A 62440-nucleotide genomic window follows, 5' to 3' on the forward strand; every position below is an offset into this window, starting at 1 on the left:
GTCTAGTGGGCAGCAGATGAAGTGTCCAGCAATTTTCCTACTGCTGGATGCACAGCAATAACATCATCCCCAAGGACCTCTGTCTGTTGCCATGCATCCTGCTATAGGAAATTTTCTGCTGCTCCTGTTGCTCTTCACCAGCCTGCAAATGGCTCTGTTGGAGGCTGCAGCAGAGAAAAAATAGGTTTGAGGGGTTGGATAGAAGATATATTAGATTTGTGCAAGATACATCTCCAATTCAGGATCCTAGCCACAGAGTAGGGCAACTAATGGCTGGCTGTCATCCAGTGGCATCAAGTGATGTTTACAGTGTCAAAACTGGCAAAAATGTAAGTCTGTATGGTATATTTGCCAGCAGAATGCAGTTGGTTAGTGCAACATGAACTTGTAGTACAAACAGGAGTAATTACTTTGGATGTTCTTATTAAGGTATAAACAAGCAAAAACTTATCTTCATTGTAGCAAGAAATCTATCCAGAGATAAGAAAGGAGCAGGAGCTGTTAGAGACAGCAACTTTACTATAGCTATGTTCAGTATCTGTTAGATTGTATGCCTCTCTAAGTGTTTAGGCATAGTATGCATTCACATCATGTCCTGGTTGTTGGTCTTAATCACAACCTCTTTCTACTTACATTGTTTAATCTGAGTTTATTCATCCTCCATTTTGTAGTCTATAGTTCTCTTCTCCTCCTCCATGTTTGCAGAGCACATGTTGCTAAGTCACTTACACAAGATGTTATGAAACTTTTTATACTTAGTAAGTACAGGTACTATGTTTTTACCAAAAAAGACTAAGCCTTTTTCCCCCTCTACTATGTGACTGGTTCTTGCTCACTTATGAATACTAATTACTTTGCTTGTGAGATACACTGTTGTTGTTGTTGTTGTTGTTGTTGTTGTTGTTGTTGTTGTTGTGTGCCTTCAAATAATTTCCAAATTATGGTGCCCTTAAAGTGAACTGATAATGGGGTTTTCTTGGCAGGTTTGTTCAGAGGGGGTTTGCTATTGCCATCCTTTAAGACCGAGAAAGTGTGAATTGTCCAGGGTCTCCCAGTGGGTTTACATGGCCAAGTCAGGATTCAAACCCTGGTCTCAATAGTCCAACACTCAAACCACTGCAACACACTTCTTAAATTCCACAGCAAGATGCCGTGGCTGAAAGATCCATTGCTGCAGACATGGAGAATCTACTTCTGGTTTTACAGCCCTCTTCCCACAGCTGTTTTGGGTTGTATAGGAGCCATCCTGGTGCTGAACTAGCTAGTTTGAAGGATGTCTGTAACCTACAAAAATTCAGCACCAGGAGATCTTTGTACAACCATTTGTGGAAGGAACAACCATAAAGCTGAGGTTGGATTAACCACTTCTAGAGTAACAGACCTACAAGCCTCTCCTGGAAAGGAGATGAGCAAAAGGATTACACTAAACCCGATTACATGTATCCTTAAAACTAGCTGCTATGAATGGGGGCAAAGAAACAGCCATCACTGGAGATGAGGCCCAAAAGAATGTCCCCTCACAGATGAAGGTAACAAAGAAATTGATTATCTAACTAGAAGAAGGAGTAAGTGACTTCAGCATGTAGGAAAGAAGGGGAAGACCTAAATAAAGAGTTCTAAAAAACGGCACAGGGCCCATCTATTGCCCATTGCTCCCCCAACTGATTACCTGATACATGCACTGCTGATGATGACATTGTTTCTGCTAATTAAAAAAACTCAGCTTTTCAACCCTTAGAACCTGGTTCCAGTACATGACTGCTAAAGTTAGTTCTCATCCCAGCTATACACCATTGAGTATTACACATGCATCTTCTGCCACTTGGCCATATCAAGTTGATCTGTCCTGAAAATGAAATGCTTCTTTGCCTCCTTTGACAGCCTTTCTTTCCAAACTACCTCTCCTTGCTGAGTGGGATGGACTGCTTTCCTGTCAAAGTCTGTTCAACTGAAGAGTGAATGGTGGACTCAGGTGTTCCCTGTTGGGAGGTGAACACCCTTTTTACTGCACTTAGGAGAAAAGTATAGAGCCTTTTGCTCAAGAGCTGGAGACTGAGCAGCTGTGAACCAGTAGGAAATTCTTTGCTGACCAGTAGGTGCAAAAACACAGTATTGTTGTCCACATTGCCTTGACAGCTTTTCATGTGCATTCATGCGATTGAGAGTGTTGCTGAGACTCTGTGACATCACATAGCCTTTACAATGATGTTGCTGTGCTGATTTCAGGCAAGGAGATTAATGTCCTGTTATATGGATGTTCCATTGATTTTAGTGATATCATATTTTCTATATCACATGCTTGGGACTGTGATGCTAGGAAAGGTGAGTAGAGGTGATGTAAAATATACATGTAAGTGTAGCAAAGTGATGACTTATAGATAGGATACAGTCACAAGAGGTCAAATGCCAAAGGAAAGGCTTCCCTGATGCTACCAGAATGTGATACTGCATAGGCACAATTCATATGTATAGCTGTCTTTCCAAAATTTTGAAGATATGAACAGGGTCACGGGTTTTGGGGACAGGCTACACCTCAGGGTCAACAACACACCACCAGTCATGCAACTATTGCTTGCTGGATTGCTCTTTTAAAATAGGTTGCAGTTGAGACCCACTGCCTTTACAGGTGAGACCCTGACATGGAGGAAGGGGGCTTTAGCCATTCATAGCAGAACAAAACCCAGTCATGGCTCCATATCAGTGAAGCAGTGAATCTCCTCTGGGTTTTATTCCAAGTGTCAAAGGAGCTATCCAAGGTGTTGACTACTGGGGAGAGCTATATTTAGAGCTTAGCCAGTGTGGTTTGACTGTTGCACTGCAGCTCTGGAGACCAGGGTTCAAATCCCTGCTCAACCATAAAATGCACTGCAGGTGACCTTGGGCAATGGTAAACTTCCTTTGAATAAATTCTGCCAAAAAAACTCCATTATAGGTTTGCCTTAGAATCGCCATAAGTTGGAAATGACTAGAAAGCACACAATAACAACATATTTAAAGCTCTTGCTATAAAATATAGACTAAAGCCTGGAGTGGATTCACTGTCAAATTGACATGGAAGCGACCAGTTGCCATTGGGTTTACCCTTTTGCCTCCTGCTGAAATCCCAAACCAGATTCCCCCTGCCAAGCCTTCTATTCATATTGAGAATAACAGCATCCTTTAAGAGGAATGGCAGCTTTCCCCCAAACACAAATAGCAGCCCTTCTCCTGGACCAGACCAGGGCTCCAGCAGTGGGGTGAAAGGTTAAAACTACCCCTTCAGGACCAAGATTTGTGACCCCTCCTCTCTCAGTGACTACAATTTACTTTTAAACTGCTATTTATGCAATAGGCAAAAATTTTCATGGGTACTGGCATCTCTTCTCATTCATCCTCCATTTTTAGCGTAAGCACAAGGATTGAAAAGAAATAATAGAAGCTCAGTCTCCAAAGGATGGACTCATGCATATATCTCTTCATTTCTCTCTGCATTTGGTTGCTAAGGAGCTGGGTATGTGAGCTGCTTCTACTGAAGGATCAGACATCTTGTGGCCCCCAAATGTTGTTGAACAACACAGAGTACAGAACACACAGCTGAAAGGAGTAGGTCATAGAACAGAAGGAAGCAGGGTCTATAAAATTGGAGTCTACAAAATTGTTCACAGAAGTGTCTTCCCCAATCTTCTTTCCAGGGTGTTTCTGCCCTGTTCTGAGCTGTGACTGGCTGTGATCAAAAGACTTGTTTGGTACCACAGACTGGCACACATAATTCTTACGAGATAAGCTTTATTAGTGTTAAATGAAACAGCAAGTGATATATAGTAAACAAAGCATTCTAATCCTTTAGCTGATGGGTTCCAACATCCCCTTCTAATAAGTGATGAAACTGAGCCCCTAATCAACTAATTTTACCCCGACAATCCCATGCCTGTCATTGTGCCTAAACAGGATTCCTGAGCCAGAGTTCACCTCTTCTCAGGTGAGGCCCAAGGAAGCTGGGTTGTCAAAAGTTATATAGGATAGGAATAAATCAAAGTACACAGGTGTGACCCATCTCCCATCCTAGTGAGTAGGAGAACAGTACTGTACAGGTCAATGGCTAAAAAGAAAGTTTATTCCACACTGTCCATTCTCAGTCTTGAATTCCCAAGCTAAACATAAACTAGCATAGCCTACCAAGTGCAAATTAATCCTTTATATGCCATTGGATAGCTATTAGCACTTGGTCATGATGCTAAAAAGGACTCTAAACTCCATGTACTTTGTAGCAGAAGCCCAACTCACTACATCTCCCATGCCACAACCTGCCCTACTTCAAAGGGTCCTCTCATTTTCCGTGCAGCAAGAGAGTGGGGGAATTATTGTTGGGATAGAGAAGACAATTTCTAACATTTGGTTGCATATGCCCAAATCTGGATCCAGCCCATACAAATAGCTGGTGATGTTTTTCTTCTTTTCCTTCTTTCCTTTTTTCTTTCTAGATATTTCTGTAGCTGTTAAAATTGTTAAACTATGGACAAAATGGGTTGGGTAATGCCTCCTGAAATCTCAAAGCCAGTGGTATTTTTGAACATAATTTCCAAGCAACAGGTAACTCCTGCCCCATCTCAAGATAGGATAAGTGATGCACAATAGGAGCAAGTGCATTAGAAATTGTACAAGGTAAGAGATTTTTCAAGTATGATTAATTTGCCTATAACAGGCTATATAATTCAGGTCAAGTTGTACAGGTCATATAATTTCGTTTTTCTTGGTGCAGGATTTAAAATGTAGACCCATGCTCTTATGTTCATTTGACAAACAGGGAACTGAGGGTAAAAATCAATTATTTGTCCTCGGTCATATATTATAGTAGAAGTCTTTTAACCCAGGTCCATCTTTTTTGTCCATGTAAATTAGCAAGAGCTAATCTTGTTGACCTGTTGATTGTTAAAATTTCACTAATATTTGCCAAAGGTGGAGCTATCCATTCCATGGTAAAAATATTAAGTTCCCAACATGAACAGACCACACAAATAGAGATAAATGAATTGGGCATTAAAGGTGGGGGAGTTAATGGGCATGGAATGGTGGGCTTAGAAACCCCAGCTGCTGAATCAGTTGCCACCACCCTGCCTCATGTTCATGGCAAATAGAGTTTTTGGAACACACAGCTGACATGATAGAAAGCAGTTTAGCTCAGAAGAATGAGCTTGATTTAGGACAGTGTTGTTGTCTCTAGTTCATGATAATGCCACATCAGTGTCTGAAAATCAAGTTACATAAGCTTTTAAATTATAACCACAAATATGAAGCCTTTAAAAAAAGTAAAAATCAAATCAAATCTAAAAGCTTTTTGCCCACTTAAAGGCAAAATATGTTTGCAAAGCTTTGTGATTCATCAACAGATGAACTTGTCACTTTTTGGTGGCTTATCTTTAATTGGAAGCGGCAGTCTGTAAACCACTTTCAAATTCACTGTCCTTGCTGTAGAATAATATCATCTTTCATTAGCTGGGAACATTTTTTTTTTTTACTACATTTATACAGCTGCAAGTCCCAGTGGAACCATGGTAGTTAAAGTGGAATCACAGCACTGCAGTTTTGTCATGTAAAAGACATGAGGATACAGTGAGGATAGTGTGAGCCCTTAGTATCCACTGGTTCCCCTGTGGATACCAAAATCCATGGATGCTCAAGTCCCATTAACCACAATAGTGTAGTAAAATGGCACCTCTTATATAAAATGGCAAAATCAAGGTTTGCTTTTTGGAGATAAACACGCGCACACACACACACACACACACACACAATATTTTCAAGCTGTTGATGGTTGAATCCATGGGTAAAGAATCTGTGGATGTGGAGGGCCAACTGCATTTTACAAAGACACTTTCAGATCACCAACATTCTGTCCAGATGAGAAAACCAAATCCAGAGTTGTGGGGCTGATGAGCATTAGGACCAGCCCATGATGTGCATGAGGCATTCTCAATGTGCATTGGTTATACCTCAGTAACCAGGTTTCATAGAGCCTCTTCTACTTAATTAAGTGCTTGCAGATTTACATTGTGTGAAAGTGCATACAGGATTCTGACCTCAATTTTTTTCAATGCTTAATGTAGTTAAAAAAACATTAGTAGGAATATGAACATTAAGCTTAACTTTTCAAACAAAGCACTGGCAGTCTGTGCATCAGAACTCCCTCTTCATGAGAAATATTTTTTGTGGCTTTTTCATGCTATGTGGCCATGTTGTAGAAGAGTTTCTTCCTGACATTCCACCAGCATATGTGGCTGGCATCTTCAGAGAATGCTAGCAAAATGTCAGGAAGAAACTGTTCTATAACATGGCCACATAGCCCGAAAAACCCACAAAAAACTATGGATGCCAGCCATGAAAGCCTTCGACTTCATGAGAAATCTATGCCAGTCTGCATATTAGAGCTTCTGTAGTGTGTAAAACCTTCCAAAACCACCCATGAGAACTCATTTTAATGCAAAACCTTCTCTTCAGCTCCTTATCCACAATTACTGACTGAAGACATGGACAGAAGAAGAATGAAATAACAGCTGAAATACTATTGTTAAGTCTCCACTAAAGGAGAATCAACTGCTGAATCAATTGCTGAATGGTAAGTCAACACATAGGCAAATCTCATTGATTCCATGGACCTACTTTAGTCAGAATCAACAAAAGGATTTAGGGTAGAGGTGGGCAATTGTAGAGGAGGTGAGGGCCATTTTACAGATACCTGGTGGGCCACCCAACATGACAGGAAGTCATATCACATCACTACCAGTTTTATTTTCTGCCAATTTTGAGCTGATCACTTACACACACACAGTGTTGAAGGATTAAGATGCAGAACTGGTAGCAAAATCACTGTGTTTTGCAGAAGTTTTGAGCCCTAATGGGGCAAAAATACATTTGTCCCTCTATATTTGCTAGGCTTAGGGACACAAGACCCCTATGAATATGGGGAAACCACAAATAACAAAAACACTATGTTTTTACCTGAGAGGACACCTCTCTAGGAATCTCTATGTCCTTCAGTGCAACTCTGTGGTCAACATCCGACAGACACTGACCATAGAACTGCGCTGGAGGAGCTACAAATGCCTCGTAGAGGATTCTCTCTAGGAATCTCTAGGTTTTACTGTGCAACTTTTAGTTAAAGTTGACCACAGAGTTGCAGTAGAGGACCTAGATATTCCTAGTGACAACATATTAATCAAATCTACAAATATCAAATCCGCAAATATGGAGGGATGAGTGTAAAAGGTAAAAAAAACTGGGGGCTCTGGAGGCTTTTGGTGGCATTATGGGCTGTAAATTGAAGCCTAGTTGGCTACACTTTTGCTACACATGATTTAGACCAAGAAGTCAAAATGTATTATTTATTACACATAGAAAAAGAGAAAGAGAGTGAAAGAGTGAAAGAGAGAGAGAGGGAGAGAGAGAGAGTATAGACTTTGCTAAATTAAAAACAACTTCCAGTCCAGAATCCTGTTGGGCAATTGTGAATATATAACCTACAGTTACATGTTTGCAATTGCTATGTACTTACAATCACTACGCACCTCCTTAGAGGCTTTGTAGTGATTGTGAGTACATAGCAATTGCAAATGTGTAACTGTGGATTATATTTTCGCAATTGCTCAACAGGATTCCAGCATAGGGACCATGGAGGTACCCTGAACCCCACTTTTACCAATACTGCAATTAACAGGGGCCTGTTTCCCTATCGATCGGGAAGCAGCAGCCTGACATTCCTACCTATCCCTGATGTAAGTAATCTCTGGTAAGAAGAAGATTTGCAACAGGGGTCTTCTTCCTGCATGTTGTGCGGAGATCACTGATACAGTAGGAGGGAGTGGGGACATTAGACTGTTGCTTCCTCATTGCCAAGGGGATGTAAGTGGGGTTTAAAGGAATCATGCTGGAATTCACTACGTAGTAACGTTGTTAGCAGAAAACATCACAGACTTGGAACAATCACTAAAGAAAGTCAAAGAAAAAATGCAAAAGTACATCTAGTGTTAACTTAAAGAAAACAAAAATAATGACCACAGAGGATTTACATAAATCCAACCAAGATAATGAGTAAGTTAAATAGTTGAAGATTTTCCATACCTTGGATCAAACATTGATCAGAATGGAGACTGCAGTTAAAAAAAAAACAGAAGAAGATTAGGAATAGGAAGGGCAGCTGTGAAAGAACTAGACAAAATCTTCAAGTGTAAAGATATACAGCTGAACATTAAAGTTAGAATTGTTCAAGCCATTGTATTCCCTATTACCATGTAAGGCTGTGAGAGCTAGACAGTGGAGAAAGCAGATAGGAAGAAAATTAATTCATTTGAGATGTGGTGCTGGAGAAGACTACTGAGGATACCATGGACAGCTAAAAAGACAAACAAATGGGTCCTACAACAGATCAAGCCAGAACTCTCCATGGAAGACAAGATGACTAAATTGAAGCTGTCATATTTTGGCCACTTAATGAGAAGGCATTAGAAAAGACAATGATGCTGCAGAAGGTGGTGGGATGTAGAAGGAGAGGAAGACTACATGCCACATGAATAGACTCATTCAGGGAGACGATGGGCCTGAGCCTGCAGGACCTGAGCAGAGAGGTAGAGAATAAGGGGGCATGGAGACATCTTAATCACATGGTCACCATGAGTCAAGATCAACTCAAAAGCAGCTAACAACAACAACTGTTGTTAGTATGCTGTGTAATACACAAGGGTCATGTAACAGTGGTACTCAAACTTTTTACCCTTGGGACCCCCCCCCCCCCGGCTCTTTACATCTACATGTGGATGTTGTGTCCCTCTGATGTAGTATATGAATAAACATATTTTGTTTATTTAATGTGCATATTTTCATTTCCACATTCATGTACTGTATACTCATTAACATTTTATAAGGAAATAACATTGCGCAAATTAGAACAGTTTTATTTAAGTAAATTCCACATTTAACTTAACACACGTCAATTTTCCACATTAAAAAGTTTGGGAAGAGGGGGATGTCAAGACATCAGGGCATCCAAGTCCCATACCATGACCACCCCTTGAGCAGTTCTCACTCCCCTCTCTGGGGGTCCTGCCCCGCAGTTTGAGAACTACTAGTCATACAGGATTCCAATGAACAATTCTTCTTGTTATTAAGAACAAGAAGAAATTGACATAACATCTTATGAACCCCACTTGGGCAAGTCACACACAAGTCACATGCTCTCAGCCTCAGGGGGAAGGCAGTGGCAAATCCCATCTGAACAAATCTTGCCAAGAAAACCCCATGATAGGGTTGCCTTAGGGTCACCATAAATCAGAAACGACTTGAAGGCACACGATACACACCCATTATATTTAGTGCAATATTGCCAGCCTCTGGTCTCTCCATCAGGGTCACCATATAACCGTTTTGGAAGGTTCTAACACCAAACACAAGCCTGTATCTGTCAGCTGAGTGGGCATTGCAGCTCTGAAGTCCTCAATTGGTCTCAAAAGCCCAGTTGAAGAGTGAAATATGCTAGACTCATGCCAAGTCAGGCAAGAGACTCAGAGAGTAAGAGGAAACTCCTGTAAACTACACGGAGTCCCTCTCCCTGACATCATGCCAATGTTGTATAATATAAATGGGGGTGGAGGGACATAGCAAGGAATGACCAATTCCTCCCCACTCCTGCACCCATATCAGATCTCTGTTATAAAATCCAGAGGTCAACTCCTTCATCCATAATTAAATTGTCAATTAAATTTTATTCTGCACCAATTTAGTATCATTTCCTCTACTTGTATGGCTTCCCAAAAATACTCTCAAGCAAGAGCCAGGGTACATTTGTGAAGTAAAAAAATATAAAACTAATGGGATTTGTAATTCTGTAGATACTGCATGTTTTATAGGTTTTGTCTACAGCCTGGTATGATAACCATGAATCACTGATTCCAGCATGGTGGGAATGAAGGAAGAGCCTTACAAAAATGATATTATTGTCTATTTTAATCTGCTATATCATAGCCTTGAGCAGCATCTTCACCCTGCTCCTGGCTCATCTGTCACAGATTATTGCAAGAGTTACAGCAAGCATTCGTGGCCCTTCAGGACAAAAATCTTAAATTTCTACTTGAAGGTAAAGTTATTAATCCCCACCTTGTTTCTTAAGCCTGGATGGATATACAATATAACTGTCTTCATTTTTTTATTTTAAAAAACCCTCTATTTATTTGTTACAGGATTGAATCCTATCATTGAAATGGATCTTGGGATGCAACATCACCTGCTGAACCATTGTAATATCGAGTTATCATAGATAGAGCTTGAAAAGTTACATATTTGGACTACATCTTCCAGAATCCCCAAACTGGCATGACCAGAAACATTGGCTTATTTCCCCCTGGTATTCAGCTTCCAGGGTGGCAAAGATGTGTGTTACCTCTCATAGACTGCACCTGCACTGCAGAAATAATCTGGTTTGACACCACTTTAATTGTCATGGCTCAACTCTATGGAATTTTGAAAATTGTAGTTTGTTGCAGCACCAGAGCAAAGCACACACATTATTCTCAGAATTCAATACATTGAGCTGTGTCATTAAAAGCGGTGTCAAACTGGATTATTTCTACAATGGAGATGAAACCTTGGATTTACAAAATATGATGCCTATAATTTCAGTAACTCTCGGGCAGTAAAACTTCCATCCCAGTTTTGCAACAATTCACTCTGTAATTACTGTCGTTACAAAAAATAGCTGGTTTCAGGCTTTGTTATTCAGTCTGCAATTTAAGATAGCTATTCTGATGCAGAACTACAGTAATAGCAACAAAGTTTCTATCAGAAATCTTAGCCTGGTACAAAGCCAATTAGCACTTCCCAGAAGCTTTACTCAGTCATGGATGCATTATAATTGGAATCCGTAAAGGACACAGAACAGGAGGAAAGGAAACTGGACATATGTGGTAGGGCCATTAGAGCAAGAAATGTTAATAAAAGAATCTCTGGTTAGCATTTAGCTTTGTTTTTCTTTACGCTGTGTGTGTATGTTCAGAATCACAAATCACCCACAGATGCGGTTGCAGGAACACCTGGTGATGGTTTTTACCTTCTCTTGCACTGTGTCAGCCATCTCCAACCTGGCACCATCAGAAAGAATGGAGTGGCCCCATACAGACTGCCAAAATAAAGCTGCTTCAGGTCACTTTGGAGATATGCTGTTTAAATGATGTGTGTGTCCTAAGAGTCCAGAAGCTGCGGCAAAGGTTAGGAATGGATCGTGGCTTTGGTGAGGCTTCCGGACTCTTAGGATGCATGCATCATTTAAACAGCATATCTCCAAAGTGACCCAAAGCAGCTTTATTTTGGTTTGTCTGTATGGGGCCAGTTTCCATTCACTGGCGGGGTACATACCGCCACTTTGCGGCGCTCTGCCACCGCCGCCGATAGGTCCGCGGGGGAGCCGAAGCCTTCAGACGGCCCGACTCCCGCGCGGACCGAAAAAGAAGCTCCAAAATGGAGCTTCTTTTTCCGTCGCGTTTGCGACGTAGCGAGGCGCCAGAGGCGCACTCGCTACGTCACAAGGGACGCGACGCGTACGGACGCTCAACGTTCGATACGCAAAGATGGCGCCGGCCATGTAGAAGGGCCGGCGCCATCTTGTATGGACGGAGTCCGTACTAGGCCCAGGGGCGTCTATAAGAGACGCCCCTTTTTTAAAATGGGACGTCCTCCGGACGTCCCAAATGCCAGTGCAGAAAGCACCTATGTTTCTTTCTGATACTACAAATCTCATCATCTATACAGCTCCTATCCTATATTCCATATCAGTTCTCCCCAACGCTGGTCCTCCCAGAGGTGTCAGACTGACAGACTACACCCACAACTGCAAAATTAAAGCAATTTGACCCCACTTTAATTGTTATGACTATCCTGTAGAATCCTAGGATTTGTAGTATGGTCAGATATTCAGTCTAGTCTGTCAGAGAGCTCTGGTGCCTCACCAAATTACAAATCCTGAAATTTCAAAGGATAGAATCAAGGCAGATAATGTGGTATCAAAGTGCTTTGGTTCTGCAGTGTGACTTCACCCTGTATCACCTGTCTGAAAGACAGCGGCTTCTGCCACACTGCAGAATTAATGCAGTTTGACACTGCATTAACTGTCATGGCTTCCTCCTGTGAAATCCTGGATTTGTAGTTAGTTGTGGCACTAGAGCCCTCAAAGAAGGCTCAATATCTCACAGAACTACAAACCCTAGAATTCCACAACACTGAGCCATGGCAACTTGAAGTGATATCAAACTGCAGTAATTCTGCAGTGTAGTTGCAGCCAGTGTCTCCCTGTACAAACTAGCTTTTAATCTGCTGGAGGGGGATTTCTCACTTCAGTGTAAAAGAGTGGTCCTTTTATGATCGTGTATCCTATACTGAGCATTATTTTCAGCCACACATCCCACCACTTTCTCAGGCACGTTTGGTGAAGATATGACAGTGAGTCTTTTCTGTGGCTGTTCCCAGGCTATAGAATTCGCTCACATGGGAAACTAGCTTGGTCCCTTCTCAGCAGCCCACTGTGAAAATTGCACAGCATTTTGCAGATTGAGGTGGGTTACACACCGCCATTAAAGTACGCGCGGAGCGCGTACTAGGGTTAGGGAGGTGCGGTGCTTCCGCACCTCCCTAACCCTAATACGCGCTCTGTGTGTAGAAAATGACAGCGACCGTTCCAGACAGCCGCCGCCATTTTTACGTAGTGGACGCTGTGCTTCCGCATGTGTCGCGGCGGCTATGATGCCACGAGTGTGCCAGCGGCGCTTCGTGGTGTCATAGCCGCACCACGAGAAGGAGCTCCATTTTGGAGCTCCTTTTTTGCTGTGCGAGAGAGTCGACGGTTTGCACGCAGAGGCTCCCTCGTGCAGCAAAGAGCAGCGCCGGCAGACCACCATATTTCGGCGGTCTGTAAAGAGTCTATGTCACTCAGATCCACTCCATTGTAGATGCTCTAGTTGATACAGTGCCAGTGGATGTAACCTTGGCACCTGTCTGTCCAGTGTTAATGGATACTTTTCAATTTGTTCAACCTGATAATATGGATAGGAACCTTGGAGGGGTGAAGGCCACCATGTGTGTCTTAGACCCTTGTCCTTTTTGTCTTTTTACACAGGCCAGTGGAGGACTGGCTGAGTGGGTGAAGGGAGTGGTCAATGCCTCTCTACAACAAGGCAGCATTCCAACTTGCCTAAAGGAGGCAGTTGTAAGATCTTTGTTGAAAAAGCCATCTCGGAATCTGACTAAAATGAATGATTATCGGCCAGTGTCCAACCTACCATTTTTGGGCAACATATTGGAACATGTGGTGCCTTCCCAGCTCCAGAGGTTTCTGGATGAAACAGATTATCTAGATCTATTTCAACCTGGTTTCAGGCCTGGCTATAGAACAGAGACAGCCTTGGTCGCCTTGGTGGATGACCTATGCAGGGAACTGGATGGGGTAGTGGTGTCCCTGTTGGTTCTGCTGGGCCTGTTAGTTCTGGTTTTTTATCTCTGTAGACAGACTATTAGAAAAGGTCTAAGAGTAGACCCTAGTTTTTGGAACTACCTCAGGGCCCCATTTCATAGGTGGCCATGCTATTTGAGTGGGAATTGTAGTCCATTTATCATTTACAGGTCTCAGGGCACTGGCGGAGGTCTCATGAAACTGCCATTTCTCTGAGTTTCCAGGTAGAGATCTCAGGGTAGGTGGTATTGGAGGAGGAGAAAATGTAATTGTGCATCATGTGGCTTTAAAGCCTGGGCATGCATCTCATCCATTCATCAGCTGGTGATAATTAGGGTTATTTACCAGGTAGCAGTAACTGCTTTAGCTACTGAGTATATTTTGCCACTGCCTAGATGCCCTAAAATGCTTGCTTCCCCTGCCTCCAAGTTGTCATATTAACTGGGTTTTACTCAAATTTTAGCCCTATTTTCTATGAATTGCTCTCATCCCTGTTTCTACAACCACCCAACCTAGAAGCTGCTTTGGTCCAGCTCTTCTTGCCTTGACTCTGATATCACAGCAATCTGGTCCCTGGTCTCAGGTTTGGGTCCTGAAATCTTAGGAAATGGCATCGCTGAGGTTGCTGTTACCCAGTGCAGATGAGTGTGTATGTGTGAACTGCTTTTCCCTCCTTCCTATCTGTTCATCCACCCAGACTGCTGCTGAGCGATACATGCTGTGTAGGCAAAGGGTAGGCAAAGAAGAGATTTTGACTAACGTCATTGACCAGGGGCGCTGTGAGAAAAGGGCAAATCATATGAGCTGCATGAACTCTGGAAACGTCACAGCTGATCTGGCTCATCAAAGAATACAGTTGGACTGCACTTTTACCCATTGCCTGAGGGAAGATGGTTTTATTTTCTAGAGGCTTCAGAAGATAATGGGCAGGAGGGAGATGGCTTTACTATTCATGATAAAACAGCACTACTGATCCTTCTACAATTCCTATAGTAGTCCTATGTAGACCACTGTCTTAATGCTGAGTAGAGCTGTTTATGTGACCCCTACATAAAGGAGGTTTCTTTTTGTGTTGATAATGGAGTTTAAATTTTATTCCCTGGAGGATATGAGTCTTTGATGCTATACAGACCGCCCAAAAGGGCAGTCTGCCAGCGCCTTGCTTTGCTACATAAGGGAGCCGTAGCAGACAAGCTCCCTTGTGCAGCAAAAAGAACCCGCAAAAAGCGTGTTCTCTCTGTGGCACCATAAGGATGTCGCAGTGCGCCAATAGCGCACTCATGACATCCTTATGGGGGCATGACATGTGGACACTAAGCATCCGTTGCATCAAAATGGCAGTGCCTGTGTGTATAGAGCACTGCCATTTTGACGCCATGGTCACATGCTAGGGGTGAGGCCAATATGGGCCATGTGCCCTCAGCCAATCCCTAGCACATGACGGGGGTGCCGCAAAGGCCCGTCTGGATCAGGCCTAAGTTTCCCAGAGCCCAAATGGCATAAAGGGAGGAATGGACATATGCCCCCTCCCCATCCTCCATACCATTTTAACTAAGAACAGCTCTAACAACATCTTGACAAAATGTAGGCCTCTGACTCCAGCATCAGCAATTTTTGCTCTTTCTCCTGTTTGATTTTTAACACCTTTGCCTGACAAAGAAGCCAGTGGAGCTTCAAAAGTTTGCATCATCTATTTTGTGCATTTTGGTTGTTCCAATAAAGGTATTGCTGTTTTGTGGATGTTATTGTGCTTTTTTGGATGTTATTGTACTTTACTATAAGGCCAACGTGGCTACCCCAGACACATTTCCTACATAAACAGTACATTATGTCTCACAAGCCTGGTAGCTATGTACCGGTATGTCCTGTTCTTTTTGGGTCAGCCAGAGGCAATACAACTGCAAGGAAAACATACAAAATTGCAACTCATGCTCAGTATTGGCTAACAGTCCAGCAGACCCCTTTCATGCTACACAGTTATAGTACTATATTCCACTTTAACTGACATCCTATGGAATCCTGCTGTTTGATGAGGCACCGGTCTGGCTGATAATTCTACATGCCTAAATTAAAAAACAAGCTTCAAAAGTGATTGTGTTAATCAGACCTCCATTTTAAAAGTAGTCCTAATCAACCTGAACATTTCTTCAAAGTTATTTCTGACATGTCAACCCTAAGGCAAATTATCACAGGGTTTTCTTGGCAAGATTTGTTCAGAGGGGACTTGCCTTTGCTTTCCTCTGAGATGGAGAGAGTATGACTTGCCAAAGGTCACCCAGTGGGTTTCCATGGCCAAGCAAGGATTTGAGCCCTGCCTCCCCCCCCCCACCCCAGTCCTAGCCCTGAACTCAAACCAACACACTGCACTGTCCCTAACACCAATCATGCTAACTGTTAATTAGAACTATATGAGTTCACTAAAGTTTTAGAGCTCCTCTTACTTTGCAAATAGGAATTTGGGGGTTCTCTCTTAGTCTAGAACCTGACTAAGCTTGGGAAAGTTACATTTCATAGTGACCATATTGCCTGGGGGATTCTGGGAGTCATTGTTCAAAAAATATTTTTTTCAAGCTCTGGCACACAAGATATGAAATATGGCCCTAATTCTATTTGGTATTGAGTCCTAGCCAGTTCTACAATATATGCTATGTTTTGGCATGTAATGTTCCTTGTTCCAGAACATTACAACCTTCTAGAACATAATGAGTGTCCTTTATTTCAGAACACTGACTCAGTCTTTAAAATTTACAACTTTCTGTTCAGTAAATACTATTGCATGGATGTATCCCTTAATGCTCAGAATGAAAAACAAAAGTAGCCATGAAGTCCACAAGCAGAAACAAAAACCAGGCTGAGTAATACTTTTATTGGACGACAAAAAAAAGGTCACATTTTAGTGTTCTTATTACTCTCCGGTTTAGTTAATGTTTTGAACTCTTGCTCTGACTGGCCTAGCATATGAAGCACAAGGGTACCACCTTGTGGTCGGTTGTTTTCAGACATACACTAGATTGGCTCTCCTTAATTCTTGATCTAAAACATGCAAATGCATCTGACGAAGTAGTCACAAGTCTACGAAAGCTCATGTTACCAACTTCTGCCTTTCAGATAGTCTCAAAGGTGCTGGAAGATCCCTTTGCATACTAATCTAAAACAGCAGCAAATAAAAATCCTCCACTTGAAATGTAGAGGTGTAACTGGCAGTGCAAGCTTGCTCTGAACAAAAATGGAGAAAGAGCAGCTACAACTTCTTTTTGCAACCCCATCATCTCCCCTGAACTCCATTTTAAAGGAAGACCACTCCAACCAAAAAAAAAAAAAAAAAAAACAACCAACCAGTAATTAATGTGGCAAAATGCCACACCTAGAGCAGCATCTCCACTCTTAGGTAGACAGAGAGCTAAACAGATAGATGGATTTTACATCCTGCTATTCTCCCAATATGACACCCAAGGTGGCTTGCAGCATTTCTGTTGTGTGTCTTCGAGTTGTTTCTAATGTACAGTGACCCTAAGGTGACCCTATCACAGGGTTTTCTGGGGCTGATAGCATAAGGTCCATCCAAGGCAAAGCGGTGGGTTTCCATGGCCGAGAAGGGAGTCAACCCCCAATCTCCTGAGTTTGAGTCCTATTCTCAAACCATTATACCAAGCTGGCTCTTGGCTTGCAGCATAGGTTAGTATAAAAAAACAACTAACACAGTTTATAGCACCTCCCACCCCAGGAATACCAAAATCGATGGTTGGTCAAGTCCCATTATATACAGTGGCATAGTAAAGTGGTGACACTTATATAAAATGGAAAAATCAAATTTTCTTTTTGGGGGTTGAATTGATGGATGCAGAATTTGTGGAGGGCTGACTTTTGGACTTGATGCAGGAGGTCGGCCTATATTAAGCTCATCCTCCTGTTCCATATCAGTTTACAACTTGTTATTTTGTTCCTCAAGGTGTTAGTCTATGGCAGCCTCTCCTTTCTCTTCCTGCTGAGCTTCAACCCACTTGCACCATCTCATCAGCATTTTAAAGGGACACAGGCAAACAGCCAAAAAGGCAGATGTTTGGAGAGCAGTGTTGTCACCCCTTTTAGGGTGTCACCTGGTGCCACCTGACCCCCCCCCCACAGCCCCTACTGACACCACTGAGTGTGGATACACTCTATGGCGCGTTACAGACCACCCATTTGGGGCGGCCTGTACGTGCTCCTTTCCCCGTCGGATCGGGGCCTCAGCTGCCACAGCGGCAGCCTCTGAGGCCCCAATCTGCTGCTTTCCAGGCTGCGGGGAAGCAGCAAAAGACCGCTTCCCCGCGGCCTGGAAAGGGGTGTCCTTGGGGCTTCAAGCCCCAAGGACACCCGACGGTGGCAGGGAGGAGGAGAAAGGGGCTGCTCAGCCCCTTTCTGCCTTGCATCACTGGCGCAGCCATCTAAAGGCTGTGTCTGCGACGCAAATACTAGAAGGAGCTCCATTTTGGAGCTCCTTCCAGGGCCATGTAAAAAGTGCCCCAGGTGCCTTCGCGTGGCACGAGGATGTCATGTCCGCACTGCCCCATTTGGAGGCAGCGTGTTCGTGACGTCCTAATGGCAGCGCCCATCTAGAATGGGTGCCACCATTTTGTATGTACCATGTATGTACTAGGGTTGGGGGCGTCTGGAAGAGACACCCCTGGGCAACCCTAGTACATACATGGTACGTACTTAAAGGCCCATCTGTAATGGGTCTATGTTTCTTCTAATTGTTGTAAGCCATCTAATGAAAAGGTGAGATATAGAGGAGAAGGAGAAGAAAGTGAAAACAACTGTATGGTTAAGAAACTTAAAGCAGTTATTTAGTCACTTGTGAGAAAGGGGGACCTTGAATTAACTTCAAGTAATTATTCTTTAAAAATAAGGTTCTGTCATTCTTTTTCAATGGTGCATACATACAGGGTGCATAGGTTTGCAGCCAGAAAGGGGCACAGATTTGCCTTGGTTTGAATGCAACTTCATTTAAAGAAAGTCACAGATGGCTTCTCTCAACTGAGGCTTTTGTCTTTAAGAGGGCCAGGCTAAGGTTGTTTTGTTGCCTTAAGTAAATTAAAATCCCACATGCCATTGTGCCTTCTCATAAGAACAACATGTTAAATGAACAAGATCTGAACAGGGCAGCCTTGTATTTGTTTTGCTTCCTTTCTTAATGCTTGTCCCCTCTATACACTATGCCTATGTTCCACAGAGAGCAAGTAATAATGGTCCAAAACACATGGCAGAAATAATCCAGTCTGAGACCACTTTAACTGCCCTGGCTCAGTGCTAGTGAATTTTGGGAATTGTAGTTTGTTGTGGCACCAGAGCTCTTGGGCAGAGAAGGCTAAATGTTTCACAAAACTACAGTTCCCAGAATTCTCTAGCACTGAGCTCAGCCAGTTAAAGAGGTCTCAAGCTGGATTATTTCTGCAGTGTGTTTTGGACCTTCATTTCATCTCTTGAAATACAGGAGAGTTTACAGTGGGCCCTTGGTATCCACTGGGGTTTGGTTCCAGGATCTCCCATGGATATCAAAATCCGTGGATGCTCACATCCTATTAAATACAATAGCATAGTAAAACGGTGTTCCTTATATAAAATGGCAAAATCAAGGTTTCCTTTTTGAAATTTACATTTTTTTTAGTATTTTCAAGCTGTGGATGATTGATTCTGTGGATTACAAATCCGTGGATAAGGTAAGCCAACTGTGCTTGGCTTATGAGCCACTGAATTTCTTACACCTCTCCCAAAAGCCCCGCTGGGATCCTTTCCATGATACTGACACAATGACAGCAATGTTGACTCTCTAGTCTCTTCCTGAGTTGGCCTCTATAGTTAAGCCAACTCCTTCTTATTGGCCCCATTCTCACTGGCCCATTTACCCTGGATGGAATTGGGCAGATCCAGGTCCCCCCCTCCCAAATCTCTCTGGAAGCAAATGCCCACTATAATTTACCTTAATCAGGGTAATTTACACCTGAATGCCACTGCAGGTCTTTGCAGAGAGTTCACATTTGCAGGTACCATTTTAAAAGAAGGCTCCTTTGTCCTCCTTTGCTGTCAATAAAATTCAGTTCCGCTTTTGTCAAGGTGACGTTTCCTACAGTAATTGGGAAACTGAATGTGTGCTTCCCCCCTCCTTTTTTTTTTAAATGGTGGCAGTGTGCACATATTCCATCAAATTTTAAAAAACCCAGATGTGTGTGTGTGTTGTGTGTATTTGGGTCACTACAGATTATGGATCTTCCTCTGCCTCTGTTTTCAACCCCAAAATGCAATCTAATGCCATCTCTGCATCCTCCCTCCTTGCAACCCCAGAATGCCTCATACACATACAATAATAAATAAATAAATAAATAAATAAATAAATAAATAAATAAATAAATAAATCCTCACCATGGAATGCCATCTCTGCAACCTTTGCTTTCCCTCAGCCACTCCAGAATTCCTTACAGACACATACAGTAGCAAAACCATTCTGTAACAATTTGCCAAATTGAAAGAGAAACATTTGTAACATTTGCATTGTAGCATTCACATATAAAAATAATTTAGTAAAAAAGCCTCTTGCAAAGTGAGTGCTGGGAGCAAGCAAATGGAAGGGAAATGTAGCACAAGCAACCACATTCTATCTATATGTATCACTCTGTAGTGAAAGGCATCCGCATAGTCTGTCAAAAACAACAAATAAAAAGAGAGAAAGAAAGCTGCCTGGTGCAAGAGGGAAGCTTGTTCCGTTCTGTGCCCTCCTTCTGACCTACCCTGAACTTGACCCTTTCTCTGGCTCCATCCTCCTGCTGCTGCTGCTCCGTCACCCCAATTGCCCTTGGCACCCTTCCTCCGGCTCCTTCCTCTTGCTCCGTCACCTCGATTGCCCTTGGCACCCTTCTTCTGGCTCCTTCCTCTTGCTCCGTCACCCCGATTGCCTTTGGCACCCTTCCTCCGGCTCCTTCCTCTTGCTCCGTCACCCCGATTGCCCTTGGCACTCTTTCCTCCAGCTCCTTCCTCTTGCTCCATCACCCCGATTGCCCTTGGCAGCCTTCCTTCGGCTCGCTCCCTCTTGCTCCGTCACCCCAATTGCCCTTGGCACCCTTCATCCTCCTCCTCCTCCTCCTTTGCCCTGATGAAGGGGAGGAATGTTCCACCCTCTGCCCTCCCTCTGTCCTAAATGCCTCCCTTGAACTTGCCCTGATCATGACCGGGGCCAAGTTCATATTTGCCGGACCCGTTTTTTAAAAAAAGATACAGTTTTTACTCCGCTTTCAAAAGACCCGTGCCAAGGGGCATTTGCCCCTGAAAGGATGTGAAAGCCTCATTTTCACTTGTGTAAGGATCTGGGCCAATATGAACTTCCCATGGTTAACCCAGTTTCTGATCTGGGGTAAAAGGTAGTGTGAATGGCCCCAGTAATTTTATCCTATCCTTACATCAAAGATTTCACAGCAGAATCATCCTCGATTCCTTTTTATTCTCACAACCACCCTGTAAGATACATTAGAAAAAGTAAATAGCCAAGGTTCTCAGGTGAAATTCGAACCCTCCAATGTTTCACAGATGAAAACCAGGGCACAAGTGGTTGAGCAACATCAAAGTCTGGCCATGATAGCAAAATTATTAGTGAGAAATAACCTATGACAGTGTGCAACAGTTTGCATTTGACTGTGCCTACTGGGAAGGACAAGATTCTGCCCTCTCCTTTTGGGTTTTGAACTCAATTTGAAGCAACTGAAGTAAGTTGAGAACAATGGGGGAAAGTGGGGGCAAGAAAGAGAAACTGTGGCATTTTAAAAGCAGCTGAAAAAGTGGGATGAGAGAGGATTTAGCAAATCTGACCCTGAAAAATTGGGAGAGTTGAAGCTAGGAAGTTTATATATATATAAATGAGTATGGGTTGTTGTTTTGTTTCTGGTTTTTTTGTGTGTGTGCATGTCAATGTGTTGTTGCTTGTTGTTCATTTTATGTTGTAATGGTTTTAATAGTAATAAAACTTAATTAAAAAAAAGAAATCTTCCTGGTCTGTCACTTAAACTACTACACCACAGTGATTATTAACCATGTATGCAAACATGAGCTCCAATTATTTATCCCTAGCATTGCCTTGCCACTTCCTCTCCCCACATTTGCAGAACTCAGGCAGAATTTCAACAGGTGTGGTCCCTTTCAGGACATGTTTCACCAAGCCACCCCTGCCTTTTGAATTTGCTGCCTGTTCTGTTCCTGACAAGTCAAAGGCACCCTGCCATAACCAAGGTGGCCATTCTATTCTTGCTTTCTTTAATATACAGCAGCCAAATAAGATAAAGAGTTTTGGTGGATTAAGTAAATAATGGAAATGTATGCAAGGATGAGTTTTTCTGTTGATTTATGTATGATTGTAATTGTTTGGAACACAGATAATAAGATGTACTAGATATGCAACAGATTTGTTGGAATTACAATGTATGTTGTTTCTTTTAACCAATAAAAAATAAAATACACACACACACAGCAACCATGCAGCTGGTGATCCGCATGGATTTTTCTGTTTTTTATTTGTAGCAGGGGGTCTTGCTGCAGCCATAACAAGAGGGGATCAGCTGGTTTTTGCTTCTGGCTCTAAAGATTTGAAAGCCTGGGAAGCCTAAGTCAGCTCCCCTACTGTGAGTCCCTTCAGCAGAGTCTTTTAAAGCTGGTCACAACTATTCAGAGAACCCTCCCAAGTTCAAAGAGACTATTAAAAAAATCCTGACTGCCACATACCAAATAGCTACTGTCTGCTGTTGTGCCAAATGCACACATCTATATATGTGCATACCCACTGACTCCCACTTCTCTCTCTCTGTTTCAGGTCCGAATTTGGACCTGTGGCTTTCTCAGACATGATGGCTGTTAAATCAGAGCTGAGGCCTGGCAGACATGCCACCTGGATTTAGACATGACATCTCAAGAGAGAGATTGATTTTAGGGATATAACAGCCTCCCCTTCTTTTTAAATGCCTGCTGAGTTTGTGGGAAAGAAATCTGAAGAAAGGAGCACAAGAAGTACAAAGAAGAAAATATAAATCTCAGCACCCTATCTCAGCTCTTTGATTTGACTAGCTGTAGCACATCAAAGCTGGAAAATAAGTTATATCCTCAACTGACACACAGCTCTTGGTCATCATCTTCCTGGTCATAACTGTTAATATTCTGTTCTCTACATCTTTTACTGGAAACAGAAACCTATCCTACTATGTTGGGTGACTGAATATATGTTGAAAGACCAATTTTCTGTTCTCTGGGGCCAAGTGCATGGCCAAAAAAGAAATAAAAAATAGAAACAACAAATTAGGAATAACCAGAATTCCACTTCTAATTTTTAAAAATCAGTGTTTGTTTAATGCTGAACAGTATGCGAGGACAGGAAACAATTTAAAAAGTGAAATGCTGTTGCTGGAGAGTTCAAAAACAGGTGAATCACTTTGATGAGAGGAACAGGAAAAGGGTACTGCAAGGAATTTGGGGGGTGGGGGTGCGATGCTGGAAAAACAGCTTGGAGGGGTCACACGTAGCCCCAAGACCACATTGCCCACTGCTACCATAGGTAATCACAACTGAGACATCTTGAAATTAATTCCTAATTGAGGAATGTATATGTTTTAGTGGATTTAAATGGTACATTACTCTCCTATCTCTTTTTAATCTACAATTCTGGGCACCTCCCTTTTAAACATTATTACAGTCAGCCCTCCATATCCACAGATTCTTTATCCAAGGATTCAAACATCCACAGCATGAAAATATTCCAAAAATATATATAAATTACAATAACCAAATCTTGATTTTGCCTTTTTATTGAAGGGACTTGAACATCCATGGATTATGGTATCCACTGCAGTTCTGGAACCTAATCCCAGCAGATAACAAAAGTCCAATATATTACATATTGATTCGGGCCTCAAGGCAGAGAACATATTTTCTCCCCATTCCATTTCATTCCATTTTCTTCTTGAAACAACTCTGGCAGGTAAAGTTGAGTTGTTTATTATTGTAGCTGCTGTAGCTGCTGTAGCTGCTCCTGTTATCATTATATATTGGTTTCACAGGCCCGGGCCAGACTGCCCAAAAAGGGCGATCTGGCAGCGGTCTATTTTCCTCCGGAGGGATGCTACAGCTGCCAAACCACACAACATCCCTCCAGAGTAAAAAGAATCTGGAAAAAACAGGTTCTTTTTCCTTCACTGGGCAGATGTCACATGTGTACAAATGTCACACTCATGATGTAATGGATGTGCAGCAACGTGTGAATGCTGTGCGTTCCTTACGTCAAGATGGCAGTGCCCATGTGGACAGGATGCTGCCATCAGGCTGCCGCCATTACATACTAGGATTCTGGACCATGCGGTTGCTGCATGGTCCAGAACCCTAATATTGCCACTGCCACTCCCCTTTTGGCCCATCTGTCTCAGGCCACAGTCTACCAGCGTTAATGACTGGGGTTTGGATCATCTATGATTTGGATTCTATCCAAGAATCTAGAGGTATCAGTGAGGTATCATTTGATAATGTGGTGCATTCTAACTACTAGTAGTAGTAGTAGTAATAATAATAATAATAATTTATATTCCGCTTAATCATTTGGAATCCAAGCGGATTACAACAATAAAACAAGATACAGTTAAAACTGTAAAAAAACCTATCCCCCCCCCAGTATAAAAACATAGTAATACTAAAAAGAGATTAAACCAGTAGTGTCACTTTTTGTAATGGTGGTATCATGAGCTTGTGTACCATGATTTTATTCAGCCAGTTTGTTGTTCATTTGGAAATGTTCCCAGAGCACCTGTCACTACTTGAACCACAGTAGAGGGAATAATTATAGGAATTGTTGTTCTTATTGCCCTGCCCTTTTCCCAAAACTGGGAATCAAGGTAGCTTACAAATCAAAATGAATACAAGTTAGCTAAAAACATTCTTAAAATCAACACTAAAATAGGACTGTTGTTAAATTGTTAAATAAATTATTACAAACAATTAAAAATAGTAACAACTATTTTGAAAAATAATACAGTTTAAAAAAATCATACAGTTAGAAAAATCCAATACCCTCTTCTTTCAGTTCCAAATGTCTTTCTAAAAGCCACTTTCTTTCAAAACCTTCAGTTATAAAGGTTGAATCAAAAAGGCATTACTTGTTGAGGGAAAGTCAGCAAGGAAGGGGCCATTCTGGCTTTCCTGGGAAAGGAGTTACAGAGCCTAGGGAAGTTTAAGGAGTGTACATGGTCCAAGATCATTCAATGTTGTGGCTGAATAAACATTTCACCTGGGTTTCCAGGTCCCGTTCTAACAATTGAACCATGCTGACTTTTTTCACGGTTGATTTTAAAAAAAGCTCTTCCTTCTATTGTATTGTTTGTGAAATTCATTAGGGCTTGTGTTCTCTACCTCTACTGCATAGAGAGAATGAGAAACAACAGAGCATCTCCAACCTGTCATCCATTTGCATGATAACTCAAGAGCTCACAAAGAGCTGGAGAGACGGGACTGCTGTCACGTAGTCACTGTGCAAAGGCTGTTTCTTCATGGACTTGGGCCCAGGAATTTTCCACTGCCACGAGAATATGGATCCTTATAGTCCAAATTTAAAGAATAGGAAAACTCTGTTCAGTGGCAGTGAGACAGATTATTAAGTGTGGAGGGTTATAGAAATAAAAAAATATAAATCTATAATTGTAAAAATTATAAGAAATATAAAGGTTACAGTGATAAAATAATTATTAAAAGCTTGTACTGAAATCAGTGTGATAGTTTTAAAGGTGTCACGAGATTTTTTCTTTCCCTTTTCTAAAAAAATTAAGTGAACGATATGGCTAAAGAAAAGGTTATCTCATATACCCTATATTTGTAAGTGAAGGTTATCCAATGGAAATACATGACAGTTTTTAGCACAAGGATGAACCCTCTATCACTAGGGTTGCCATAAGTCAGGAGCTCCAAACCAGGACAAATGTAGGACAAATGTAGGGCAACATTTTCAAATGTAGGACACATTTTATAAAAATGGAGGACGTGCAAAAAAATTGAGGGTTTTTTAAAAATGTTAATATAAATGTATGTTTTTAGGCATGATCAAAATGGAGGACATTTTGGCTTTATTCCTAGACAGATGGCAGAAATGTATTTGCCCTCTGGTTCAACTGTACTTCTCAGAAGTGTGTACTTGGGCAAGGGACTGTGGTTTTTCTTCACTGCGCATGAGTTTGTAAAAATCACAGCAAGTTACATTGGCCGTGCTTCAGAGGCTTGTTGATATCAATATCACCATCATCATCATCATCATCATCACTATAATTGTCCAAGAAAGGCAGACTTGTTAGCATTCAAAGCACCATAAATACACAGAAAATGCACTTGCATATATTTAATAATAGGTGGGCAAGCCCTGACGCGGTGGCAGCGGCGCTTCTGCCACCGAGGAGGAGGAGGAAGGCGGAGCTGGAGGAGGAGGTGGGTTGGCGCTGCCCAGCCCACCACAAAGAGGAGGAGGAGGTGGGTTGGCGCCGCAGCCAGCCGCATTAGCGGCAGCGGCTATGGCTGCAGGAGGAGCGGACCCTGAACCAGGAACAAGGCATGGGGGCCCCCCAAACTGGGCCAGGACCGGGAGGGGCCCCCCAAAAGTGTGATTGCCATGGGGGCTGCCGGGTTATGGCATCCCTATCTATCACCCCAGTTGATTTTTGATATCAGCTTGACATTAAAAAGGATATTTGGTCATGTAGCCATCAGAGGTGCCCCAATGCAAGAACAATAGCCTGCCTCAATACGGAGATCCAGCAGATTTGGCTTCGGAGCACTAGCACGCAGAGGCCCCATACAGAAAGGCCAAAATAAAGCTGCTTTGGGTCACTTTGGAGATATGCTGTTTAAATGATGCATGCGTCCTAAGAGTCCGGAAGCCTCACCAAAGCCACCTTCCAGTCTTTAGGACTGGAGCATGGCTTTGGCATGGCTTTCGGACTCTTAGGACACATGCATCATTTAAACAGCATATCTCCAAAGTGACCCAAAGCAGCTTTATTTTAGCAGTTTTATATTGGCCAGGTCTTTTTAGGCTGGAATCTGAATAATCCCTTCACACAGGTGTGTGATGGCAGGCATTGCATTAGGTACTTGCCAAAAGGATGGGAATCAAAGAGCATTTCCCTCTGGAAATGACACCTTTTTGTGTCATTTACAGTGACATCTAGAGTGATAGCCCTGCCATTTCCCCCAAACCATGGTCATTCTTCTCCTGGAAAAAAAATCCTTTCAGCTCCTGGGAAACTGCCTCAGATCCCATTTCTCCCTATAAAATATGCCTGTTTGGGGTAGTGTCAGTTTGGTCTCAGCTGTACACAGACACACACTCTGTCTGTTTCTCCACTGACTCCTCAACACAAGGTCCCAGCTGTGTGCTCATCCATAATCATTCTTTGCATCCTGATCGGAACTCTGTGCCTGAATCTGGTAACACAAAATTCTCTGAAATCGTTATCAGCTACCACTTTTTACATCATTAGTTCGTGTGTGTGTATGTGTAAGAGAGAGAGCAAGTGCCTTTGAGTGTTAGTTATTATAAATAAACTAATTAGAATCTGCTGTCTGGAGTTCTGGGTTTGGAACTGTTATATGTAGGCCGAAATTCTGGCAAAGTTACCCAAAGTAATTTCTTTTCACTGCTTGCTATTGGACTAAATCTATTCCCCCACTGAATTCTATTGAGGATGCCCTCCTGGGACCCCAGTATTTTGGATAACACAGTGCATATAGGAGAATGGTAAAATTTTCTTTCTACAAAATGCATCCTGTATAGGCTTTATCAAAACAGAATGTAGCAGTGCCTTATGAAAGGGCTTTGACACATTTACAAATGACATATGTACCAATGGTTGGTAGACAAGATAGCCAATTGGAACTTCCCTATTCAGATCCAATATATGGGCAGCTAGGGACAAAAGGAGACTTCTCTTGTCACTATATCTTGTTTATGAGCACTTCAGATATTCTACAAACAAATGCACACATTCCACTGACAACCAATGCAGTCCAGGAATGTCTTTGCCACTGCCTTCCTCTGAGGGTGAGAGAGTGTGGCTTGTCCAAGTTTTCCAAGAAGCAGCCATTTTAGTCTCTTGCAGCATAAAAAAAAGGATGTAGAAAAAGGAAGAAAAAAAGAACTGTGGCAGCACCTTTAAGACTATTTGGTTTTTATTTTAGCATGAGCTTTCATGGATATAAACCCACTTCTTCAGATGCAGTACAGAGTGATATTAAAGCCTCAGGCTATAAAGCATATCTATGGTTGTGTATCCAATTCCCACAACTGTATAACTTGAAGTCAGGTAACAACAAGAATAGAGGTGTTTAGAATTCCAGAAACCACTGTCCTAAAATACAGCACTAGACCAGCTCTGTAGCAGAGAATTCTAAGTGCTTCACCAAATTACAGATCCCAGAATTTAATGGGATGGTGCTATAGCAGAATTCATATTACATATTACATATAGCCTTTAGGGCTGAAGGGTGGGGTATAAATACCGTAAATAAATTGTGTGTGTGTGTGTGTGTGTATACAGAGAGAGAGAGAGAGAGAGAGAGAGAGAGAGAACAGATACACTCATGGGCCTGTTACAGACTGCCAAAATACAGTGGTGCCTCGGGTTACGAAATTAATTCGTTCCGCGGCACCATTCGTAACCCGAAAAGCCTTCGTAAGCCGAATTGCCATAGGCGCTAATGGGGAAAAGCCGCGATTCCGTGCGAAAAAGCCGAAAAAAGCACCAAAAGTTTTTTCGTAACCCGAAAAAACATTCGTAACCCGAAACAATAATTCCCTATGGGATTTTTTCGTATCCCGAAAATTTCGTAACCTGGGTATTTTGTATCCCGAGGTACCACTGTAAAGCTGCTTCGGGCCTCTTTGGAGGTATGCTGTTTAAATGATCCATGCATGCTATGAATCTGGAAGCTGCACCAAAGCTGCCCTCCAGTGCTCAGGAATGGAGTGTGGCTTTGGCGTGACCTCCGGACCCATGCATCATTTAAATAGCATACCTCCAAAGAGACCCGAAGCAGCTTTATTTTGGCAGTCTGTAACAGGCCTTGGTTTCACATACAACCTATCCTCCATCTATTAAACCAGTCTTCTGCCTCAGATGTAATGGAAGACATTGTTTTTTCTTCATGTGTACTAAATTAGGAGGAGGAGGTGGTGGTGGCACAAATAATATTCAAGTTCCAATCCAGCTCGCTTCTGTGTATGGAATGAGTGTATGTGTGCTCTCATGCCTCTGCTTCAGGCAGCTAAAGGTACTGGGCCAGTATTGGCACTCCCTGTCACCTTCTGTTATCTAAAGGTGATGGTCTACCTTTAGATTCTTCCAAGTGGGTTAATCAGTTACAATGAGGGTGTTACAACTGGGTGACCTTCCTTTGTTAAGAAAAATGTTTGCTAATAATCCAGGATGATTAGTTGCAGCTTTTCCTGTGAGAGACAATAGTTGGGAGATGGTCAGATAGTTGGATATCTCTTAGATATGTTTAAATAAGATAGCCATCAGAACTTGGGAGTTATTTTCCTCCTTCAGCTAATGAGAGAAGATGATTTGTGAGGAAATTATTATTTGCTAATTGATAGTAGTGGAGAGAGACAGAAAAAGCTGAAGGAATCTTGAATCTTGGGGTGAAGGCACTTTCTTTGGCATTTTGAGGTATGGTAGCAAACCGTCTGCTTCAGAGGGCTACACACTGTTAGCCTCCACTTGTGCTCCAATTCTGTATTCTGCAATATTACAAGAATGCTGTAGGTCTTTTGGGCACTCTTACCCAAAGTACTGTGTCTGGGATTCCTTACTACTTAAAGTGGACACACACAAAAATTGCATTTGGATTGATATTTATAGGTAATGAGCACCAATGTCCAGGAAGATGGCTCAACAATTTGTGCCATTTTAAAATGTTCTTTCCACGGATCACTTAGGAAGAAAGAAGTTTCAAGGTGGCAGGAGTGAAGCTCAAATGTTGCAACCAATTGCTCTCAGGAACAAAGACAGCATTAAGTAGACCAGCAGAAAGACAATGAAGTCTGCTATCAAGTAAGTGATGGAAGGTGGAGAAATTCAGAGCTTGGAACAAGTACTTTTTTGGACTATAACTCCTAGACTCCTGTGCTTGTACACATGCTAGCAAGGGGTGTATGAAACCTATAGTCCAAAAAAGTAGCTTTTCCAAACATTTATTTTTGGAATCAACATCTTATTTCATCCATATTTCTATTTAGCTCATCTTCATTTACTTCTCATGAAATAAACTTTGCTTCCCCTTGTTTGAACTAGTAAATGACAGGCGGCTGAGTGAGTTTCCTTCAACTCTGGTGGGAGGGAGTAATGTGAGAAGTGGCCTTTCAGTCTTGCTCAAGCATCATGAAGGTGGTTTCTATTTCCGCTTGACATTTTGAGAGTTGAGATTCACTTAAAACTTTGCAAATGTATGTATGTCTCTAATTCCTAAATGTGAAACCAAGTTCTCCTGCTCTTGGCCAGGGTATGCTGGGTTGCTTATCTGACTTAGTGGCCTTTGTACTCCAATTGTTTGTGTGTCTGTCGTATCAAAAAGCCAATTGAGGAAAAGAAGAGAACGTTATCATTTCCACTGCTATCTCTGTGACCTTGCTGTAATCTCAGATCTGGCTCTATGCCCCTCCATGACTCTGTGTTAGAACTATTGCAGTGTGTTGAAGCGATCTCCAAGTGGAATGAAGCCATGATCTGAGATCATTTGCAGCTTCACAGAACCAGCTTAGGGGAAAAGATCTTGATGAAGAGGCTGTCAGAGATTTTTTCCCCCAACAGCCAAAATTATTACTCCATCCTACGAGTGTAACATACATGTTCAGCAGAGCTTTGAATATCTTAAAGGCACCAATAGCAGAGCATTCCACAACCATACGGGTAAGTTTGCTATGCCTGTCCTATTTCTCCTTAATGTCATATTCCAGATGAAGATGTGTGACATGCCCTCTCAAAATGCTGCAGGGGCAAAGTAACTGTAATCTCTTCAGGACCAAACATAAATATATATTCCTGCCAATTTGCAGGAAGGAACTGGGATCAGGACTGTACCACATGGGCTGTGGTATTTAAGTTGTCCTCCCACTCTATGATCCCAATAAAAATATCCTCCCTCGCCCAGTTGCTTCTGTTCATGTATAAAATGACTCGAGTGTTCAGCCTAACCAAAGGGTCTGGATTCAGACCCTGTTATTGGGACTATTTTTCTAACAATACTTTCTCAGTTGTTTTCATCTCAAGAGTCATTTCTGATCAATCTTTCAGGTTCTGAAATGGGAGTCACCCACTTTAAACTGAATTTTCCTATCAGGAGAAGCATTTGAAGTAAGCCAAGGGCAAAGTGAGAAAGTGGGAGGAGAGAGAAACTGGGACATTTTAAAATTAGATGAAAAATTGGGATGACAGAGGATTAATTGGGACTGTTCTTGAAGAACTGGGACATTTGGAGGGTATGAAGTAGCAACTGGACTCATCTGAGAAAGAAGAAATAAGGGTATGCTCACAGACAGAGCTAGAGTTCACATCCATTATCTTAGGGCTGCCATGTGTCCTGGAAAACCTAGAAAATCCTTGGCTATGGCTTCTCTCTCATGTGTGTGTGCCTTCAAGTCACATGTCAACTTGGGACAACCTCCCCTTTTCCCCCAACAGGCCTAGGAGGCAAGACAGGAAAGGTGGCTAGCAGAGATGGTCTTGTGTTGTGGGGTGATTGTGTCAGCAGCTTCAGCCTAGGAGTAGGCAGCACTGTTGAGCATCAGTTCCAAACAGCCTCCAGAGAGTAAACATAATGTTAGAAAAAGTGCAATGATTAATGTGTTGAATTTGCACAATCCGAATACAAATTAATCATATGCCTAATTATAATAATTTGCATAAGATGCAAATAAGATGCCTGAATTTTAGGGACTGGGATATGAGAACCCTACATTATCTTTGTAATGTGAATTGCCTCCCTCTACTTCCTATTGATAAGAAGAAGAAGCACCTGCTTGGGTTTAATAACCGTTAGGAGGAGAGGTTTGGATATGGAGCACAAGGCCAAGAGAATAACCCCTTGCTCTCTATCCCAAAAGGCACATGTGCACAAACATGACACTAAGTAGTGTAGCAGCTTGCTGTATTCCTTTTCATTTACACATGTGCCAGATTTACACGTAAACTGAGTTAGCTATAGTTTATGGCCTTAGATTAAGAGAGGTCTCTAAATACAAAATAAAAACAAGTTTGTAAAATAAACCAGTAATAGAATGGAGCTTCATAAACTTGAAATTATTTAAGTTTTCAGTATTTCTTCATTTGGTCTTGATGCATACATTTCTTTCCATAACGTTAGGAATGCTAAATGGGAACAGCTGGGGAAAATGGAGGAGGTAAGGTTGTCAGCTGCCAGGAGGCAAAGATGGTTTTGGAATGTGTCTTGTCCTATTGTGGATAAACTGCAATTGTGTTCTATCTTTTGAGACCTAGACACTGGTGAGCATCCGAATAGTAACTGTGACCCTAATACATGGAGTATTTACACTGGAGATTAATGCATCCCTGAGTCTATTTGGGTAAGGAATGGGGGGAAAGAGCTGAATAAGTATCAGCTGACCTTCACATTGTGCATTCCTGTCTGCCATAATGTTCAGTTCTCTTAATATAGTTGTGCATACATGGTGGTTGTCTTGTTCAGACTGACAAGAACAACTGCTGTAGATGTGGAATTTAGGTTGCCTACAAGCTGAGTCCTGCATCCACAAGCAGCAGCTGTTCTCTCCTGCTGGGAAAAGCATGATGCTGGGCAGATAGTAAGTGGTATGTCTTTACTGAAAGCACCCTTCCTCTGACAACTGCTGTGAAACTCAGGAAAAACAAGCAATACAGCATGGAGGCCAAATAAATAAATAAGCAAAAAAAAACAAACATAAACCTTTAAACAATGACTCAGAAGACAGCAATAGAAAATAGTCAAGGCGACAACTACATGTTGTTGCTCTCCAGCTGTTGACTGGTAACCAGCATCAACTCTAGATGGTATTGCCAATGCTGAGGCATGACGGGATTTGCAGTTCAGTGACCTCTGAATGAGCACAAGTTGCTCACTTGTACTGCTCCAACTTAATTCAGTAGTCCAAGCAGCTCATTTATACATTAGTATTCTGTTGAACAGAATTGTCTTCAGCAGTTTGGTCCTATTTTCTTTAAGCTGTTGACTGAAAGCTTGTAGAGCTACTCCATGTGTTTTGCTGTCACTAAAATATTGTCATGATGACCATGAGGGATATTGTGATGCCATACAATGGTCAAACTCTGCATTGCTTTGTTGTCACCTCGGAATCCTCTAAGATGGATGTTACATGTGCAGCTATGGCTTCTCTCTCAAGTGTGTGTGTGCGCACGCCTTCAAGTCACATGTCAACTTGGGACAACCCCATGAATTTCATAGGGTTTTCTTAGGGAAGGAATAGTCGGAGATGATTTTGCCAATTCCTTCCTCTGAAAAATAGCCTACAGTACCTGATATACATTGGCCCATCCAAGTACTTATCAAGGCTGACCTTGCTTAGCTTCTAAAATCAGAGAGGAGCTGTTGCCTTTAGCATGACTGGTCTCACCCATTTCTTTTTTGACAGGTGAACTGCATTCATTTAAAACAGGCCACACTCCAAACAGAGCTGGACTTATAATGAAACAAAAGGTAGCTATTGCTTTGGCCAATAGATTCTGAAAAGAGTGCCATCTTCCTTCCCATGGTGCCTATTAAAGAAAAAGTGGATGGAAAGGGCTCCTATGCTATTTTAATTTTTCCCCCTTCAAATGTAAAATGCAGTAATATTGAACTAACTCTGGTGGATGCTTGGCAGGAAGAACATTTACAATTCGGCTGGCCTCAGTGGCCTGGAACATCATTCTTAATTTTCCTTGATTCCCATCAGATTCATTTCTAAATAAGAAGCAATAGACATTGAGGAAACAGGTTTATTAAAGTCATAACCAACATAGCTCACCACTGAATGCAATATATAAAGATTTTTTTATATATATATTCATGCATGAAGCAACTCTTAGAGATTAAGAAAAAGGACACTTCTAAACTGAGTTCATTAGCAGGGTCAGCAGGGAAGACCTTGGAGATTAACAGTGCAGTCGTATACATGTCTGTTCAGGACATGAGTTCATCTGGAGGGAAATGGTGATAGAACTGCAGCCTAATGTAATTTATTTGGGAGAAAGGCCACTGAACTCAATGGGGCTTCTGCCTGAATATTTCTAAGACTGCTATATATGAGTTCCTCTTTAGCTTCAGAATGGATGTACTATTGTTGTCAAAAATGTGGCAACAAGTTGAGGCTTCACATTTTGATTAGTTGTTCAACTTTGTTAATTGATTGCAAATCTTCTGAGCAGTTAAAGATGCAATTAATTAGCCCAGTTCTTTAAAATATTTTAAGTGCTATTTTTATCACAGCTGACTGCCAAATAACAAGATTATCTGTCCTTAACTTCAAAAGCATGGTATCTTGTCTCTTACACAGTGAAAATACTAGTTCTAAGAGGGCATCCTGCTATGGCATACGCAGCCCACAAAACCTCCCAACCAGAATGGCCAAGTATACAAAGAATACTTGGAATCCTTGGAATTGCTGTCTCATTTGGTTTATGCAGTTTAATCTATTAACCAGCCAAGGTATCTTTAAGTCATGTGACACCTTTAGTTATTGATCCTAAATAAAGCTTGATTTCAAATAAGCTGAATCAGAGAGGATCACTTTCCCAGTCCTCAAATATTTAACCACTATTCTGGGTTGTGGTACAGAGTAGGCAGGGAACAGAACTATTGCTTCAGTACCCATGGTCTGGCCACCTTTGCTAAGCACTATGACATCATATGATGTGATGACATCAGATCACATATGACTGCTAAGGCTAGTGAGAATTTTGACAGCATCTGCTGAATCAGGCTCTTCCAGGTACATATTATGTGGATCATTTCACATCCTTCTTTGAATACAAGAAACATACAAGTCTGTTGACTTTAATATCCACAATTGTCCATATCAGATCATTGAAAAAGAATCTGTTTTTTCCAAATATAAGTACTTCTAAAGGGACCTGCAGATGGACACCCAAATATTGAGTCACCCAATTATTTCTCCAGCCACTTTGCCATTTCTTGACCAATTAGTTTATACTTGTTACTGGTCATTTTAGCAATGTAATTAATTCTAATTAGGAATTCTACTCCATAGGCATTGCCAAATATGGATCTAATAATGCCATCCATAGCTTCAGCAGCTCTCTCACATCCTTTACCTAAGTGTGCTGTCAGGGGAAAAAAGGAATCTTGCTTACTTGAGGAAGTGAGGGAAAGTTAACACAATGATTGACAACTACCATATAGAGGTAGGAGAAAAACTTATGTGTCTTGTTATTACAGTAGCTAGGAGTACAGCATATGTAAAGTGGAACCAAGCATTTCTACCCTTCACTATCTTACAATGCTCTCTTCTAGTGTTTTATCCCAGCTATTGCTAATCTCCATGTAATCTTTCAATATATTATGACACCAAGCTGTTAGCTGTGGTATTTAGGATAATGCTGTACATTATGTTCAATGAGTAAATGCAGCCATCTCTATTATAGTTAACCTTTATTCTCCTAAACCAAAAGTTATGATTTATGCTGAACCTCAGAGGATGAAGAACCAAGTTATATGTCACGATCATGGAGTACAATCTTCTGGATGTATTTACATATAAATCTGGATCCAGCCACTTTCTCCAGTCCTGGTACCCTCCAGATGTTTTGGACTCCCAACTCCCATTAGCTCTAAGCAACCTAGTGATGTGAAGTCAAAGGCTTTCATGGCTGGAATCCATAGTTTTATGTGGGGTTTTCAGACTATGTGGATGTGTTCTGGAAGAGTTTATTCCTGATGTTTTGCCAGCATCTGTAGCTGGCATGTTCAGAAGATGCTAGCCACAGATGCTGGAAAAACACCAGGAATAAACTCTTCCAGAACACATCCACATAGCCTGAAAACCCCACAAAAAAACCAGCTGATGTTTGGGGATGATGGGAATGGGATTCCAAAATATTTTTAAAGTGCCAGGATGTGGAAAGCTGGATGGGGATACAGGCAGGGTTTTTGACTCACATGCCTCTTTATTGACCACCTCCTACATTTCTCCCAGACAGAGCCCTGTGTGCAGTGGACCCTCCATATTCACTGGATTTGAGGGTGAAAGACCCTCATGAAAGTAGGGAAAATGCAAATAAACTTTTTTTACCTGAGAGAACACCTCTCTAGGACTCTGTACATCAGCACTTCTCAACCTGTGGGTCGCGACCCCTTTAGGGGTCAAACGACCCCCTCACAGGGGTCACCTAAAACCATCAGAAAACACATATTTTAATTACAGTTATGAAGTAGCAACAAAAATAATTTTATGGTTGGGGGTCACCACAATATGAGGAACAGTATTAAAGGGTTGTGGCATTAGGACACTTGACAACCACTGTTTAGATCCTTCAGTGCAACTCTATCTGGCAGAAATTGACCATAAAATTACGCTGAAGGACCTACAAATACCTACAGAATCTCTAGGTCCTCCAGTGTAACTCTATGGTTACCTTTTGGCAGAGTTGCACTGGAGCACCTAGAGATTTCTAGAGAGAATTTATTAATCAAGTCTGCAAAAGTCAAAGCCCCAAATGTGGATGGCCAACTGTACTATGGAGCCTGGATGGTGGAGAAGAACTTTAAAGAGCTAACCATTGACATAAGATTGACAGGCAAAACAGTGTTCAGCGCCTCCCACTAGCATGCTCCTAACACCATTAAAATGGTACTTTTACCCTAAAGCTTTGTATATGAATGGAAGATTATTTAAAGGGACAGTCCTATGCTGTTTCTTTAGATAGTGGCTCCCATGTGAATGGGCTGGTGACTCTGGATTTTATTCTCTATTCAACAACAGTTACTTTCATAGTAAATTGTCATGACCTTATTGAAAAGTATAGGTGCAACAATGTAATTATAACCAATTATAAGATCTTGAACAGTATAAACACAATGTATACCTGTAAGGGATCTGTAAGGGATAAACATTGTGTTCATACTGTTAAATATCTTATAATTGGTTATAATACATTGTTGCATGCTAAATCTTTCAATAAGGTCATGACAATTTGCTATGAAAGTAACTGTTGCTCCAATAGAAGACTACCTGATTGCTAACTAACTGTGTTACAGTTACCAAATTCAGGATATTCCTATATTTGTTGGTGTTTGTGTTTTATTTTCATCTTTAAAGAAGCCATTTAAGAGGGTAAAACTAGTTTGGGGCTAAGATAGCTCCTTTAAAATTTAGACCAAAACCCAGAGTGGATTCATCACCCAACAAACATAGATGCAGCAGCCACCATGCCTACCACTATCATGTGTCACTTGAGCTCCATTCAGTGCAAATGTTTCAAACCAGTGCTACATTTTTTCTGTGATGAAATGAAAATATTCTCCTACAACATGCTTCCATTATCCCCTTCTAAGGAGAAGGTGGCTTCTGACTCACTAGCCCTGGAACCCAAACTCCTTGTATTTGCTGGCCATGTCATTCCGGAACAGTTCCAGTGCCTTCCTCATTGCTGCTTGGGACTCAGCCCCAAAATCTGCAGAATGTTTCTCAGCAAGGACACCAACAATTACTTCAGAAATGAACTGTATGATAGGAATTGGGGTTGGGGGTTGAGGAGACAGAGAAAGAGGAAGAAAACATATATAAAGACAGAAATGTTGAACAAGAATACATGTCAACTGTCAAAGCAAGGAAGGTGATTTTAGTAATCCAAAGAGATTATCAAGCAAAAGGCGGGGAGGGGGGGGAGGTTAGGAGTAAAAGTCATACTCCCAGTAAAGTCACACAATTGTGCTGAAGATTTTCAGACACATCACACTTATCCAGGACTTAACCCATGAAGATCTAGGAGTGCTCCAGCAACAAAACCATTCAGGGAGAAGTCCCAGGAATGGTTTGTTGCTGGAGCATTCCTGGATCTTCATGGGTTAAGTCCTAGATAAGTGCAACATCATCTGAAAAAGTCCCTATATTGGGAGAAAGGCGGATATAAAATAATAATAATATCTTCAGCGTGATCACACAACTTTGCCAGGAGTATGCCTTTTTCTTCCCTGACTTCCCCCCATCTGATAATCTCCCAAGTGTCAGCCTGCCATGGCTGCTGAGCTAAGAGACTGTCCCTTCTGGGCAGGCAGGGATGGCCCAAAGCATTGTGGTCTGAGGCAAAGAACCAGATGGCTCCCTTTCTTATTCCATGTGCAAAAGCCAAGTGGACTGGAAGTTGATATTTTATTTTATTTTAACATGAGAGAAAGGAAAGGTCCTTCTGTGGGCTGCAAATCAGCTCAGGAGACGCAGACTTAGGCCTTATGGTTGCCAGCTCCACCCTCCACTGTTTCGCAGCTATTCTTCCTAGCAATGCCCTAATATCATATTTGCTATATTTTCCCAGATTATATAATTACAACACTGCTTTGGTCAGTTTCAATTCACACACAAGCACATACAGAGAGAGACATATGCATACATATACACACAGCTTTAAAGCAAAGGATTTTGTGACTTTCTGGTTAAAGTCAAGAATGTTTAGAACCAGTTTATTTCAGGGAGAGAGAAGTAAGCATTTGCAGAAAGGAAAAAGAAATCAAAAGAATCATTGAGATTCTGCCTTCTCTTTTATGCAACAGAGAACTTCTTCATTTAGAAATGAAAAAAAAAAAAAATTAAGGATGACATTCCAGAGGCTACCTAATTCTACTTCTCTATTAGCAGTGTATCTTGGAGTTCCTTAGAAAACTACTTTCTAAAGTAATTTGTTCCTGTAACTTGTGATTATGCCTTATGTTGGAAAATCATTACAGTGCTTTAAAAAAAGAACTCACTGCTTTGCTTTGCTAGGTTGCATCTGCACTGCAGAAATCTTGTAGTTTGATACTGCTTTAACTGCCATGACTCCATTCTGTGACATCCTGGGATTTGTTGTTTGTTGTGGCACTAGAGCTCCCTGACAAAGAAGGCTAAATATCTCTCACAAAACTACAAACCCAGAATTCCATAGCATTGACCCATGGCAGTTAAAGCAGTGTCAAACTGCATGATTTCACATGCAGCCTTACTCTAAACTTTAAAAAGTCTATCCAAGCTGTTGTACCTCATATTCAAAATAGGTCCATCACCATGGACAGTTCTTTTAAAGTATGAACTAAAATCCTATGTAGATTCACTGTTCCACTGATGTAGGAGCTGCCAGCCACCACTGATTTTCAACGCCATTACTGAAGCAGGGTAGGGGAACATTAGTCCAATTAAAATAATCTGGGGCCCAAAATAAAATCATGGCACCATCATCTCCTCCCCACCCTAACCACAGTAACTTGTTGCAGGTGTCTGTGTTATTTGAAACTCATTACTTCCAAGATCTTCAGTAGATTCAGGACAGACACAAGAAAGTATGTCTTCACACAACACATATGGATTCATTTGGGGAATACAGTGCCCAAAGCTGTAATGATGGCTAGTGGCTTGGATGGCCTTCAGGACTGGCCCTCCCATTAGGCAGAATGAGGGGATCACCTCAGTTGGCAGATGCTGAATGGAGGATCTCAACAATATTTCTCCTAAGTCCCCTGGCCTTCCCTTTCTCTTAAAGGATGAAGTTGGATGTGCCACACAGCCAATCCTACACCCCCTAGTCTGCTGCCATCTGCTGTAGTGGAAGATTTAGCTGCCAACCCAGCAGCTTCTATGCATGAAATGAAGGAGTGTGCTCTTTGAGCCATTGCCTCATAGACCAAAATATCTTGCTCTGGCTCTGATAGTTTAAAAGTTTGGCTTGATAAATTTGCAGAGGATGTATCTAGCAGCCATTATGAACTGGGATATCTAAACAGAATGTCAAACTTTAGAGTTTGTATGCCTCAGAATACCAGCAACTGCTGGCAGTCAACTGCAGAGTAGAACTAAATTGCCTTTGGACCCAAAGCTTGGGAAAGTTCCTGCTGTTTTGAACTTCAACCCCTGAATCTCTAGCTCTTTATACAGTGACCATAGGAACTGGTCAAACTTGGCAGGAGTTGTTGGTTGTCCAGAGATAACAGTGGCTATTCCCCTGGGCACAGAGGCATATCCCTACTGTTATCACTGCTAACTGCTCAGAGATAGTGGAGACACCCCTCTTTCCCTTTTCATCAATTTGGAGAGGGGCTTTGGGGGAAGGAAACCTGGGATATAGTCACAGTGCATATTTAAAGCAGTTTGACACTACTTTACCTGCCATGGCTCTATGCTACAGAATCCTAGGATTTCTAGTCTGTTGAGGTATTCAGCCTGGTCTGTCAGAGAACACTGATGTCTCACTAAATTTCAGATCCCAGGATCCTGTAGCATAGAGTCATGACAGTTAATGTGGTGTCAAACTGCTTTAATTTTGCAGTGTGGCATCACACTAGGACTCTCCACATGCCAGAGCCTTCTCCCCCCCCCACCAAAAAGTACCTCTTTATCTAAATAATGAAATACAAACGTTTACATTTCTGCCCTATAGTGGCATCACTGGGTGTGTGTGTGTGTGTGTGGACCACACCAGATAACACCCTAAGCAGGGGGGGCGAGACCACTGCTTCCCAAACACCTGCCTTTTGGCAGAACAAGGCTTTAGCACAAGAGATTGTATGAGTGGGGTGAAAAAGGAAAGGCTTCCAGTTTTCTTAAAATTTAAAATTTAATTTAAAAAATTAATTTTTTTTTATTCTTTTAACATTTTCTTTAAAAACATCACATTTTACCAAATTTTCACTTTAACCACATTTAGGCTGTATGTATGATATTACAATTTAAAGCTATAATTTTAATTTTGCTAGTTGTTCATGTCACAGTTGTTAACATTACAGTCAGTCATATGGGATTTACAATCTATGAGTAACTTTACAGTAGTACAAAAACATTCCTAAGGATTCTGTATTCTGGTATAGGAGGAGGTCGAGGGGGGGGGTGACAGCATGAGTTACCGCACTGGGTGACGCAAACCCTAGTGATGTCACTGTTATCCTATATGCATTTTAAACATGGAGCAATACACACACACACTGCAAAAAGAAAAAGAAAAGAATTTATAGTAAAAAAAAAAAGAGCGGTGGAAATTACTATTTTAGCCTATACTTCCCAAAATATGCCAGTCATCATGTCTCCTGGCTATCAGGACAAAGCAATTCTAGGAGCTGTATTCCAAAAAGTAATTTTCCCAAGTTGCAACACAAAATATTCATCATTTACTTGTGGCCTGGCCACTCATGAGCAACTAGGGTCCAAAACATGACACAAATAATCCAGTTTGAGACCGCTTTAACTGTCCTGGCTCAGTGCTAGCGAATCATGGGAAATGTAGTTTATTGTGGTATCACCTCTCTCACACAGAGAAGGAGAAATGTCTCACAAAACTAAAGTTCCCAGAATTCCCTAGAATTGAGCCATGGCAGTTAAAGTGGTCTCAAACTGGATTATTTCTGCAGTGTGTTTTGGACCTGAGTGTTATCTTTTCACATAACACTGCCATGCCTGCATGCACTCACCTCAAGGTACTTGACTGGAATTTTATGCTTAGTGGCATGGCTCTGGGCCAGAGGTGCCATTTCTGCTTCATGGTGCCCTTTCTGCTTCAGGATTTTGCCCAGGGCAGTAAGAACAGTCGTTCCATGCTTTTTGAGATCTTCTGAGCTCTTCATGTCATCCAGTGACTTCAAGTTTTTGAATTTGTCGAACTTCTCTTGGGTCTCAGGATGTTGCTGAAACAATCTGCCAGTTGAATGCAAGAGCCCAGTTAGGAAATAAGTGTGTGTCGGTTGAATAAACTGCCTGCCCTTTAAAGATGCTACCAATGTCATTTATATTTATAAGATAGGGCCTGAACAGGCAGGCCAAAATAAAGCTGCTTTGGGCCACTTTGGAAGTATGCTGTTTAAATGATGCATGAGTCCTAAGAGGCTGGAAGCTGTGCCAAAGCCACACTCCAGTCCTAAGCACTTGGGGTCACTTTAGAGGTATGCTGTTTCAATAATGCATGCATCTTAAGAGGCCGAAAGCTGCGCCAAAGCCACGCTCCAGCCCTAAGGACTGGAGCACAGCTTTAGTACAGCTCCTGGCCTCTTAAGATGTGCGTGTCATCTAAACAGCATACCTCCAAAGTGACCCGAAGCAGCTTTATTTTGGCCTGTCTGTTCGGGTCCATAGTTATGTGGAAACTATGCAGAGTTTGGCAATGTTACTTTTTTAGGACACAACTCCTACAGTTCCTGCCAGTATGCTGACTGAGGGTTGGGTGAATTGCAATGCAAGAAGCAACTTTTTCAAGTTTTGATATTATGATAGAATGAACAACTCAGGTCCTCTAGGGAACATTTACCTCATCCGGCCAGGACTTGACTGGCACTTGCCACTCAGAGGGCATTTTCATCAGCTGCCCCTAGATTGTGGAATGACCTGCTGGGAGAGCTTCGACAGCTAAATACACTGTTTGAATTTAAAACAGTATTTCTTTTCGCAGGCCTACCCTCTCAATTTTAAACTATGTATTTTAAATTGGTATATTTTTTATTTTTTGTTGGATGATTATAATGCGTCCTAGGTTTATGTGTTTTAACATGTTAAAATGGTTTTATGTGTTTTCATCTGTGATGTATCCTGCCTCAAGCCTTGGGCAAAGGTAGGTAAGAAATAAAATTTATTGTTCTTGTTGTTGTTGTTAATCTTTCACTGGAACAACAGAAAATGCAGAGGCCCATCTTCAGAAATTCATTGGAAACCTGCTCAGTTCATTATGGCAATTTACCAGTACCTCAATGTTGTTAGGAAAGAAATGCCTAATTTCTAGTAAAAAAAATGCATTTAAGGTTTTTTAAAACTGATATGAGAGCAGCAGCACTTCTCTGAAATGCAATTTCAGTAGTATTATGGACTGAGATGATCAGAGTAAGACTGATTTTGGAGAAAATATTGATAAAAGCTATAGAGCCCAATCCAACAAAGATTACGGCATACTTTCACTTCTAGAAGCCAAATGAACTCAGCACCTTTGGCAGTTAAATTTAAGGCTGGGTAAAGGGAAGATTTGTTACACATACTACCTTCCTCTATCTGTTATTTCAGGGAATAATATCTGAATCAGATTCAGATATTGTGGACCTCTTATGAATCAGCTGCTGATGAAGAGCAGGAAGCAGAGGTTATGAACAAATGGACACAAGGGAAGAAAGATAGCAGTGTGTTCTGTCAAGAATCTCTATTGTAATTGATGTTATGTCATTCCTCCATTATCTGGGAAGAAAAATGAAGTCATCTGCAGGTGAGCAGGAAGAATAAAGCACCATATATATATTATATATATTACAGTTATATTAAATCTTACTATAACATATCAAATATTATACTTAAATGTAAACATATTTAAGTATTATGTGTGTGTATAAATAAATAAATAAAGTAGAGGCATATTTCAGTTAACAAAGCCTCTGACAAAGAAACTCCTTATTACAGTCTTTTTATGTCCAATCAGGCCCCACTCCCTTGAAGGTCTTCAAGTCTTTTTCTGACTAGCTGGTTTTCTTTTAGCAGCATCAGCATTAGGAGGAGGAGGATGAAGAGCTGGAGGAACAGAGACTTTTGATATTAGTTTGTAGCTGCATGTCTGCACTAAACAATGCCATAAAGCTTGAGCTGGGAGAAAATGTGATTCTAATCTAGCAATTCTACTGTTGATATCAGTAAGAAAAGAGATCTTGTAGCACCTTTGAGACTAACTGAAAGGAAGAAGCTGGTAGTCACCTGAAACTGGTAGCATGAGCTTCCATAACTTGAGTCTACTTCGTCAGATTCATGAGGAAGTAGGCTCAGATCTGTGGAAGCTACCAGCTTCTTCCTTTCAGTTAGTCTCAAAGGTATTATAAGATCCCTTTGCATACAGATTCTGATACTATGTCTTTGAATTCTACTGTAGCCATGTGCATCTGAGGAAGAAGACTAAGGCCTGAAATGCATGGCAATACATGTCACACAATTAAGCCTCCAACTGATGTCTCCCAAACATGGTTAAGGCATTCCTTTTCATTGATGGGGAACCCATCAATGAACTCGCAACTGTGTAGTCTCCAAGTACAAAACATTGCTGCCGGAGCAGTTTCGATATTGGCAGTCAGTGGTTTCAGTGTCCCCGTCTCTCCCATTGGCCTCCTTCCCCTTACTATTCCCAAGCAGCCTAATTGGCTTTATTTATTTTTTCCATTTCTTTTCCAGAATATCAGTTATTGCTTCCTTATTACTGGTGATCCTGGTCAGTAGAATTAAGATCTCTTCTGGAAGCCTAAATTTGGTCACTTTAGATAAAGAAAGATAAAAAAATACACTAGTGTATTTATTAATATGATGTATACATTGCCTTTCCTCCAATGTAAGCTCAAGATGGGTTGTATGTCTGTCTTGCTACTAACTTTATCCCAATAATAATACTGTGAAATATTAGGCTGGGAGATGTTGACCAAGTCCCATCTAAGGTCACCCAATGTGTTCCATAGCTCAGTAAAGACCTAGTGCAACACTTTTATTACTATATTGCATTGGCTCATGACACTGGTATTCCTAACATCCCTAAACATATTTGCTAACAATAACAAAGCCACATCTTGAGGAAAAGCATACAGATGTCTTTGTTGGATCCATATCTATGCCCACTTTGATATGCTTTAGTCCAATTACCTCTGATCATTGAGTTTCTGGAGATAATGCAGATCATATTACTTTGTACTATCTTCTTATATAGAGGCAGGATTGCTATAACTCTAATCCTCTCTTTTATTCATTTTTAATTATTCATTGAGTAGTGGCAATTACAAGAGCAATCAGTCAAAATGCCTTGTTACAGAGGATTTAAAATACTCTCTTACTTCAGTAACTTATCCAACAAAGAGGCTCTGACAAATGGAGGCAAATTAAGAATGAACATTCTCAGGTTTACATGCCATGTTGTCTTATTTCCTGCACTGATCAGGCCATATACTTTTCAACTCTTAGCAATGTGCCTAGCAGATTCTTTAAACACGACTATGCCAAGCTCTCAGGAATGCTGCCTCTCAGATTTCTGTCAACAGCTTCTGCTTACCTGATGATCACCTCTTGCCCATGAGCAGAGAGCTCTGGTTCCACTTTCGCCCAGATGTCTATGACCTTCTGCCATTCCTCATCATTGAGCCCCATAATGTCAGTGCTCAAAAAACAAAGGAAAGTGAGCCTTTTTGCTGAAGAGATACAAACAGCTTCTGTGTCTGTCCTTGACTGAAGCGCAAGCGGGGAGACCTGTGGGTTTAATAAGCTGACTTACAGAATGACACCTGTCACTTCACAACTCAAGTCTAGGTCACCCTGGTCAAATACACAGACTCTTTTGCACACACTCTTCTCTGCTATTTTGGGTCAGGTGCTATTGTGGCATGCCCAAATGAAATAATTGCTGCATCTGATATTGGCCTGGCATAGAGCTCATGCCCAATAGAAAAGGGCACTGACCAGATTTGGTGCCAGGAATTTGTTAATCAACTTCCATCCCAAAAGCAAAGAAGAAAACATCACAAGGTTAAGTTGTAGATTGGAGGGGCCAAACAACAAATTGCATGGGAGATCACCAAGTGGATCTGCATTGTTTAGGTGGTGCTTGTTTAAACTCTCCTACTTCATTTACTGTTTTCAAAATCTAAATCACATTACAAGGTGCTGTTAACCCTATTGGGAGGGGATACTGCTACATTACCTCCTCACAGAAGGCGATAACAGCTCTTCCAGACCAGATGCCCTTTCACAATACATAGTTATAGTACTATGATTCCATTTTACCAGCTATGGTCCCTTCTACAGAATTCTGGGTTTGCAATTTAGGGAGGGGCATTTGGAACTCTCTGCCAAAGAAAACTGTAGTACCTCACCAATCTGCAAACCCCTGGGTTCCATAGAATTCAGCCATGGTAGCTAAAGTGGAGTCATAACACAATACTATTGTGTGGTGTGAAAGGGCTTCAGGAAAACACCAGAGGGAAACAGAGCTCTGATCAAATCTGGAGACTTGTATTTTACCATTTGGGGTTAAAAATAAAAATCTTAATCTCTGTCATAATAGTGTGATTTGGCCCATAGGACTAACCTCAAGAGTGTCAGGTTTAACCAAGTTCATCATCAGACACCTCTTTCACCTTCTATGTACTTCCAGGGCCAACTCAAGACTTTGTTTTTCTTTCTGAGGCAGAGCAGCAAATGGTGCCTACTCTAGTCAAGGTGCATAGTGCCTAAAGCTAACCACATTATTTTGGCACATAAAGCAGAAATTCCACAAGTGTTTCAACCCCTCCCCTTCCCCCGCTTAAAAATCTGCAATAGTATAAGAAAATGTAGCAACCATTGCTCACTAGTACACCATGCTAGACGCATGTGACAAAGTGGTTTTGGTTGTTGTCCAAATTGCAGTACCCAGTTTCAAGTGTAATATCTAAACAGGGGGCTCTCTAAAAGTCAAGAAGGACCAATCATAACTCATTGGGATGTTGTGCTGGACATCTATAAACCTAACAGGAAGCAAGAAATTCAGGAAGAAAGCCAATAAAACTAGAGAAGACTAATGCTACCTCTACGTTTCCTAAAGGGAAATGAGAGAAGTGTATTTGAGATACTGCTTGAGGTAAAAGGGGGAGCAGGACAGATGACCCTGCAAATGGCTTTGAGCAGCACCAGGTACTCTTTAAACACCCATAAATAACTAATAGTTTGCTGCACTTTTACGGCATCACATATTTGTTGTTTGAAGAAGGTATCTCATTCTATCTAATGGCAAGACTACAGCTCCCAGAATCCACAGGTCAGCATGGAAGATTCTTGGAACTGTGGAACAAAAGGTGACCTTCCTATGTTTGGAGTATGGGGTTTATCCAAAATGTAGTAGGGAATGGCATAGAAACTCTTCCCCTGTTCCCACCTATCCCTTCATAGAATCTTAGAGTTGGAAGAGACAACAAGGACCATCCAGTTCAATCCACTGCCACACAGGAATACACAATCATACATAAGATAGAAATGACTTCACAGCATTCTGTGAATGTCAGGCCTTTGGGGTATTTATTTCATGCATCCATTGGATGGGTTTGCTCTGTTACCTTATTTAGATAATATAAAATACAATGAAATACATTTGCATTGTTCCAAATACAGGCTCCTTAGTGAGGAGGCAAGGCTGTAAATCAATACTAGTTGTAAAGTAGTTACTTAGTGACATATTGAAAACAAAAACAAAAAGGCAAGGTGAAGAATCAATACTAGTTGTAAAACAGTCAGTATGTTTATTGAATAGCCCGAGGGCCATTTCAAAATACTCAAAACATAGTAATACAAGCAATGGCCCAGTATATAATGGCCCCGAAGGATGCCCTGGTCACGTGCAAGGGGTGCCCCACCCACACACCCCTCGCCCCTCGCATGTGATGAGGTCTTTCTCGCTGTGCAGTGATGAATAGGTGGCGCGCACAGCGATGACATCACTGTTGCGCAGCATCCAAATGGAGCCGCACAGCAGTGATGTGCTTGCGCCGCCACAAGCTATTTGTGGCAGCACAAAAAGGTGATGCTTTTAGCGGTCTTTTTATTTTTGCGTAACAGCGCTAAGCAATATGGTTGCTGTGGTGCTGCTATACGGCAAAGAGAGGTGGCTCCTGGCCACCTCTTCCTGGCGCTCTGTACCACGCCAATGACACACACACATATATATAAAATGTTAATATAATACACTAAGTACAATACACCACAATACAATATAGATACATATGAATAGCCTAAACATGCACAGCTTATATACAGACTATACAAATCTAAATAAAAAAATACAATATGTACTGAAAGATATATAAATAAACAGTTAAGTATAAAAATGTTAAAACAATCAAACAGCAATGCGTAAGATAATTACCATGGGAAGTAAAATAGAATTAAAATGGGAGGTAGAAATAACATTAAACATCCGTCATCATGTGTCGAATCTCTTCATTACTCTTACAGTTCTAGATCTTGACAGTGATGCTTTATGAAGGAACCGAGCTGTGGCAATAGATATTTTTGAATCTTGTCCTCTCATAAAGTATGATATTCTGATGTGAGCATCCCAGAATATTGTTCGTTTAATATAGGGATCAACAGATTGATCCCTTTCCTGTTGGTACAGATTACATCTAAACAAAATGTGTGCTAGATCCTCAATTTTGTGGTCACCACAAATACAAATTCATTCATTATAAGGGATACCCTGGAATCTCCCATGTCTTACCATGGTATCAAGTTGGTCAAACCTAGCTTGGGTGAATGCCTCTCTGAGATGTTTTGGGATCTGTATTTTTAGATAAGTTGGCATTTGAAAGGACGATTTGTATCGGCTCAACCATTTTAAATTGCCCACCCTGCTGAGGGTGGCTATATCTTCTTGGGCTACGATGTCCAAGATTCTCTGTCTTGTACCCTTTCTTGCTTGATCTTTTGCTGTGCAGGCTATGGGGAGACCACAGCTCTTTATAATGTTTATCAGTTGTATAGACCATGAAGATTGCAGATGAGAGTGCAGCTGTTCTAATAGGCATAGTCTAGGGAGCGTATCAGGCTCGATTTCATTAATTTTACACCAATAATTAAACACTCTGATTTTAGTTGTAAAATGGTTGTGTTTTCTTTGAATTTTTGCTTCAGATCTGCCCTGATCCAAATCTACTTTCATTACCTTTCAAAATGAAGAAGCACACTCTACATATATGCCAAAAAACATTCCTGAAACTGAATGCCCAAACTCTGTTTCCTTTTTGCTGGTTAGCATAGGCCAGCCTTGTCTTTTTGTGCATGATCTACTGTCATCTGCTGGCTCTAAATGTGAAGAGCAGCAAGCAAAGCGTCCTCTGTATGCATTACTACAAAGACACTCCAGAATAATTTATGACACAATTAGAGGTTTTTTTAAAAAAAGATGACATGCAGCTTCTGGTTTGTCATTGGATGAAAGGAGATTGCACTCAGAGAAGGCAATGGAGAAGCAAACAATACCTCTACACCAACTTTCTCCAACTTCTTACCCTCCAGTTGTGTTGAGATAGCTGGCTAGGGATTAAGGGAGTTGTAGTCCAATACATCTAAAAGGAACCAGTCTGATGAAGGTAGTTGTGCACCAAGCTCTCTCAGCTCAGAAGATCAAAAGTGTCAGGTAAATACTGTGATTTGTAGAAGTGAAGAAAGGTAGCAGGTGAAGAAAGTGAAGAAAGGTAGCAGGTGGACTAATTAGCATCTGATTAACAGGATGTGAATTGCTATTAGCTGTAACATCAGTTATCTCCTGGCAAATATGTACACGTCAAATGAGATGAGATTGAATAGAGATTGTACTCAGATCACTTTACAACGGAAACTGCTTAAAAGCAAATGGCTTCCAAATACTGGAAACAAGATGGTGATGCACTATTTTTACTAGCCATTGTTGTTGTGGTGTGGTGGTTGTGTGCCTTGAGGTCATTTCCGACATGTGGCAACCCTAAGGCAAACCTATCACAGGGTTTTCTTGGCAATATTTGTTGAGAGAGGATTTGGCTTTTGCATTCCTCTGATGCTGAGAAAGTGTGACTTGCCTAAGGACACCCAGTGGGTTTCCATGGCTGAGTAGGGATTTGAACTCTGGTCTCCCAGTCCAAGTCCAGTGTTCAGATCATTACACCACACTGGCTCTTTTTGCCCAGTATGCATTGCTTTAAACCTCATACAATAAATGAGTCATCAGGTAGGATTTCAGAGTAAACATATGGAAAAGGCACACTGGCATTCATTTTCATTTTCCTATGACAGACTAACATGCTCCAGACATTTTGGATTGCAAATTGACTATATTGGCTGGTCCTAATGAGAGCTTTAGTCCAAATTACAGCAGTTGAGAAATAGAGACCTTACTGTGATGTTGTTGTTTTTATTTCCAGGAAGGCTATTTAAAAGTATATTGAAGAAGGAAAGAAACAGAAAATAATAAGAGGGAGGGGTAATAAAAGTGGGAAGGGAAAAATGCCTAAAATATGGACAAGAGCTGGGCATAAATATTAATATAATCTGATGGAAATTCCAGAAATGCATTTTCTTGAAATTAGCATTTAAGATATACATTCATAAATAGCTAAAACAGTAAGTTCTTTTGAGTAATGGATAGTGAATGTTTATCTTTGCAACATTGATCCTCCATTATATTCTGCTTCACAGGAAAGTCATTTAAAAATATGTACATCTGGAAATACCAAAGATTTTTCAAATACACAGTGAATACATTATAATACATCTAGGTGGAAAAGATTAAACATAGAAAACATCCCCATCAAGTGCCACAGGCAAACATTATCAGCATGACATTGACAACATTTAGCTGAAGTAATTTTTTTAAAAATATATATATTAAAAGTCATAATAGTGCCCAATAAACCTAAAACATCAACTTTTTCTGGACTAAAGCAAAACATTTAAGATATCCTCAAGTGCAGAGATATATAAAATACCAAAATCAGAATCATCCATTAATTCTGTGTAAGGTTATGAAAGCTGGACAGTGAAGAAAGCTGACAGGAAGAACATCAGCTCATTTGAAATGTGATACTGAAGGAAGTATTTCTACAGATACCATGGACTACTAAAAAGACAAACAAATAGGTCCTACTAAAGCATGTCAAGCCTGAACATACCCTAGAATCCAGAATAACTAAACTAAGGCTATCATACTTTGGACATTTCATGAAATGACATGAATCAATTTAAAAAGTAATGCTTGGTAAAGTGGAAAGAAGTAAGAAAAGAGGAAGACCACATTACATTTGGATTGATTCAATTAAGGAAATCATGGCCCTGAGTTTGTAAGACCTGAGCAGGGCAACTGATGGCTGGCTCTTGGAGGTCGTTCATTTACATCCATACATTGAAGGTGATTTGACAGCAAATACCAACAAAAACAAGTTAATTTAGAAAGAGTTCTAAGATCTCGTGTGGCATAGTGGTTTGAGTGTTGGACTATGACTCTGGAGACCAGGGTCCAATTCTCAGCTTGACTGAAACCCACCGGGTGACTTTTGATAAGTCACATGCTCTCAGTCTCAGGAGAAGACAATGGCAACCTCCTCTGAACAAATCTTACTAAGAAAACACCATGATAGTTTCGATTTAGAGTCATTATAAGTGAGAAAAACCTGAAGGCACAGAACAACAACAACGAATATGGATTAGATTATAGCTGACAAGATATTGTAAACCAAACAATTCTAGCTGCAGAAATCATGGGGGCACAATCTTTTCTTCCTTAAATGAATAGAACTTAAGTCATTCCATCCTAAGCAAGGTTTTGAGTAAGATTATTCCAAAATGCCTAAGGTGGAGTATCTGAATTAGGCTCTGTTTGCTAATTTTTTGTACAAATCAGAGGAAATGCCTTATGATACAACACGAGACTAGAAAATTAAATACAGCTTCTGAAAATAACAACAGCATCATTTTTCTGTAGCACCACAGGTCTCTGACAGAAAAGGCTGAATATCTCAGAAAAGGCAGTTAAAACAGTGGCAAACTGTATTATTTCTGCAATTCAGATGCAGCCTGAGTTGACACTCTGTCCCTAACAACAAACTAGCTCTGTTTATACTTAGTTCCATTAATTAACTGATCTCAGAAAGGTGTGTTAAGGAGCACCTTGTAATTATAATTCACCAGTTATACCCCTTACCAGAGAATAAAGATTTGGCCACAGTGATTCATGCATTAAGCAACTCTTGTTTAAACTATTGTGACACGGCAATGGGAATTGCCCTTGCTGATAGTGAAAATACATCAGCTAGTCTTAAACCACATTAAACCAATTTTAGATCAATTTCATTGGATTTCAGCCTGTTTCTGGAAACAGATCAAGGTACTGATTTTGACCTATAGAGCCCAAAACAGTTTGGTGCTATGCTACCTGCAGGAGCCTCCTTCCAAAGAAGCTTGGCCATCATTTATGGCCATCAACAGTTATCCTTTTATATGTTTTACTGCTAAAAGAGGAGAGGTTAGATTAGCAAGTACTCAAAGTAGTGACCTTTTGGTAGCAGCACTTCAACCATGCAACACCCTTCTAGGCTCCTTCCTTATTTTACTCTAGTTGGAAAGTAATATTTTGTTCCACTAAGCCTTGAGCAAGTCACACTCACTCAGCCCTAGAGGAAGGCAAAGGCAAAAAACCCTCTAAACAAATTTGCCAAGAAACCTCATGGTGGGCTCACCATAAGTCAGAAATGACATGAAGGCACACAACAGCACAAAGGTTTTTAAATGTTGTAAACATTTTAATTTTGGTTATGATCTTTTTAATTGTGTCTGGAGAGGAGTTGCTCCTATGTTTCATAGGTTTATATAATGTTATCCCAAACATCTAGTGAATAGCCGCCTGGAGTCCCTATACTGGGAAGAAGGCAGGATATACATAAATAAAATAAATAATAATGATAATGATAATGATAATGAATAGCAGAAGCAACATATAAATTTCAAAAGGAAATAAAATATACATAGACCATAATGACCTCCCAGTTTGTGCTTTTTTCAGAACAGCAAGCTGGGTGTTGGCAGTCAAAGGGCAATTTGCAAAGTTTCTTTGTCTTCCTCTTGTCTCCTCCCATATCTGATAATAACCCTCTAACATGATAGCACTGGGCTGTTTGCTGTTTGCACAAACTCGAAGTTTCAATTTTCTTATCCACTTATTAACCCGGAACTTGCCTCTGCTGCTCCTCAACTCCTCCCAGAGAGCTCAACACTTCAGTTCAGCAGAGAACACTGAGACAATTCAGAATGTTAGACCCAAAAGGTGCAATGGGGAATGGTGGCTTCATTGTCAGTAGCTCAGCGATTCTGTTCCTGGTCTTAGTATGAACTTTAAAGGAAATATCCAAAATGCTGATCCTGTTTGAGGAGCATAGATAGCTTCTTTGACATTCAGACATGAAAATCTTCGGTCGCTGCTAAAAAGGAAATTAGTGATCTGCTAATAAACAAATGTGTGGATTGTCTTGATTCTGTGCAACTGCAGGAATTTGCTGCAGGAAAAGGTAATAAAAAGAATGAGGTCTTTGAGCTTCTTCAGTGGGTGTATATTAGAACAGCTACAAAAATCACAAGTTATTTGGCTTACTCAGAAGTAAATCTCAATTTGTTCAAACTGGGGCACTTAAAAAAAGGGGGGGATGGCAGCCTGAGGGCCATGACAGAGTTGTTTATGAATGGTTTAGAAGGAATACTCACACTATATATTATTTTCACTGTACTGTATTGGATAACATTTCATTTTATTTTATTGCATAGCCATCCAATAAAGTTGATTTGAAAGAAAAGAGGAAAAGAGACAGAGGGGTTTTTTTGCACAGCAATTTGTGAACATAGAGTAGTTTTTTCTAAAGAAGCCTAGAAATGTTAGTTGCTTTACCAGAGGGGGGGGGGACCAGAGGGGGACCCACCATTTCCTAAATCATGTAGGGTTGCAAAGAATTGACAGAGAGCATCTTCCCTTCTCCATCAGCCTGGATGCAGTTTGGGATTGCCTACAGGAACCACTTCCTTTTCTTCTGTGTCTTTAGGTACTTTCTAATTTATGGCAGGTTCAAGGTGAATCTATCATGGGTTTTTCTTGGCAAGATTTGTTCCTCTGAGGCTAGGAATTTGTGGCTTACCCTAGGTAATTAATGAATTTCATGATCAAGCAGGGATTTGAATCCTGGCCTCCTGAAGTCCTAGTCCAGCAGTAAAACTACTACCCCATGCTGGCTGTCAGATGCCAGGCTAGTGCTTAAATCATCAGTGCCAAATATTCAGCTACTAGTCCAGTTGACTTTTGTTCATGGAATGGGAGGGAGGATTGTGTTCTTTGCCTCAGGCAGAAAAATATACTATGCCATTCCTGCCTCTCCTCTTCATATTCTGCATTCTTGTTCCCTTTACAGGCTTGAAATAAACTTAGACTGAGAAGAGACAAAAAGATATTGGTTAGAATGTCTTCGGAAGAATACCGAGATCATGAAGGTGGGTCTCTCTCAGGGAAGGGTCATAGCTTAGCTGTGAGTTACCTGCTTTATATACCAAAGAGCGCAAGAGAAAGCTGAATATGTACAGCTAATGCTGTCTGTTTCTGTTAGTGTTGTGACTGGAAAGTCACATCTGGTCCAGTTTGGAGTCAATCTGAACCAATCTGAATCAACCTAGTTTTGATTCAGTTCTACAGCCCTGATTAGCAGCCTACATGCATTGAAGGAATTTTGGATGTCACTGTGTTATGCATGAAAAAACTGTATGAGGGATAGGCTAAGCTAGGGGGCTGTCTCAAGATAATCCTGTCAGCTTCAAAACTGAGTGCAGCCTTAAACCCAGTACTTTCCAAGGTTAGCTGATGTGACTTATGTTATCCATACAGTTCTCCTCCCTCCCACACACCATTTTTCCAAACCTGTTTGAAAAGCATGTCCACTGAGCAAACCACTCTGGCTCTAATTCTAGACCATCCAAGCATACTCTGGCATGCAAGTAATGATGGACATACCTTTGCCCAAGGTTGAGGGCACTCTTTTCATTATTGCTTCATGTTCCAGCAGAGAGATTGGGTACTGAACATGAAAAACACTTTCCTGGCTGCTCCCAGTCATGAAACAAAGAAACCTAAAAAATTGCTCTCCGTACTTGTAAACTGTGATCTGGTTTGGAGGATCCCCATGTGTAATAAGAAGGCTTTTTCTTTTTGTTTTTTAACTGATTTAGAAGAGTTGGAGTATGGCAACACCTTGGGAATCTCAGAGAGTCTGCTGGATGAATTAGGTGATGATCAGTGGCAAAGCCTCCTGGATAAAGATGGAGATTATTACATGGAAATGCTGAAGGATGATAATGAATTTGAGAGGTAACCAAGATTTGTATCTGTTCAAAGAGAATACACTTTACCTCCTTCAGTGTGTTAATCATTAGCCATAATTGCTCAAGCATTTAGCAGACTTAACAACACAAGGAGAGGCCTCCATGGATACTGTCATCCAGGAAGTGACAAGCAGTGCTATGATCATTCATTCACCATCATTAAATCAAAGTAATAAAGATTTACAGTTGGTTAGCAGCAACATTAGAAAAATGGATGGAATGGAAATTTAAGCTTCCATGAGACCTGAGTTTGAAGAGCTTAGGGTTGCCAGTGTAGAAACTAGAGAAGGCTCCAGGACATTTAACTGTAGTATAGAAGAAGGAATTTCAGCAGGTGTTGCTTTTAACCCGCTGGCTTGACAAATAACATCTGCTTAAATAACAAGAATAGTTGTTGTTTTTGTTCTTATATTTATTTTATCCTGCTTTTCTCCCAAGATCAGGACCCAAATTGGCTTACCGTCTAAAAAACACAGTACATTAAAAATGTACAAAACTTAACAATTAAAATGGTAACTGTTATAATGTTAAAAATGATAATTGATTTTAAAACTAGAATACAATTTTTAAAAGATAAATCACTTAAAAAAACATACACTTTAAAACAATACATCACTCCTTAGATTTTCTATTTTTTTATGTTTTAAATTTTCTTTAATTTTTTTTCTGTTTTAATCTAAACAAAAAGGTCTTAGCCTGCCGCAGAAGGACAACAAGGAGGGGACCATGCTGCCCTCCCTGGGAAGGGAGTTCCAGAGTCTGGGAGAAGCCACTCAGTAGGCCCTTTCTCACATTTCACCAACTGTGCTTGAAATGGTGGTTGGACTGAGAGAAGGGCCTCTCCTGAGGATCTCAGAGCCCAGGCCAGTTCATACAGGGAGATACAGTCTGTCAGCCTGGACCTTAGCCATATAGGACTTTATAGGTCATAACCAGCACTTTGAATTGTGTCCGGAAGCAAACTAGCAGTCAGTAGAGTTGTGTGGTCTCTGTAACCTGCCCCAGTTAATAGCCTGGCTGCAGCTCTTTGACCAGCTGAAGTTTCCAAATACTCTTCAAAGGCAATCCCAAGTAGAGCACATTACAGTAGTCCAAACGGGATGTAACTAAGACATGTACCACTGAAGCCAGATCTGGCATCTCAAGGAATGGGCACAGCTGGTGCACACATTTTAAATGTGCAAAAGTACTCCTGGTCACTGCAGAGACCTGGGCCTCCAGGTTCAAAGCTGAATCCAGGAGCACTCCCAAATTGTGAACATGCATCTTCAGGGGGAGTGTAACCCCATCTAACACAGGCTGGATCCCTGTTCCTTGTCAGCCTTGCAACTGACTAGGAGCACCTCTGCTTGTCTGAATTAAGTTTCAGTTTGTTCATCCTCATTCAGTCCATTACTGATGACAGACACTGGTTTAGGACCAGGACAGCCTCCTTGGATTTAGATGGAAATAAGTAGTAGAGTTGGGTGTCATCCACATATTAATGGAACCTCACCCCAAGGCTCCAGACAACCTTTCCCAGCAGTTTCATGTATATGTTAAATAGCATAGGGGACAGCACAGAATCCTGAGGGACCCCACAGGTCAATGGCCAGGGGGTCAAGCAGAAGATCCTAGCACCACTTTCTGGATTTGCCCCTCCAGGATGTAATGGAGCCACTGTAAAACAGTACTCCAACTGCCATCCCAGAGAGGTGGCCAAAAAGATACCATGATCAGTGGTATTGAAAGCCACTGAGAGGTCCAACAGAACCAACAGAGAATCACTCAATCTGTCCAGTTCCCTGCGTAGGTCATCTACTAAGGCGACTAAGGCTGTCTCTGTTCCATAGCCAGGTCTGAAACCAAATTGAAATGGCTCTAGCTAATCCATTTTGTCCAGAAACCCCTAGAGATGGGAAGCCACCCAAAAAATGGTAGATTGGACACTGTCTGATAATTATCCATTATACTGGCTTTTTCAGCAAAGGCCTCACAACTGCCTCCATTAGGATAGGTGGAATGCTGCCTTGTTATTGTTCTGCCTTGTTCTTGTTTTTACGCCAAATATTCCCTTTTGCATAACCATGAAAGGTACAGTTTAGTGGCAATCCTAAATTACTTTGGGGGATTTTAACGCCCATATTCCAATGCCCAACACTCAGACTCTGTAGTTATCTGGTATTACTGTACACATGAAATTTCTCTGTGTAGCTCAAGCATTTTGTCTTTGTACAAACCTGACCTACTTTATGCATTCATTTAAGGCTTTTGCTACTTCCTTCTCATCAATATCTTGAACCACTTCCTCTGCCCTTGTCACCCCACTCTTTAGAGAGGATTATAGGATTAATTCCATCCCAATTATTTTTCTTACGAATACAGTATAGTGTTTACACTAATATAAACAAAGCAATAAGGAGAAAGAGTATCAGGCAGAAAGTGCTATTGCTCATTAAGAGATGCTTAAAAATAATCCTTAACCTGATTTCACATCAATCACTTCAAGAACAGGAGGAACAGAAATATGAAAATACCTATTTGAGTATCTGTAGTTTTTATTGGGGTTTTCCATTAATGTCACCTGTGTGGCTTTGGTATTCTTTGAAAGTTTATGGTGGAGGTGGTATGTTGATAGTAAAGACTCTGCCAGCATTCAATTCCTACAAGTATCCCAGAATGTCCTCTGCTTGCTCTTGGAAGTGCTCTGGGACATTCATACACGACTATGTATTTTGCTAGATGTTGTTTGCCTTTGCAGTCTCTTCAATGGAACAGAAATGGCAGGAGAAACAAGGAGTGGGGATTGTGTTTTGCCATTTTTGTAGCAAGGAAAAGTTGAGCCATATAGTATTCAGCTGAGGGATGACAGCAGCAATGATAACTGTCCTAAATATTTAGTGTGGAAAATGTACTATTTATAGATGTCCTCCCTCCAAAGCCCATGTGAGTGGAGATATTTTTTTTTAAGATATTGCTCATAGATATAATCACATTACATTCTCCATCCCTCCTATTGTCATGACAGGAAAAGTGCCTTTTGGTAGGTTCTCATGAACATACATTCTCCATTTTAGTGAACCAAAATGAGTTAATGGCAGTAGTTCTCCACATAATATATTAGAGCTCTTGAGCCAGTCATTCTCTCAGCCTAAGTTTCCTTTCAGAGTTGAGAATAACAAGAAAGAGGAGAAACATGTATGGTTTTGTTGTTGTTGTTGTTTTGTTGTTGTTTTGTTTGGAGAAAGAGCAAGATTTTTAATGTAATACTTATAATTTTAAATTGGCATACAATGGAATTCCATAAAAATAGAATATTTGGTTGATTTCTACATTGTATTTATAAAAAAAAACCAGCTTCTTTTTCCTTGTAGTTTAAGCCCATTTTATCCAAGCCCAGGAGTTATATAAAAGGCTCCAAAGTATATCTTGCACATTCAGCTTTTTAAAAATATATCACTTTTATTTTTTAACAGAAAGGAAAGAAACGGGGCTTGGGATGAAATGGACAGTTTCTACTTGGTCTACTTTATGCAAGAATTTCCTGCTCAGAGAGAAAAAATTGAAAAGTCCATCCAATGCCTTCGAGAAATGGCAAATGACATTGACAAGACCCACAAGGACTGTACCATCGCCAGCATTGCTGCCAACTCTACAGGCGCCTCTTCTGGCATCTTGAACATCCTAGGACTGACTTTGGCCCCCTTCACGGCAGGTGGGAGCTTAATCCTGACAGCCACTGGGATTGGTTTAGGGGCAGTTGCCGCAGTCACTGGCATGTCCAGTACTTTATATGAAAATGTAAATAATTCAAAGGAAAAGGAAAGAGCACAAGAGCTAATAAGTGAATGCCAAAAATGCCTAAGAAATGTCTTGCCTACCAGTGGGATAGATTTCAGTTCTCAATGCCCACTGAATAATGGAGCTGTTGGGGAAAACGTCAAGCAACTTGTTTCCAACGTTGCCAGTCAAGTTCCCAACATGTACAGGGCTGCCAAGGAAATCAGGATGAATGTAAAGGCACTGAAGCTTGCTCGAAACAATCCTGGCTTGAAGGCTTTAGCCAAGCGAGCAACAGCTGTAGGAAGCACATCCCAGCGTACAATCAGGGGGGTCAAAAATGTGAAAAAGGCCTTTGGGGGAACTGCACTTGCAATGACCAGAGGAGCCAGAATGCTAAGCGCTGCCACAGCTGGGGTGTTTCTCCTGTTTGATGTATATGGCATTGCCCAAGATGCTAAACATCTCACACAGGGAGCCAAGGCCGAAACAGCAGCAGAGATAAGAGAAGAAGCCAATAAACTGGAAGAGAAACTGTACAATCTCAACAGGCTGTATGAGGAACTCAAAGGCATTATGTGAGTAAAAGAGACCATGAGCCAGACAACCTATGCATCTATGATGCACTTCTTTTACTGTCTGTTCATCACCTATACCCATATATAGCTCATCTTTAAGTACTCTCCAATATACCCAAAATATACTACACATGTGTGCACATGTGCCTTCAAGTCACTTGTTGACTTATGGCCAATCCATGAATTTCATAAGATTTTCTTAAGCAAGAAAATCCAGAGATAGTTTTGCCTGTTCATTCCTCTTAAATATATATATTACCTGGTATTTTTAGTGGTCACCCATCTCAATATTAACAAAGGTTGTCCCTGCTTAGCTCCGACAGTGGAACAAATGATGGTGATATGCCTGTTGCGATTTGGCAGGGTCAGTCTTCTGGTTAATCCACTTTTCATCTGCTTTTAAAATGTCCTGGTTTATTCCTCCCACATTGCCCCTTTATCTACAGTTAACTTCCATTGCTGCAATCTGAGCACAAAGTGCAAAAGTACCTTACACTCTATTAATCCAAGTGGAGCAGAGGAGAGGAAGGAGTAGAATCTTGTCTTTGGAGCAGACTCAAGAAAATCAAACTTCTTCACTGTCTGCTAGCATGTGTACTCATCCTTATTCATAACTTTTGCCATCTTGATTACACTTTGATTTTGCTCAGCCACACGTGCCCCACTGTTCATTTATGAAATATTTCAGGACATGTCTCTATGTTCTATGGCAGTGGTTCTCAATCTTTGCTTCTACAGGTGTTCAGCACTTCAGCTCCCAGAATTCATGGCCATGAAGACTGAGACCTCTGGGAGCTAAAGTCCAAATCATCTGGGGAACCAGTTATCAAAAAAGCACTCTTCTGGAGGCAATATTCAGCTATGTAGATTTGACTCAAGGCTGAATAATTCCTAAAATGTTACAAACAAAGCCAGCTTCCATTTGAGCTCACCAGAACTCTTCTTTAAGCTTGGATGGTACAATATTGAGAGGTTTGTAGAAGGAATAAGAAGTCTAAAGATCAAGCCAACTGCATTAGCCATCATTTCTGTAGCCAAACTGACTTGCAAAACACAAACTGCAAATCAGGGAAGAGGAAAGTTGTTATCCATATATAATTTCTTTCCTTTTAATAGACCCAAGCCTGGCTGTAACCCCTAGTGATCTACCCATTGCCTAGCTAAAGCTTACAGGCCCCTGAAACGGCATAGAACATAAGGATAGGAGCAATCGTGCAATTTAAAATTGTTTTAATGAACTTGAAACTTCATTGTGTTTATGGTATTTTAGTGATCTAGTAAAGATGATCCAATAAACTCTGAATTTTTTATCTACACATGGGTCATATGGCTGCTTTCTTTAATATGTAGACTTGGTTGTTGCACTGTTTCTCTGCCATCCCCCTGCTGCCATGGAACATTGCTCCAAAAAGCAATGCTCAGTTGTGTAGAGATGATGGCCATGTAATTTTTAAAAAAATGTATAAATGTTTCTTGAAACTAGAGACAGAAGATGAACATGTAAAAGAGTGCAAGTTGGCCCCAAAATTTGGGCATAATATCCATATGGGGGAAATGTGGTCCAAAGATATGAGATTTACTCTGTACTTTAGGAAAATGATGTATAGGTGGTATCTAATTCCAAATAAGCTGTTGAAAATGTCCCAGAATGTTTTGAACTAACGTTGGGAACTAATGAGAATGGCTCATTTTTTCATATGTGGTGGACTTGTAAGAAGGTAAAATGTTGCTGGCCTAAGATTTATATATTAATCCAAAATTTTTGTAGATAGATTTTGAACAAGAGAGGTGGAACAAGAACAAATTCAAGAAACAATGTTGAAATGGGCTCGTGACACAGGAGAAAAATTGGACTTGGGAAATTGGATACAAGGAAGAAAAAGAACACAACAGGTTACACAATGTCAGGATTTGAAAGAGTACTATATTAAAATGTCTCAACATTGGTATTTGACCCCTCAAATAATATCTAAGATCTACAAAACAAAACAAGACAATTGTTGGAACTACCAAGAATTAATAGGCTCTTGATTTCACATCCAGTGGAATTGTCCCAAGGTTAAGAAATTCTGAGGGAAAAATACACACAACAATAAGTAAGATCCTGAGAATTAATGTTTGAATGAAAACAGAAATCTGTTTGTTAAATGATGAAAAGTGATGAGAAAAAATACAGTACAGTAAGGGCTGTTCGACAGTGGAACAAACTCCCTCAGAGTGTAATGGAGTCTCTTTCCTTAGAGGTCTTTAAACAGAGGCTGGATGGCCATCTGTCGGGGATGCTTTGATTTGGATTTCCTGCATGGCAGAATGGGGTTGGACTGGATCTCTTCCAACTCTATGATTCTATGGTAACCTCGGCCAAAATACTGTTAGCAAAATATTGGGGGGTGGAGATACCCTTAATAGTTGAATGGCTATTTAAATTAGTAGATATGTATAAATTAGATAAGCTAAGCTTGGTTGAACTACAAAGCTGTAGTGAATACAAACAAAGAATGCGCTCCAATTTTGAAATTTTGTAAGAGTAAGTGGAAAGTGTAAAATATTGACAGTTAAATCACTGCTGTTCAAATGAATTACTATTTGAGATTGATAAAATAAGTATGATAAATCATAAATCTAAAATAATGAGCTAAAAAGGTTTTTTTAAGTCAGATGAATTTAGGAAGCATAATTTTTTTGTTTGTTTGGTGTTTATTTGTATTTATATAATTTATGTAAGTAGGTGATTGTCAAGGTTTTTTTCCTCTCTTTTTTATGTTTTCTTCTTATAATATTTTTTCTAAAGATAGATTTTGTAATGTTACCAGAAATGTCTCTGTTGGGCATCATGGATAAAGAAATTGATAGTACATGTGGATTACTTCTTTGATACATGACAAAAGCAGCAAGAATATTGTTTGATCACACTTGGAAATGTACCAAAGCACAGTGGAAGAATGGATTGTTAACATTGCTGAGTTAGCCCAAGTGGCCATATTAACAATCAATAGGCTCTTGGTTCCACATGTAATGGAATTGTCCCAAGGTTAAGAAATTCTGAGGAAAAATACCATACCATAAAAAAAAATTAACATGGGGTTAAAAGATTGTTAAAACCCATGTTAATTTGGGTTTATAGGTATTTTGGCAATAAGAAATCTAAAGATGTAATAATCTGTGGTCATGGTTATTATGGTCATGATTGGGGGATCAGAATAGTATTCTGCTCAGAGTCCCACCGTGTTTTAGTTATATGTCTTTTCCCCATTCTTCTTCTTCTTCTTTTCTCTTTTTCTTCTCTGTTTCTTTATTTTTTGAATGTATATTACTTTGATTGTAAATTAGATTATTAGTTTTAAAAATCAATGAATAAATAAAATGAAAAAATATGATTCAGATCCTATTTGCCACTTAAAGGCACTTTTTTCTTTTTAGAAGAAAGTAAAAAATGTGAGACACATCCCCAATTAGACCCCAACCAATAGCACTGCTATATACAATGAAACAAGCAGCCCAAATTAG

The 62440-nt window shown here is 40.8% G+C and overlaps 2 protein-coding genes across 5 annotated transcripts; one reads left to right on the forward strand and one right to left on the reverse strand.

The window, feature by feature from the left end:
* Nucleotides 1-30257: 30257 nt before the first annotated feature.
* Nucleotides 30258-60247, forward strand: LOC121931202 (apolipoprotein L3-like). 4 transcript variants are annotated; one of them, XM_042468660.1, is made up of 5 exons: nt 30258-30411; nt 42735-42930; nt 53636-53714; nt 54444-54582; nt 58052-60247. In XM_042468660.1, exons 3-5 carry the CDS (start codon nt 53684-53686, stop codon nt 58935-58937), a joined length of 1056 nt encoding a protein of 351 aa, XP_042324594.1. In that variant the 5' UTR covers nt 30258-30411; nt 42735-42930; nt 53636-53683; the 3' UTR covers nt 58938-60247. The 4 variants fall into 4 exon arrangements, with proteins under 4 accessions (XP_042324594.1, XP_042324596.1, XP_042324593.1 ...); XM_042468659.1 differs by lacking the exons at nt 30258-30411; nt 42735-42930 and adding an exon at nt 52393-52747; XM_042468661.1 differs by lacking the exons at nt 30258-30411; nt 42735-42930 and adding an exon at nt 53213-53272.
* MB (myoglobin) lies at nt 35502-44964 on the reverse strand. The gene is made up of 3 exons (XM_042468663.1): nt 44740-44964; nt 41162-41384; nt 35502-37234 (listed from the first exon to the last, which is right to left on the reverse strand). Exons 1-3 carry the CDS (start codon nt 44832-44834, stop codon nt 37088-37090), a joined length of 465 nt encoding a protein of 154 aa, XP_042324597.1. The 5' UTR covers nt 44835-44964; the 3' UTR covers nt 35502-37087.
* Nucleotides 60248-62440: the final 2193 nt, after the last annotated feature.

The sequence above is a fragment of the Sceloporus undulatus genome, chromosome 5 (genome assembly GCF_019175285.1).
Source record: "Sceloporus undulatus isolate JIND9_A2432 ecotype Alabama chromosome 5, SceUnd_v1.1, whole genome shotgun sequence".
Lineage (NCBI taxonomy): Eukaryota > Metazoa > Chordata > Lepidosauria > Squamata > Phrynosomatidae > Sceloporus > Sceloporus undulatus.

Coding starts and splice junctions, on each gene's coding strand:
- MB (XM_042468663.1), bottom strand. CDS start 44,834: ATGGGGCTCAATGATGAGGAATGGCAGAAGGTCATAGACATCTGGGCG. Junction 41,385..44,739: donor GGGCAAGAGGTGATCATCAG/GTAAGCAGAAGC, acceptor TTCAACTGGCAG/ATTGTTTCAGCAACATCCTG. Junction 37,235..41,161: donor TTCCAGTCAAGTACCTTGAG/GTGAGTGCATGC, acceptor CCTATCATACAG/TTCATTTCTGAAGTAATTGT.
- LOC121931202 (XM_042468660.1), top strand. CDS start 53,684: ATGTCTTCGGAAGAATACCGAGATCATGAAG. Junction 53,715..54,443: donor AGAATACCGAGATCATGAAG/GTGGGTCTCTCT, acceptor TAACTGATTTAG/AAGAGTTGGAGTATGGCAAC. Junction 54,583..58,051: donor GATGATAATGAATTTGAGAG/GTAACCAAGATT, acceptor ATTTTTTAACAG/AAAGGAAAGAAACGGGGCTT.